This window comes from Molossus molossus, unplaced genomic scaffold (assembly GCF_014108415.1).
Source record: "Molossus molossus isolate mMolMol1 unplaced genomic scaffold, mMolMol1.p scaffold_m16_p_8, whole genome shotgun sequence".
In the NCBI taxonomy this organism is placed as follows: domain Eukaryota; kingdom Metazoa; phylum Chordata; class Mammalia; order Chiroptera; family Molossidae; genus Molossus; species Molossus molossus.
The window spans coordinates 1,840,145-1,911,957 of NW_023425402.1; the positions used below are offsets into that span (position 1 = coordinate 1,840,145).

Below are 71,813 nucleotides of genomic sequence, written 5' to 3' on the forward strand. Positions count from 1 at the left end.
ATGCAATTCCCATCAAAATACCAACGACATATTTCATAGAACTAGAACAAATACTTCAAAAGTTCATATGGAACCAAAAAAGATCCCAAATAGCCACAGCAATCTTGAAAAAGAAGGACAAAGTAGGTGGAATCACAATACCGGATATCAGGTTATACTACAAAGCTACTGTAATCAAAACAGCCTGGTACTGGCACAAGAACAGGCATATATAGACCAGTGGAACAGAACAGAGAACCTGGAAATTGACCCAAGACCTTATGCTCAATTAATATTTGACAAAGGTGGCAAGAGCATATAATGGAGTAAAGACAACCTCTTTAATAAATGGTGTTGGGCCCTGGCCAATTTGGCTCAGCAGTTAGAGCGTCAGCCTGTGGTCAGGAGAGACCCGGGTTCGGTTCCCGCTAAGAGCACGTACCTCGGTTGCAGTTTGTCCCCAGCCCTGGATGGGCCGTGTGGGTGGCAACCACTGGAAGTGTCCTTTTTACGTCAGTGTTTCTCTCTCTCTCCCTCCCTCCCACTCTATCTGAGCAAAATATCAAAAAATGTCCTCTGGTGAGGATAAAAAAAATAAAAAATAAAAAAAAATTAATGGAAAATTGGACAGCTACATGCAAAAAAATGGAACTAAACCATCAGCTTATACCATACACAAGAATAAACTCAAAATGGATAAAAGACTTAAATGTGACTTGTGAATCCACAAAAATCCTAGAAGAAAATGTAGGCAACAGAATTTCAGACATCATATGCAGCAGAATTTTCACCAATACATCACCTAAGGCAACAGAAACAAAGGAAAAAATGAACACATGGAACTACATCAAACTAAAAAGCTTCTGCACAGCAAAAGAAACAACCATCAAAATGGTAAGGGAACCCACTGTATGGGAGAACATCATTACCAATGATATCAGATAAGGGGTTAATTTCCAATATATAGAGAGTGTTCATACAACTCAATAAAAGGAAGACAAAGAACCCAATTTAAAAAATGGGCAGAGGAACTGAATAGACACCTCTCCAAACAGGACATACAAATGGCCAAGAGACATATGAAGAAATGCTCAACATCACTAATCATCAGAGAGATGCCAATTAAAACAACAAGGAGGTATCACCTCACAGAATGACCGCCATCAACAAATCATCAAACAACAAGTGCTGGCGAGGGTGTGGAGAAAAGGGGACTCTAGTACACTGCTGGTGGGAATGCAGACTGGTGTAGTCACTATGGAAAACACTATGGTGCTACCTCAAAAAATTAAAAATTGAACTGCAATTTGACCCAGTGATACCACTTCTTGGAATATATCCTAAGAAGCCTGAAACACCAATCAGAAGGAATATATGTACCCCCATGTTCATAGCAGCACTATTTACAATAACTAAGATCTGGAAACAGCCCAAGTGTCCATCAATAGACGAATGGATAAAAAAGCAGTGGTATATATACACAATGGAGTACTATGCAGCTGTAAGAAAGAAAGAGCTCTTATCCTTTGAGACAACATGGAGGGACCTGGAGAATATTATCCTAAGCGGAATATGCCAAACAGAGAAAGACAAATATCACATGATTTCACTTATTTGTGGAATATAATAAACATAACAGTCTGAGGAACAGGGTAGACCCAGAGACGTGGAAATAGGGTACAGACTGACAACCATCAGAAGAGGGGGTTGGGGGGGAGGGAAGAGATAAACCATAGAACTTACATGCATGTATGCATAACCAATGGACATGGACAACAAAGCTGGGGATGGATGGGGTGGGGGGGGATGGGGAGGAGGGTGTCAATGGGGAAAAAAGGAGAAACATCTCTAACAAAAATAAATTAAAAAAATATATATATATAAGACTAAAAAAAAAAAAAAGGCCCAGCCCCAGCCGGTGTGGCTCAGTGATTGAGCATCAACCAACCAAGAGGTTGCCAGTTCAATTCCTGGTCAGGGCACATGCCCAGGTTGTGGGCCAAATCCCCAGTGGGGGTGCATGCAGGAGGCGACCAAATGATGTTCTCTTTCATTGATGTTTCTATCTCTCTCTCCCTCTCCATTCCCCTCTCTCTAAAATAAATAAATAAACAAACAAACAAATAAATAAATAAATAAAAACAAATGGCCCAGCCAAGAGTTTTGCATTTCAAAGGACCTTGGACGTTGGTTCATAAAGCCTATTATTTGTAGGCCTCTTGAGATCATAGGGGGGGTTTGGGCAGGAAGAGGATTTGTGGCTTTGCATTGCTCCTGGAGGCACACCTCTGGCCTTGTGAAGACGTCACTTGTAAAACAGGAACAGTGATTTTCAATACCTCAGGGACTAGGTTGCTACCCAAATATTGGCCATGAATAGCATATCTATTTAACCATTTTTGAAATGTTTCTTTCCATTTGGGTACATTTTTCTAATATGGCTTAGGGTCACCTGAGAATCGTAAAGGCTCGGAAATATGGACCCTCTCTGTCCACTTCCCTTGGGAATGACAAATCAGGTTCTAGGTATAAGATATTATTAACATTAATGGTGCCATTAACTGGTCAAACCTCTCTATTGCCCAGTTAACACTGGGGCCAGGCTGTGCTACAAAAAATTAGGCTTTTTCTTTTTTGGGGGGTGGGTATCATTAGTTTATTATAAAAGAGACCAGGAAATGGTTTACACGAAGAAAGATTTCAGAACTTCCGTGGAATGGGCAGCGTCCTGTGCTGCCATTTTGTGGGAGACTTTTTGCATGGCATCCATTTGGCTAAAATCTGCTCTGCCATCGCCTGCCCCAAGGCAGGATATCTCTGCCTTCCACATTTCTTTATCTCTGCATTTTGCATTTCTTTAAGTAACCATTTACTCAACAAGCCAGTCTTTGCTGACCTTTTGTTCCTTTTGTAGTTTTCCTGGAATTGCTTCGGGCAAGCCTGGTGCTTGGCAACAGGTGCTTCTTGCCCTATATATTGTGTGAATTACCCCTGAATAAAGGAGACTTGATCAGAGCCCTGTCTTGTCTCCATTTCTCGTGTCCCTTGTCCCTCCTCATCCTCACTCCCCCTCTAGAGTCCTCGTTGCTCGACCTGCGGGACGGGTCACCATTTCTCAGTGTTTATTTCAGTCTACACGCTTTCCTCGAATGTCACCATCTCTAAACAAGAAATAACCCTTGTCGTCTAGAACTGCTTTGTCTCCGCCAACTGGTTGAATCTCTCCACCCTTTCCTCTGGAGCTCGATCCAACAGCTACGGCTGTTGCTTGCGATACTTTCCTTGAGATTCTTCTGGAAGCACAATGCCTCCTTTGGTCACAGTTTCCGCGACACTCCTGTCAACTAAGACTCGGTCAGAGCGGCCAAGACGCGCTGGATCGCCTGTGCTGCTGTGACTCCGACCGCCGCAGCCCTACTCTGCTCGCGCCGCAGGGAGACACCTTAGCCTTTTTCTTGAAGGACTCAGAGTCAATTTCTCCTGGTAGGTGAGCCTGTATCCCACAAAGGGGACTCTTAAAGCACTGTGGACTGGTTCCCCATCTATGGAGAGAGAGATAGGTAGCAAATTGAGAGTTAGAGGCATCTCTGCAAGACTGTGGGCTGTTTTGGGCCATTCTGAGCAGGGTGGGTACCCTGAGCCTCTCGTGGAAGTTAGTGAGGAAGAAAAGATGGCTAACATACATTCAGTCAGTCTCAAGATTAATTTCCTCTTTCGACGTTTCTTTAAAATCATAATTTTTCCTCTTTAGTTTCGTATCTGGTTCATTTAGCTCTGCATTCATATTACCCTTCTGGAAAAAGCATATGTGGGCATCACTGATTAAAAAACAACAACACCCTGTCAGGTGAATTGGGGCATATTTTTTAAAAAATCCTCACTTGGCCCTGGCCGGTTTGGCTCAGCAGTTGGAGTGTGGCCTGCGGACCAGAGAGACCTGGGTTTGATTCCTGCTAGGGGCACATACCAAAAACAAATAAAATGAAATAAATTAAAATCCTCACTTGAGGATACTGTTCCATTGATTTTTAGATAGAATGGAAGGGAAGGAGGGAGAGAAAAACATTGATGTGAGAGAGACACATCAACTGGTTGCCTTCCATCTGACCCCAACCGGGTCTAGGGATCAAACCTACAACCCAGACACGTGCCCTTGACTGACAATTGAACCCAAGACCCTTTAGTCCTTGGCCCGACACTCTAACCACTGAGCCAAACCAGCCGGGGCAAATTGGGATACATATGATTAGCAAAGATATATGTTGTCTCATAACCTTCCCTAGTTAGAAGGGTGCAGGTTCTGATTTAAAAACAGACATTGATCAGCTATTCCTGACATTTGTACAGAAACTTCACTCCTAGGCAGGAGACAACTTAGTTGGGTGTGGTTAAGAACAAAGTAGCCCCAGGTATCTACAGGCCTTAGTGGCTTCTGTCGGAACAAGGCGGAACGAGGCGGTGCAGGGTCTCCAGAAGTGCGGGTTTATTGAGGGAAAGACCTGCTGGACTACCTCTAAGGAGAGAGCAGCCACCGGCTTGTACAGACCAGGGATTTTTAAACTCAGGGCTGGGGGGGGGGGTCGTTCAGCCAAGGAGACGTGGGTCTTTGAGTGGTCTGCCCGGGGTCTCCCCAGTTCTTGATTGGTCGGGCCCAGGGTCTCCCCAGTTCTTGATTGGTCGGGGCTGGGGTCTCCTGAAACTTGTTTTTCTTGTTGAGCGACCGCTTGCAGTTTGGGGTGGGTTAGGGTGGTTCCATCATTCCTTCTGCCTGACTGGAGTGATGGGTTTTGTTTTTCTGGAACGAGAGGCTTAGGGAAAGGTTAAAGGATAAGAGTGACGGGTTTTGGTTTCTCGGAATGAGAGGTTTAGGGCAGTAATATGGAAGTTAAGAGCTAACAGCTTCCATTTTTATAATTTCAATTTCTCCCAAACTCAGTGAGAAGAAGGGGAAATGCCCTGTAGCAACCCTATGCTTACTTTTGGTTTCTTTTCTAAGTCCAACTTTGGTTTTCTACAATCCTTTTTAAGGTGACCTGGCTTTCTGCATAGGAACACACTGCTCTACAGTTTCCCAGCAGACCCCAATCAGCAATCCTGTTGCCTTGCTCCCAGAAACCAGTATGTATAGTCATTGGAATAGGTGTGAAGAGCCAGCACTATATCCTTAACAGTAAATAAAGTTCATTTGCAAACCTGTCAGTGTCCCAGAGAAAGGAATCTATACAGTCACTGGTCCCCTCTTCTCTGAAACCAGCTTTTCTGTTTTTCGTTATTTGTTTTTTATCTGTGCTCCTCCCAGCAGCTTCTAATTTGCAATCAAGATAAGCTTTTCATTTCTATAAATCAGGAGTGTCAGTGGGGGCTGGGTGTTTCTAGCCTTGGGGGCAGAATTTTCCATGTTGATTTCAGTTTTATTTTGAGATCTGCAGAGTCTGAATAAACCTCTAGGTACACTGTGTGCTGGGTTAAAGCGTGCTGCCTGTGTGCTGAGCTCTAAGTCATCTCAAACTTCTCACCTAGCTTGGCCTTCCCTCCCCCTCCACAGTGCACCTCAGTTGCTCGGATGTTTGATTGAGGCTGGTGGCTGCCTAATGCAATCTTGCTCACTCTGAGCCTGGCTTCTCTTGTCACAGGAGTCTTCTAGTGGCAGTTGCCCTAGTGGCTTTTAAGTGGCCGACCTGTGTCCACAAGTGGTGTCTCCATGGGGGAACTGAGAGCCTTGGTCCCTAGTGTCCTCTTTCCCAGAATGAAGTAACTCACCCATTAGTAGGAATCAGGAGGTCTGACCATCTGCACGCCTGCCGCTGTTCGAGAGTCCAGCAGTACTTGGTCACGTTGGACCCCGAGACCTAAAGTCTCTAGTGGTCAGAGGGGAAGGGAGAGGGAAGGAGGGGTGGAGAGAGGAGGAGAAGGGAAAGCTTCTCTTCTGGATATCCCCATCGGGCCACCAAATGAAAGGTGAAAGGTGGTGGTTGGAGGAGCGAGGGCATGCATGCTAAGTAGCAATCAAAGATGGTGAATAAAGGAAAATTGGGTTTATTTAAAGAAAAGGGTATGGGGGTGGGGATATCCAACGGGAAGGTCTGTAAAGGACAAACACATGACCTTGCCCCCTGGATTTTAAAGGAATGGCAAGAACTATCTACTAATAAATAACCACTGCATTGTATAGATAACCACTGCATTGTATAGATAACCACTGCTTTGTGTACACAGAAACTGATTGTTCCCTCAGGCATAACAGCTAACTGCAAATATCTGCTTCTGTACCTGCTTGCTTGCTCACATACCTTTAACCCAAATTCCTTAACAGGGGCTAAGACAACTATATAACCAACCCTCCCCCTGAGCTTGGGGCTGCTCTCTCCTCTGCGTAGGATGGGACAGTCGCCGGGCGGCTAAAAAAGCTCTCTTAATTTGAACCTAGTTCGGAGTCTGAGTCTGGTGTGTCTCCTTGGTCTATCACTGAACCATGGCGTATTGGTCCATGATGGCAGCCCCTGGGAGCTGGAGTCTCATCCTTATATGCACTGTCATCAGTGGATTTTGGGGTCTTGATTGGTGGGTTAGGGCAGTGAGTTGGGTCTGCAGGAATTCAGTTGTGTGATCAGGCAATTTTAGTTTCTTGTATGGTTTGATTCCTAGTGTCTGGCATTTCTTGTCTGGCCAGTTCTCCTGTGGCGGGAGGTCTGGTCTTTGTTCTGCTGTGGCGGGAGGTCTGGTCTTTGTTCTGCTGTGGCGGGAGGTCTGGTCTTTGTTCTGCTGTGGTGGGGAGGTTTGCAAAATGGCTGTCAGGAACTATATTGTTGTGTGAGTCCCAATAGTAGCCACTCAGTAACACTGGGGACAAACTTCTACCAAACAGAAAAGATGGGCCAACACAGCAGCAACCTCTCCCTGCGTGAGCACTGTCCGCGGGGGGCTGGGTGGGGTTGGGGTCTTGGAGAAAGGATAGCCCACACAGAGGTTGGGTTTGAGCAGGGCCTATGACAGGTGATGGGCCGTGATTTTGTTTCTCCTACACACCTCATTATGATTATAGTATTATAATAACCTCACTCCGTCTAACTGCCAGGGTAATTTTATGGTCTCAGTATTAGGCCTTAGCCATGAGACAATTTCCTTACTATTATTTATTTTGCAATTCTCTGAAGATATTCTTTGACTAGCCTTTTGTCATTCATCACCCTTTTCTCTCTATTCCTTGTGTGTTATTACTTCTTGTTTGTTTATGTCACAAGTTCTTTCCCTGAAACCTGATCTATCCTTTAGGCCTGTCTCAGACACCTGCGTGAAGCCAGCTGCACAGAGACACCTCCTTTCTCCGGACACAGCCAGGGTTTCGGGGGGCCTCTGCTCCCGGCGGACTGGCATGTGCTGGCGTTAGACTTAGTCCTCGCCCCACCCTTCAGGTCCCGTAAGGCCAGGACTGTCCTACACTTAGCTCTGCCCTTGTCACACTGCACCTGCTCAAAAGTTCATGGAATTCACCGGGAAAGTCCACGGGGGAAAGGCAGGCTGGCAGGCAGCCTGCAGTGCCTTCCACGGGCCTTTCGCACGCGATGCTGGGCTGGCGTAGAAGCGGCTGAAACCGCTTGCTCAGGAGAAACACAAGCTGACATAAGGACATTCTGAGTCACTTTCTCCTGCGGGGACACCCCTGAGTCAGAGGCTCGCACCTGCTTGGGGAGGTAGTGGGTGTGAGCAGGGAGGGAGTGATGACGTTCCTTTGGCCTTGGTGCCCACCACCAGCTGTTTAAATGCTAGTGATGCAACCTCCCCGTGTGGAGTCCTGGCGGTTGCTCAGAGTGCGCCCATGCCGCGCCCAAGCCGCGCCCAAGCAGGCCAGGCCAGGTGAGCTGTCTGGACAAGCAGCCAGGCAGAGCGGGTTCAAAGGGTGGGTCCCTCAATTCTCGCCCTGGGAAAGGAGCCTTCTTGGCGGGGAGGATGGCACAGAAGTGGAAGGTTCCGTCCGACAGTGTCAGCACGGGGTCTGGACCAACCGCAGAGCTCGGGAGGGGCAGTGAGCTAGAGTGGATTCAGCCATTTGGCTGTGGGCAAGACCGCCTGCAGGGTGTGAGGAAGGGGGGGGGGGGCTGAGGACAGAGTCCCGAAGCGTAGGTGGAGAACCAGACCGGAGAAGGCCAGGAAGGGGTGACTGGGAGGATGAGAGGAGGAAGGAGGGGAGCTCCAGAGAGTTGAGACCCCAGAGAGAGAAGGAGACAGAATCAGCCCCAGTGAACGCAGCAGTTTCTGCTCTCAGGTGAGAACCAAGGTGCCCGTTGGACCTGAAGTGGGCAAAGGAGGGCCGAGCAGAACGAAAGTGGAGGTGGAGGGTGGATTCAGGGGTGTCAGGCAGGAATGAGGGGCGGACGGCGTGGTGCGCAAGGCGCGCTTCCCGCCCCAGCGGCGGACTTGCTGCTGCTCTTCCAGAGGGGCCAGCGGCCTCCAGCCGTCCTCTCCCCAGGGGCCTCCGAGCCCCCCCTGGACTTACAAGGCTAGGCTGGCGGCGGCTCTGGCGAGGCCCCTCTCCCTGCCCTGAGCTGCCCTTCCTCTCCCCAGGGCCCGCACGGCCACCTCCACGGGCTCCTGCTCCCGAGAACCCAGCCTCCCGCCGAGAGAACGGAGCCAGGGTCCCGAGTCTGCGGAGAAGGGACATGAGGAGAAGCAAAAGCAGGGATGAGGGCTTGTTTCTTTCCATTTGTGTGGGAGCAGGAGGGCGAGGAAGGGCCTGCGGAGAGGGGCTCAAAGACACTGGACAGAGGTCGAGGAGCAGATGGGTGGGTCGAAGGCCAGGAGGGGTGACAGACGCGCTGGGCTCACAGACGCGCTGCCCAGTCTCTGCCCAGAGGCTGAGGGCGCATCACCGGGGCATCTGCTGTCTGGGCCGTGGTCAGGGAGGGGAGGGACAGGCCCAGTGACTTCAGTCCCAGCGCTGAGATGAGCAGCCACTCAGAGGAGGCCTGCTTGGGGTGACGCTGGGTCAGGTGCCTTCCCCACAGTGAGGGGGGGGGGCACGACAAGTTTGAGCACAGCTGTAAACAGTAGAGAACGGGATGGGGAGAGAGCAGAAAACCCACTTCATCCTCTTAGCATCTTTGGGTTCGTCCAGGTGGATTTGGGCATGAATTCTGGAATCCAGTGGATTTTCTATTTCTTCAAACTCTGTGCCATCCACGTATTTGTTGAACATGCACCTTGTATAACACACATGACATGATACAAATACGAACAGGGCAGGATAGAGTAGGAATCGTTGGCACCTCGGATGTGGTCATTTGATTTTTTTTTTTAAATGCTCACTTGAGGACTTTTTTCCATTTTTTTGTTCAGATAGAGTGGGAGGGAGAGAGAGGAAGAGAGAGAGAGAAACATCGACATGAAAGGGACACATCGAGTGGCTGCCTCCCACACGACCCAACCAGGGCCGGGGACAAACTGCAACCGAGGTACGTGCCCTTAGCGGGAACCGAACCTGGGTCTCTCTGGACCGCAGGCCGATGCTCTAACCGCTGAGCCAAACCGGCCAGGGCAAACATTTTTTTTTTATTTTTTATCCTCACCTGAGGATATTTTCCCATTTTTTTGTTCAGGTAGAGTGAGAGGGAGAGAGAGGAACAGAGAGAGAGAGAGAAACATCGACGTGAAAGGGACACATCGAGTGGCTGCCACCCGCACAACCGACCAGGGCCGGGGACAAACTGCAACCGAGGTACTGCCCTTAGCGGGAACCGAACCCGGGTCTCTCAGGACCGCAGGCCGACGCTCTAACCACTGAGCCAAACCGGCCTCGGATGTGGTCATTTAACCAGCTGCCTTTCTCCTGACTGCCATCGCAGACCGTTCCTCGCCGTGCGTGGGAGGCGGCCGTGGGAGGCGGCCTGCGAAGCTGGAATCACACGCAAGCCCCCAGCAGGGCACAGCCCCCACAAGCGGGCATGGAATGGGGACAGTCTCGTGTGACCTGCCCTTGCTGGATCCCCACGGCCCCCAGTGGCCACATTTACTTCTCTTGAGGGCTTACGAAATACCTTTTTGAATCTCATTTGGGGATTTTTGCCTAAGGTCATTGTCAAGGCCACTGAGTGTAGTTTCCTACATTCACCTTTTCACATGTTAGGAAGTCAGAGTTACACCACTCCGGCCTCCCCAGGGCTCCTCAGAGACTGCTGGCAGTGACTTGGTGATGCTTAGTTAATGTTCTTTTTGGGGTACTCTGACGTACTGCCCATTCAGACCGGGAGGCGTGAACACACTTGGGCAGCCACACTTGCTCCGTGTCAGGTGTGGGGTTCTGGGTCCTGCTCGCCAGTGGTCGGCCTGCCCTTTTCCGTTCAGATGCCGTGCTTCTTGCGGAGAAGTGGGGAACACTGACAGATCCTGCTGTCCCCCTACCTCCTGGAAACATCAGACAGTGGGCCACAGCAGAAGGCACCCCTAACTATCCTTTTTCTTTTGGCACACCCAGTGTCTGCTCACCGAGGCCAAACCTCCTCATTCCCTGTGGGAACCCAGACGCCTCACGTGGAGTGATACGTTCTCCTGGGAAGGGCCCTGCTCATGCGCTGACAGTGACATTGCAAGTTTCTCATTTATTTGGCCACCAGATGGCATAAGTGAGTGCATTTTTTTTTTTTTTAATGGAAGGCTGCCATCCTAAAAAACCCCAACAGTGTTAGATAATAAATACCGAAAGTGCCCAGGACAAGGCCCATTCCAAGTGTCTGTTCTAAGTGACAGTTGACATTTTGATATGATTTTCTCACCACCAAGGTACAGACAAATCCCTTTCTTAACCTTTAAATTCCAAAGATGGGCCTTCTGACCTCTCTTAGTCCTGGTTTTCCTTCCCTGCCTGTGTATAGAAAGCCGCCTGAGTAAGAATTGGAACTGGGCTTGTCTCTACCTGCAACTCACGTGTCCTTCCACACGACAAAGCCCTTGGGTCTCAGAGTGGATAGAGAGAGATCGATGGGAATTATTGCTAAAGTTAACATCATGGGACCAAAATATTCATCCCACTATGTGGAGAGAATGCTGCTGTCCTGTGGGCGTGTGGGGACGAGTAGAACTGCTCCCTGGGTGCTAGCTGTCCTTTCAGGTTCCTTCTGGGCGTGGACGGGCTTCCGCGGGCTGTGCCCGGGCAAGGAGGCGGGGCATTTGCCTGGGCCTGTGAGGCCGAGGCGGGGAGTAGGAGGCACGAGGGGCCTGAGGAAAGGAAGGAAGGCCAGTGCTTGTGTTGTGTTCCTTCTACACGTTTTAAAGGACTTTCCCTAACGGTTATCTTGGATGATGGGTTCACTCATTCCATTAGCAGTCCAGGCACTGCGTGGGGCTGGGGCTGGATCGTGAATGAGGCACAGTCCCAGGAGCTTTCTATTTTGGGTTTAGCCCCACAGGCATAAGACGAAATCCCAGGAGAGGTCTTTCGCTGAGGCCCCAGCAGACACCCAGTGCCCAGAGTATGGCTGAGGATGAGCTCCCAGTGAGAGCAGAGCCCTCAAAGTGGCGTTGACTGTGAGGACCACATACACGGCAGACGGTCACAATAGCATCATCACAGAGGGAAGATAGGAGAAAGGAGGAGGCCTAACCGGAACACGCTGCAGAAACTCCCCTTGCTCCCTGGTGACTGTCGTGGTCTTGAGACCTGCAGAAATGGCTGGTGTAGGAGGCAGAGTGAACACATCTGTGACAAGCTAATTTCGGCCACAGTGAGCAATGCCAGAGGGCAGCACCAAGGTGGACCGCACTGGCTCGAGACGGCTGTCAGGAAAAGTAGCTGGGAGGCTGTTGAAAGTGGGGGGTTGGAGGGTGGGGGAATGGGCGCCGGCAGGAGGAACTGCGGGGCAGAAAGGCTGTTGTAAAAGTCAGCGAGCACCAGTACCAGTGGCCTGAGGCCTGCACGCCTCCCACAGATCATCTCGTCTTGGCGTGGAACAGGACCCCGGTTTAGTCCAACTCTTCCATTTTATAGCAAAATTAAAACCGAGGAAATGGGAACCCTCCACTATGACCACTTTGGGAGTTGGTGGAGCAGGAGAAGAAGATAAGGCTCCCAGCCAGCCGGGTCCCACCCCCTTCCACAGGGACACATTGGAGCTCCGGGGCCTTTCCACCGCCCACAGCCGGAGCACCAGAACCCCTGGGCGGGTCTCTGGCTCCTCGCAGGGCAGTGCAGGGCTCTCTTCCTGCCCGACCTGCACAGCTCAGTCTGCAGGCCACGCTCTCCACAGAACTGCAGTCCACTCCACACTCCCACTCCCCATTGCAAGGCTGTGACGTTTGGATGGAGAACTACTGTATATGCAACAAACTAGCACCAAAGCCTTGTCGGCCCCCTGGTGGTAACAAGCCAGAACTGCTCTGCAAACATCTGGGGCAACGAGCAGAGGGCGCCCTCTGGAGGCTGCTCGCCAGTAAGGGGAAGAGAACGGACAATTTTTTAAAATTAATTTATTTTTGATACAGATGTTTCTCCTTTTACCCCCACTGATTCCACCCTCCGCCTCCCTCCCCGCCCTGTCCCCAGCTTTGTTGTCCATGTCCATTGTTCATGCATACATGCATATAAGTTCTGTGGTTTATCTCTCCCCCACCACCCCCTCATCTGGGAATTGTCAGTCTGTACCCCACTTCCACGTCTCTGGGACTACCCCATTCCTCAGACTGTTATGTTCATTATATTCCACAAATAAGTGAGATCATATGATACTTGTCTTTCTCAAAAATATGGAACGCAAAAAAAAAAAAAAAAAAAAAGCCCTGGCCGGTTTGGCTCAGCTGTTAGAGCGTTGACCTGAGTGAGGTCCAGAGAGACCTGGGTTCAGTTCCTGCTAAGGGCACGTACCTCGGTTGCAGTTTGTCCCCGGCCCTGGTTGGGTTGTGTGGGTGGCAACCACTGGATGTGTCCCTTTCATGTCGATGTTTCTCTCTCTCTCTCCCTCCCACTCTATCTGAACAAAATATCAAAAAATGTCCTCGGGTGAGGATAAAAAATATGGAACGCTTCATGAATTTGCGTGTCATCTTGCGAGGGGGCCATGCCAATCTTCTCTGTATCGTTCCAATTTTAGTATATGTGCTGCTGAAGCAAGCACAAATGGACAATTCTTGTTCAGTACGAGTTACCAATCCAAGTTTTGTAAAACTGATCATTCCTTATGAGTTCATTTTAATAAAAATAAAAATTTAAATATTGAAACAAAATCTTAAAAATCTTTTAAAATGTGGTAAAATACACATAAGATAAAACGTGGTGTCTAAACCACTTCTCACTACAGGTCAGTAGGGTCGAGTGCGGTCACTTGCTGTGTGACCATCTCCAGGGCTTTTCACCTTGCAGAACTGAACGTCTGTCTCCAGGGCACAGCAGCACCCCCTCTGGGCCCTAGCAATCCCCTTTCTGCTTCCTGTCTCTGTGAAGTTGGCTACCTCATATAAGTGGAATCTCACAGTATTTGTCTTTCTGTGTCTGGCTTATTTCACTTAGCATAATGTCCTCAAGCTTCACCCATGTGGTAGCAGGGGTTAGAATTTCCTTGCTTTTTAAGGCTGAATAATATTCCATTGTGTGTAGGCAACTGTCCGTAGACACGTGGGTTGCTTCCATGTCTTGGCTGCTGTGAACACGGGTGTGCAGTTTTTCATGGGGCCTTTACCATTTTCCACTCCCGCCCACAGTGCTCAAGGGTACCAACTCCACATCACCAGCACCCGCTACCTTCTGTTTTGATAGCAGACACTCTAATGGGTGTGAGATGGCATAAAACCTTTCAAAACATACATTTACTAAATATTTGGTTTCCTCTACCCTTAACTTTGCATAGAGTCCTAGGTTTCCTAATCACAATGGTTTCATCCAAGGAGATTTTTAGGAGCGTGATCACCCTCTGGTTAGACAATGAGTACTCTATTGTCATTTTAACAGTTTTTGCCAATTACAAGGGTAAAAAAAAGATTTTCATTTTTCTTTATTATTAGCAAAGTTGAATTTTTTCACTATAATTATTAATTAGTTATGGTTTCTCTGTTGCGAATTGTGTCTGAATTTCAATATAAAATAGCTATTGCGTGCTTTCTCTGTGCTGGTTACTGTTCTAAGAGCTTTGCACGCGCTAACTCAGTGAACTCCGACCGCCATGAGGCAGGTGCAGTGCTTAGTCTCCTTTCATGGAGAAAACGGAGAAGCATCGAGAGGTCAGTAACTTGCCCGAGGTCATACTAGGGAAGTCTGGATTCAGAGCAAAGTGGCCAATATTTTCCTAATTTATTTGTTTGCCTTTTACTTTTTCCTATTAAGTATAAATATTTTTTTGAATTGTAGTTAAATCTATTAGTCTATCCCTTTTTTTCTGTTTGGACCATTTTCTTCTTTTAGCCAGCTTAGAACATTTTCCTCTTTTCAGAGATCAGAAAATATTCAGATTTGGAGGTGGGGGGAGGTCTATTAGATGATTTTCTATGTATTTTCCAACTACTGATCATTTCTCCCAAACCATTCATTGAATTATATTTTTGTTTTGTGATGCACCTTGCTATTGTTTTTGTTTGTTTGTTTGTTTGTTTTTTATTTCAAAATCACGTATTTTTAAAGGAACATTATGTTTGAATTATGTTTGATCATCTCTTTGAGGACCCTGGGTCTCTGGTCATTCTGTCCCTTTCACTCGTCTGGTGTGAGTCTCTGGAGTGCTGCTGCCTGTCTGTGCTCGTTTTTGTGTATTTTGACATCTTTTTTTGTCTTTATTGATTTTAGAGAGAGAGGAAGGGAGAAGAATAGAGAGATCGAAACATTGATGAAAAAGAACATCAATTGGCCACCTTGTGCGTGCCCCCCACTGGGGACCTGGCCCACAACCTGGGCCTGTGCCCTGACCAAGAATCGAACTGGCGACCTCTTGGTGCAGGGTTGAAGCTCATCCAGTGAGCCGCACTGGTTGGGCTGTATTTTGACATCTTAGTCTCCAGGTTTCCTCTCTATCTTACCCTCTGGTCCCTCACTCCTCCCTGCAGGTGCCTGGCCGGCAGTCCTCCCCTGGCCCTGTCCAGAGTGAGGTTTCAGGTGGCAGCCAGGCTCCTGCCCTGGCCTGACCCAGGGGCTGACTCAGCTCCAGCCCGGAGGCGCCGAGGCGGGGCAAGCCCTGTGCAGACCTGCTTTGGCACCCACAGGCCTCGTCAGCCACAGTCTCAGGCAAAGTCAGTAGCAACTTATTTTCTTGAAGACAGTGGAAGGGTGGGGAAGGCCAAACTCAGCTCCCGGAGTTTTGAGCAGTGAGCATGACTCGGTCCCCACCTCCGCAGGCAATTTCATTTTATCACTCCACAGGGCTGAATCCCCAGCGGCCCTTGCTGGTCCAGACCTAAAGCCCGCTGGCTGCAGCTGCAGCCCTGTCCATCCTTTGCGTTCATGTTCCGCTTCTGGGAATGTCGGTGGGGTGTGCTCCCTTGCTGAACACGGACTTTAATTTCCTCCATCATCATTCTGCATCAGAGGCCCCTGGGCTGTCTGTTCTGTTTCACTCCTGTCTTTATATAAGCATAACTGTAGCTGTACACTACGAGGTAGGAAACTACTCTAACGAGTTTCTCCAGTCATATTCTGATAGTTTTTTCTCATGCTGGATCAGGTCGGAGGCTCTTCAGCAGTTACCCGAGATGAGGACGGAGGGAGTGGCGCTGTCCCCACTCATCTGAAGATATTCCAGGGGCGCCCTGGGTGGCAGCTCCAGGCCGGGAGGAAGGCTTTTGCCTGGGCGTCCCGTGCCAGCATCTCATCAGGGTCTCAAGTCAGGCTAGACCCAGCACTAGGGAATATATGAGAGGAAACGTTGGAAGCTTGCGTGGTCCCTCGACGGACAATCAGAGGTTTCATATGTCACGGGAACCCCACCCCCAAGGATGCTTCTGGGCAGTTTCATAGCCATGCCCTTGGGACTCAGGGCGTACCCTGGCCCATATTCCAAACCCACCCTGGCCTGCGTTGGCAGGGGGTTCCAGCAGCTTCCAGGCGGAGGCAGGGGCGCCCTTTCCTGCTGCATGGCAAGGTGACCTGAACCAGGAAGTACCCACGAAGTGCTGCCTCCTTTGCTCTATAAACAGGACTAGGCCTGCTCAGCGCCCTTGCGCCTGTGCACCGGGCAGTGAGGAGCAGCCTCCGCCCCCCTCAGGCCCGGTGCCTTGGCCAGGGGCAGGTGTGGGCCGCTTCCCTAGCGCCAGACACACTGTCTCCTGTGCAAGTCTGTCCCAGAAAGCACCCCTTCCTGGAGCTGGGTGTCATCTCGGGACAGAACGTCGGGAGTCATGACTTGGCCTGAGCAAGCCCATCTTCCCACCGTGCGGAGATCGCGGTTGCTTTGCTTGGGCTTTGTCCCGGCCGGACTCCAGGTCGGTGGGAACCCCGGGAGCCCACCAGGGGGAGCGCCAACCGCGTCTTGGCGTGTGGGCCCGCCAGCCCCCCGTGCGGTGAGTGTGCACTCCCGCCTTGGTTTTCGTGGGGTTCCAGGACTGACCCATGCCTCCGTTTTCCCAATGTTTGTATCCAGCGAATCGGCCGCCGAGGCTCCGGCTCCGTCGTGCTTCGGGCAGAGTCCGGACTGCAGGGCCGTCCCGTCGCCCTCACAGGGGTGTGGGGCTGGGGAGATGAGGCCCAGCGCCGCTCTGCGCGCCCCGGCCCGTCCCCGTGCCCGCCCCCGTGCCCTGGGCTCGGGCCAGCGGTGAGGAGAGGGGCGTGGGGTGGACCCAGTGTGCCCGGCTTCTCGGTCAGCTCCGGGGCTCTGGAGCAGCCTCCCCCCGCCGTGGGCCGGAGCCCTGCTGTGGGCACACCGCCCCGGAGCGGGGCTGAGGGCGGGGCGGCCTGGCGGGGCGGGGCCCGGCCTCCCGGGAGCGGGAGAGGCGCTGCGGGCAGCGGGCGGGGGGCGGGCTGGCGGAGGCTGCGCAGGGCAAGGCCGGGGCAAGAACACTTCTCCAGGGTGGCCGCCACCAGCCCCGCTACACTGCGGTCCCCGGAGAGCCCAGGAACGCCCTGCCGGGGTCGAACAGCGGGGGCGCTGCCTTTAGAAGCAATCAAGCCTGAGGGGGCTTCAAGGTCATGGATGCAGGCTGAGCAAAGCCCTACGTTCAGCAGTGCTGGCCACGTGCAGGAAAGACGGAAGGAGGGCCCAGCACAGGGAGCGGTGGGAGGTAGGCCCGCTGATCCTCCTGGGGCTCCTAAATTCCTAACCCTAGGCCCTGAGGGAAAAAAGCAAGGACTCCGGGCCTAGGATTTAGGAGAAGTGGAGAGCCCCTCAGACTAGAGGGTGGAGGGGGTGTGCTGAGGCTATGGACACCAGAGGTCAGGTCCTCCAGCAAAGTCCCGGGGGTGGTAGAAACGCTCCTGAGATCATCTGTCTGGCTTCTTTTTAAAAAATGAAATACATTTGACATATAACATTGTGTAAATTTAAAGTGCACAATGTGTTACTTTGGAACACTGATATATTGCAATACGATTGCCACTTTACCAATATTTATCACATTACATAATATCAATACAATATTGTTGTTTATATTTATTATACGGTGTACTAGATCTTTATGGCTTATTTACTATGAGTTGTAAATTGGCACCTTATTTATTTTATTTTATTTTTTATTTATTTTTAATCCTCATCCGAGGACATTTTTCCATTTATCTTCAGATAGAGTAGGAGGGAAGGAGAGAGAAACATCGACCTGAGAGAGGCACACTGATTGGTTGCCTCCTGCACGATCCCGACCGGGGACTGAACCACAACTGATGTTCGTGTCCTTGACTAGAATTGAACCCAAGACTGATCCATGGGCCAAGGCTCTAACCACTGAGCAAAACCGGCCAGGGATGCACTTTTATTTATTTATTTTTTAATCCTCTTCAGAGGACACTTTTCCATTGATTTTCAGATAGAGTGGGAGGGAGAGAGAGAGAGAAACATCAATGTGAGAGAGACACACCAATTGGTTGCCTCCCACAGGTCCTCAACCAGGGCCAGGGATTGAACTGCAGCCAAGGTACCTGCCCTTGATTGGAATCAAACCCGCAACCCTTTGTCTGAGGGCCGATGCTCTCAGCACTGAGCGAAACCGGCCAGGGCTATTTTTTCATTTTAGTGTATTATATTGTATTGGTTTCAGGTGTATAGTATAGTGATAAAGCATTTGTGTAAGTTTGCAGCTTGAAACCCTGTCACTCTATCTCCCCACCTCCCATCCCCTGATAATCACCATTTTATTCTATTTTTTGCGGGTTTAACTTTTTTAGATTCCACATATAAGTGATATCACACAGTACTTGTCTTTTTCTGTATGACTTATCTCACTCAGCATAATGTGCTCAAGGTCCATCGCTGTGTTTGTAAATGGCAGGATTTCCTCCTTCCTCTTGGGTGAGTAGTATTCCATTGTGTGCATGTACCACACTTCTTGGTCCGTGCATCCGTTCATGGGCGCGCAGGTTATTTCCATGTCCCGTCTATTGTGACTCATGCTGCAGTAAGTGTGGGGGTGCAAATCTTTGTGATGTACTGATTTGATTTCCTTCAGATAACTACTGAGAAGGGAATCACTAAATCTTAAAGTAGTTCTATTTTTAATTTTTTGAAGACCCTCCTTTTGTTTTCCATATGCCCCACCAATTTACATTTTTTGAGCCCCAGCAGCCTGAAAACCCCAAAGGAAACACACATGGTGCCACCAGGCTGGCCAGGCCTTGGGGGCCTCCACAGTGCCCTTGCCTTCCACGGCAGGAGGGGCAGAGCTGCTCGTGACACCTCGATCCGCCCGGGACACGCCGGAGCCTCAACTGGGAACTGTCCAAATGCCCATCCACAGGAGAACGGGAAGAAACCTGCCGCAGGCCTGCAGTGGGATCCTCGGCCAGGAGAATGCAGATAGAGCAGCAGAAGCCAGGTGCAAAAGGGCCCGTATCGTGTGATTCTGTTCCTATGAAGCTCAAGTCCAGCACAACCAGAGAAGTCAGGAGACCGTTTACCTTTTGAGACACAGCAACTAAAAGGGGACATGAGGGTGGCCCCCGGGCATCCCGGGAATGTTCCATTCCTTCATCTAGGAGCTGGTTGCAAGGATGGACTCAGTGTGTGAAAGTTCATCACACTGCACACTTAACAATTTGTGTGGTTTTCTGTATGTTATATTATAGAAAACATTAAACAATGTTGTGTGTGAAAAATGAGACTGCAGGATGGAGTGAGGAGATGGGGGTGGTCTTTTGTCGTCTCTGTGCTCCGTGCCCTGTGTCTCCTCAGTCTCTGCTTTCGTCACCAGAGGCAGAGGGCAGGGCAGAATTTACATCACCGAGGACTTTCTGCTCTTGCATTCCTGACATCTTCCTCGAATCGGTCTTCTTTGTGATCTTCCAGCTCCTGCAGAAACAGAAATGGATCAGATGGGTGTGTGTTACTGAGAGCCCCCAATTAGCTGCCTCCTTCATAAACTGCTAGCTGGGCTCTTGAGTGTGAGCGTCAGCCATCTGTGAGCCAGCAGAAAGGCCGGAGGGCTGCTCGCACCAACCAGTCGGACACTGCCCCACAGCCACCTGGCTTCCAGGTGCTCCTGCAACCTCAGCCCACTTGGAATCACAGAGGAAGGGGACTGCTGCTCTCCACTGTGGGGGATTAAAGATGCTCTTGTCCCATTGAGAGGTGGGGTCCCCTTGAATATGTGTGGGTTCTATGGCTCTGATCCACAAAAATCAGTGGAAGTGATGTTGAGCCAGCTTCCAGACCAAGGGCACGCCCACTTCCTGTTTGGTGGAACACTCCGGGAGCCTGGAGTGTCCTGCGTGAAGTCCAGGTTCCTGGGACTGCATCCCTCAGCAGCCATGGGCGGCACTCTGGTCAACACCAGCTGTCCCGAAGGAGGAGAATGTCAGGGAGGGGGCCTTGGACGCTCTAGGGCAGCCAGCCCATCTGTCAGCTGATGCCGCCCAGTGACCCTGGTTAAGGAGAATTGCCAACTGACAGAAAATCATGACACGAGGCAGTGGCTGTGCTTTGAGCCACAGGCCCAGGGTAGTCCCTACGCAGGGCTGGGTCACGAACAGTGGCATCTTACCAGCCCAGAGTCTCGTGCTGGGAGGAGCAGCGTCCCCACGCGGAACCAGGCTGTGACCAGTCTGCGTCGGAATCCTGCTAAGCCGCCAGGCCTGCGGCAGGTTATTGTGGTGGAATTACTTTTTGTTTTGTTCTTGCTGTTGTAGGTATATTCTCCTCACCGAGAAATGTATGAAGCTTCTGTTCTGTCCTCTTTTAGATGCAGGGAGGATGGGTGGGTGTTGGCATTTGGGTTATGTGCAGGCACCCAGGCTGAGATAGAGTAGGTTGTGGTGTGTGCTGACCAGAGGCTGACATTCTCCAAGATCTGGAAATGGGGTGTCTCCCCCCACGAATGGTGGAGACCCAGGCCCCTATTTTTGCCCAGAGCATGCCCAGGCTCAAGGATCTTGAAGAATGCCCAGAGAGGCTGGACGTGGTTTCTCCCAGCTAGGGGCACACAGGCAAGGGGCCCAGGGAGACTGCTGTCAGTGACTCGGGCACTGTGAAGGGCAGGGCTGGGCTGACCCAGAGGGCCGAGGGGCTCAACAGCAGCCTGCGAAGGCAGAGGGAGCAGTAGAGACGGTGCCAGCTGCTATGGACTGAATGCTTGTGTCCCCCAAGTTCATGTGCTGAAGCCCTAATTCCCAGGGCGATGTGATTTGGAGGCGGGGCCTTTGGGAGAAAATTATGTTTAGATGAGGTCAGGAGGGAGCCCCCATAATGGAATTAGTGCCCTTACAAGAAGAAAAGGAGAACAGAGAGCCCCTCCGCAGGAGGACACGGTGCGAAGACGGCTCTGCAGACCCGGAAGAGCTCGCACCGGGGAGTCAGCACCGGGGCCTGGAGCAAGAGTCCGCGGCCCGGGCTGTTCCAGCGGCCGCAGCGCTGAGGCTGCTACCACTGGCTGCGGAGGACCCTCGGTGTCCGCCTTCTGGCCACTGGGTTAGATCCTGACACTTCATCACGGCGCGAAGGAGGAGGGGCCCCGCCAGTGATCAGAGCGGAATTTATTCCTAGTCTATTTGACTAAGAAAAAATAAGGAACGTTAAGTTTCATAAACATTTTGTAACAAAAATGATAAGTGATAAACGTAACACGCTTCTCAAGTCATCTGTAACACTTGATGGCTTTCTCTTTTTTGTGCTGTGCGCTCCTGTGTCCATGGAGTTCTTGGCATTTTCCTTGGCAGGATTTGTCTGAAACATCTCCCGTTTGGATTATTTTATTTTATTATTATTTAATTTTTTTTTCTTTTATTGAGAAAAGGAGGGAGAGAGAGAAAAACATCGATGAGGGAGAACATCAATTCGCCGCCTCCTGCACACCCCCCACTGGGGATCTGGCCCACAACCTGGGCATGTGCCCTGACCGGGAATCAAACTAGCGACCTCGTGGTACATGGGTCGACGCTCACCACTGAGGCACACCTGCCAGTATTTTACTATTATTTTTTATTTTTACAAAAAGAAGGGCATGGAAACAAAGGAAGGGTTTGCTCAGAAAAATAAAACCCAACTGCCTTTGATGTACGTTCTCTATTTCTTGGTTACTGAATATCTGTTTTCTGCGTTTCTTTTATTTTAATAAATCATATGGATTTTTTTTAAAGACTAATCTTTTTAGTATAAATTACATTTATGTAGTGTAAATTAAAAATGAAATCAACAGGTACATGAGAAATCTCACCCCATTCCATACCCACTCTGTTTTCCCTCACTTTGCTTGTGTAAGAAACCATTTTTATCTAATAGTGCCCTATTTATCTTCCAGTTTTTAATATAAAATACTTTTATTTCTTTTTTTCTTACATAAAAAGCATATTATATATATTCTATTCCTTTCTTTCTCTCTTTTTGAAAGTGTAGCTAAATATTCTGGGTACCCTCCCATGTTGGTGCAGGTGGTCTCCCTTAGATGCTGCCCCTGTCTGGCAGCTGGGGGGTCCCAGCGGGAGGCACACTGGCTGCTGTGCTCAGTCAGTCCGGTAGCTGGGCAGGTGGGCTCTTTCTGATCACTGGCTATCACAAGTAATGCCACAAAGAATAGTCGTGCTCTGGCCGGCTTGGCTCAGCGGTTAGAGTGTTGGCCTGTGGACCAGGGAGTCCCAGTTTTGATTCTGACCAAGGGCTCGAACCTTGGTTTCAGTTCGTTCCTGGCCCCGGTTGGGGTCATGCAGGTGGCAACCAATCGATATGTCTCTGTCACATTGATGTTCCTCTCTCTCTCTCTCTCTCTCTCTCTCTCTCTCTCTCCCTCCCTCCCTCCCTCTCTGTCTGAAGATAAATGTAAAAATATCCTCGGGTGAGGATAAGAAAAAAAAAGAATAATCGTGTACCTAAACACATGTGCATTTGTGAGGGCGAGTCTGTAGGACGGGTCCCTAGAAGGGGGCTTCTGGGTGGAAGGCACTGGAGTCCGGCTGAGGCCGAGCTGCTGTGTGTGCGGCGCTGTCCCTTCCCAGCCTTGCTCACACGCTGCTGTCAAACTTGACCGTCATTCCCAACCCATGGAAGAGTTACACGAGTTTAACGTGGACGCACGCCTTCCTGCACCCCCTGCCGTCGGGGTCACTTTCCTCCCAGGTGTGACCCTTCACTAGCCATGTCTTCCTCCGCGGGGGCTGGCTTGGCGTTTCCTGCACTGTCATCAGCTGTGAAAGATTCTGCCTGAGCGACTGGTGCGGCTGAACCACTGCAATACAATCGGCAGCTCTTGGCGGCTTGAAAGGCTTTACATGAAACTGGCTTCAGGTTAAAAACTAGTTATTTTCTTACTTCCCGTATTATTCTCTTTTAAGTGTATGTATCTTTACAAATATTTCTTTGTATTTATTTAATAAAACAAATAAAAGTTAAAAGAGTTATTTTGGCCACAGAAAGCCCAAACCTTCCTGTATAGAAGCTGAAATATTAAAAGAATTAGAAGGGCCCATCCCAGCTGTGGTGGTTGGCAGCCCCCAGCAGGCTCTCTGTTGCACTGTTTAAGGTACAAACATTGTAGGTAGTGAAATATTAATAAGAAAGGGATCAAAGGAAATCAGACGTCAAGCCTGACTTCCAGTCAAGATGGTGCGTAGGTAAACGTGGTATCGCGTCCTCCCACAACCACATCAAAGTTACAACTAAACTACAGAACAAAGGGAAGGGGGTTGGGGGGTGGGAAGAAATAAACCAAAGAACTTATATGCATATATGCATAACCAATGGACACAGACAACAGTGTGGGGAAAGGCAACAGGGGTGCGGGAATGGGGAGGAGAAGGTCAATGGGGGAAAAATAAGGAACATCTGTAATACATTCAACAATAAAGTTAAAAAAAATTAGTTTTATTTAAAAAAAAAAGAGAGACTTCTGGTCAAGATGGTGGGTAGGTAAACGCGGTACCACGTCCTCCCACAACCACATCAAAATTACAACTAAACTACAGAACAACCATCATTCAAAACTGCCAGAAATTGCGCTGAATGGAAGTCCTACAACTACGGAATTAAAGCAGCAGCCACATCCAGACTGGTAGGAGGGGCGGAGGCTGACGTGTTGGTCCCACACCCACGTGTGGCAGATAAAAATCAGGAGGACACCTCAACTGGGAAGGTCCTCCCTGAGGACTAAGAGGTTCCCGTCTCACACCAGGCACCCAGCTCAGGGTTCCAGTGCCAGGAAGAGAATCCCCATCACCTCTGGCTGGAAAAACCAGTGGGAACTGAGGCTCAGGGAGGCTGAGGCAGCTGGAGCCCCAGGCAACTCCTCTTAAAGGGCCCGCACACGGACTTATGGGACTCACTCCCTCTAAGCTTGGAGGGGAGGCAGCTGGAGGGGCACCAGAGACATACAGGGAAGAACTGAGCTGTTTGGCACTGGAGAGGGGGCTTTCTCCGGGACAGACGTGCTGTCAGAGGCCTTTGTTCCTTTGGTGAGCCCTTCCCTGGGGCAGCAAACTGTCGCCATATCTGGGACTCCAGCAACCTGGCTCACACTGGTAGCCCCGCCCTGCTGACTCCCTGAGGCCCTGCCCCACCCAACTTTCAGGCCCACCCAGGCTGTTGCCAGTTGCTCAACCATAGGATTAGCCTGTCTTGGATCCTGCTTCAGGTTTTCCTAAATTCTTTCAAAGGAGCAGCATCTGGTCTCAGCTAGCCCCATATCTCTCATTAAGTAATACATAGAAACAAACACAAGGAAGCAGCCATAATGAGGAGACAAAGAAACAGGACCCAAATAAAAGAACAGAAAAAATCTCCAGGAAAAGAACTAAGCGAAATGGAGATAAGCAACCTAACAGATGCTGAGTTCAAAATACTGCTTATAAGGATGCTCAATGAACTTAGTGAGAACCTCAGTGAACTTAGTGAGGGCTTCAAGAGCATAAAAAAAAAACCAGGCAGAAATGAAGAATGCAGAGTCAGAAATTAAGGAGGACCTAACTGAAATAAAGAATAATTTACAGAGATTAAATAGTAGGGTAGGTAAAGCCAAGAAGCAAACCATCGATTTGGAATATAAGGAAGCAAAAAACACCCAATCAGAACAGCAAAAAGGAAAAAGAATCCAAGAAAATGAGGATAGTGTAAGGAGCCTCTGGGACAACTTGAAGCATGCCAACATTTGCATCTTGGGGTGCCAGAAGGAGAAGAGAGAGAAAAAGAAATCGAAAACCTATTTGAAATAATTATGGCAGAAAACTTCCCTAACTTGGTGAAGGAAACAGACATACAAGTCCAGGAAGCACAGAGAGTCCCAAACAAGATGAACCCCAAGAGGCCCACACCGAGACACATCATCATCAAAATGCAGAAGGTACAAGACAAAGAGAGAATCTTAAAAGCAGCAAGAGAAAAGCAGTTAGTTACCTACAAGGGAGTTCCCATAAGACTGTCAGCTGATTTCTCAAAAGAAACTCTGCAGGCCAGAAGGGAGTGGCAAGAAATATTCAGAGTGATAAAAAGCAAGAACCTACAACCAAGATTACTCTATCCTGCAAAGCTGTCATTTAGAATCGATGGGCATATAAAGAGTTTCCCAGACAAGAAAAAGCTAAAGGAGTTCATCACCACCAAGCCGTTATTATATGAAATGTTGAAGGGTCTTTTTGAAGAAAGAGATAAAATATATGAACAAACAAAATGGCTATGAATACATATCTATCAACAATGGAATCTACAAACAAAATGAACAGGCAGAACAGAAACATTCTCATAGATACAGAGAACATTTTGTTGGTTGCCAGATGGGAGGGGTTGGGGGAATGGGTGGAAAAGGTGAAGGGATTAAGAAGAACAAATTGGTTGCTAGACTGACAAACCTCAAAGGGAAAGGGGTTGGGGGGGTGGGGGTGGAAAGAAATAAACCAAAGAACTTATATGCATAACCAATGGACACAGACAATAGTGTGGGAAAAGGCGGGAAGGGTGCGGGAGTGGGGAGGAGAGGGTCATTGGGGGAAAAAATGAGGAACATCTGTAATACATTCAACAATAAAGATTAAAAAAGAAAGAAAGAAAGAAAGAAAATAAAGAAATCAGATGCCAAGCCTAATCTACTAGGAAGCTGAATTGGATAATATGCCTGACAAAGCCTGGAAGCTGCAGCGTTCATAGGCCTCCGGGACCTCTGCATTCTTGGCCCTTGGGACTTAGTCCCTGAAGCATCATTTCGGGTCATTACCCAGGATTACAAAGGAAACGATGAAAAAATAGAGGGGGAAGTCCTCTGCTGGCCCTGTGGAGTAGACGTGGGGTGTGGGAGACATTTTGCATGGCATCCATTTTGTTAAAATCTGCTCTGCCATCACCTTCCCCAAGGCAGGATATCTCTGCCTTCTGCATTTCTTTATCTCTGCATTTCTTTAAGTAAAATCTGCTCTGCCATCTCCTGCCCCAAGGCAGGATATCTCTGCTTTATCTCTGCATTTTGAACCATTTACTCAGTCTTTTGTTCCACCTGTGCTTCGTGCTTCGGGGTGGTTACTCAATAACTATCGCTTGACAACAAATGATCTTTTTTTTTTTTTTATCCTCACCCGAGGATATTTTTCCATTTTTTTGTACAGATAGAGTGGGAGGGAGAGAGAGGAAGGGAGGGAGAGAGAGAAACATCGACGTGAAGGGACACATCGAGTGGCTGCCACCCGCACGACCAACCAGGGCCGGGGACAAACTGCAACCGAGGTACATGCCCTTAGCGGGAACCGAACCCGGGTCTCTCCGGACCCCAGGCCAACGCTCTAACCGCTGAGCCAAACTGGCCAGGGCGACAACAAATGATCTTGTTTTTCCTGCCCTATATATTGTGTGAATTTCCCCAGAATAAAGGAGACTTGATCAGAGCCCTGTCTTGTCTCCATTTCTGTGTCCCTTGTCCCTCCTCATCCTCACCCCCCCTCTAGAGTCCTCGGCGCTCGACCTGCGGGCGGTCAGTCGGGGTGACAGGGGGAGGTACTTCCACGCTGAGGCGTGTGCAGTGGGAACTACGGTGGCACCGTAGGGGGAATCTAGCCTGGGAAAAGGATCAGATTGGATAAGGGACACGACCCCAGAAGATCTAGGAAATGGATTGGTTAGGGGAGGACCCCGCACAAGCCCGACTGGGCAATGGACTGGTTATTTTGGAAGAGCACCTGGTCCTTCCGAGTAGAGATAATGTATTCAGGGACTACAAAGGTGAGCCGGCTGCCAGGCCCGGAACACGTTCGCTGGGGGTCCTGCGCTCAGCCTCAGGGGAGCGGGGCGGACTGCCTCTGTGGCTCCGGCCTGGCACGTGGGGAGCAGCGGCCGAGCGGGAACCGAAGCGAAGCCAGCGGCTGGGCGCACTAGACGGGGCTGAGCTTTGACGTGGACCCTGGCCATTTCTGGGCTGAAGACAAGGCTGGACTTTTCCCACAGCGGGGTGGACTAAGGTAAGGCACCGGGAACCCCGGGGCAGTCTTCCGATTTTGCTTCTACGATAAATCTTACCGCCACACTCGGTCCTCCCGCACGCGGTCCCGGGAAGCCTTCCCGCGGCTCCGGGACAGCGCCCGTTGCCACCAGCGATAAACGACTTGGGGGCGTCTTTCAGCTGTGGCGGGGGCGGTGGGAGAGCTTCCTCCCCTCTTGTTCCGCCCACTCTTCTAGCTCGTCTCAAAGCTGTTTGACTCTTTCTTATGGATCGTTTTGCAGAATATACAGAGGCAGGAAGTGGGGACGATCCATCCATTCCAGGCCCCCATCACTGACCTGGGAAGGCCGCATGAAAGAGAATCGACAATAAAATGACTTAAACTAAGTGGATGTTCATTTCTGTTCTGTCCACAAAGTCTGAGGTGGACAGTGCAGAAAAGGAATGTGGGAGGGGGGCCCCTGTCTTCCTGCCCATCACTTCAGCAAGCTTTCTTCCATCCTCAGGGTGGCCTCGTGGTCCGAGCCGGCTTCAGGCGCGCCTCTCCATTCCTGTCCACTTGGAGTCCGCAGAGTGCTGGTTGTCAAGGCCTGAAGTCTCCTGAAGGCAAGGGCTCCTCTGCTTGCACAGGGTTTGGGGACACAGAGACCTGTGGTGCTGGGTTTAGCTTCCTGAGGTGCCCCAGGCAGCCATTCTCTTCGGAAGCCGCTCAGGGGCCCGAGGCTTCAGAGCTGGGGAGGGTCTCAGCCCAACTGTGACTCATCCACCTCAGCTCCTTCCCCGTCCAGAGGTCCAGAGACTGCCTCCTGGCTGCCCCTGTCTTAGCTTCTCTGAAAACATTCATCACCCCCTTACTCCTCTCCAGGAACTCCAGTTTCCAGCAAACAAAGCCTGACAGGAGACTTGTCTTCGAAGAAATAATGAGTTCCCTCGGGCTTCCCAGCTGAGGGGGGTGGGCTCCTACAGGGGCTGAGACTCTCCCCAGTAAAAGCAGAGAAAGTCCAGAGCACAGAATTGATAAACAAAATTGTAAAAATGTAGGAATGTGTATCAAAAGTAACTGAAATTGGTTTCTTTGGTAAATCTGCCCTCCCTCAACCTTCAACCTTTAGGAAATCATGCAGATGGGGACATTTCAGCAGGGCCCTAACAAAGAGATGACAAGAATGTAAGTGAACAGGGACTAGAGTGTTGCCGCACTGATGATATCAGCCTCCTGGAGTTGGCGGCAGATCCCAGGTTCAGGGCACAGTGCCCAACACAACAGTCCTCACTTTAGAGGCCGCCCACAGCTTCGGTTGTTCCCAGTCACTTGCTCCAATTGACCTGGGCCCCGAGGCTGAGGCGACTAAATGACTATTTTTATCATCAATGAACCTTCCTCAATATTTTTCCAGTAATAGGTTAATTACTCCAGAAGTAAAGGAATTTTGCCCAAGGTTATAGTTGCCCCACGTGTTGGGTGGTATTTGCAGTTTCCAGTATCGGTAACTGAATAATGTTAATTTTGACTTCTGTAATCACTGTCACGCCCACTATTGTACCTGTCCTTGGAGGGAGGGGGGGCAAACAGGGGATGGGGCTCCTGGCTGGTTTGGCTCAGCGGTTACAGCATCGGCCTGCGGACCAGAGAGTCCCTGGTTCAGTTCCACTGAGGGCATGTGCCTCAGTTGCAGTTTGTCCCCGGCCTCGGTTGGGGTTGTGTGGGTGGCAACCACTCGATGTGTCTCTCTCTCTCCCTTCCTCTCCTTCCTGCTCTATCTGGAGATAAATGCAAAAAAATGTCCTTAGGCGAGGATAAAAAAATAAAAATAAATAAAAAGAAGAATCTGCCCTTGCCGGTTTGACTCAGCAGTTAGAGCATCAGCCTGCGGTCCAGAGAGACCCGGGTTCGGTTCCTGCTAAGGGCACGTACCTGGGTTGCAGTTTGTTCCTGGCCCTGGTTGGTCATGCAGATGGCAACCACTCGATGTCCCTTTCACGTTGATGTTTTTTTCCCTCTCTCTCTCCCTCCCACTCTATCTGAATAAAAAATGGAAAAATGTCCTCAGGTGAGGATAAAAAAAGTAAATAAATAAATAGATAAATAAAAAGAAGAATCAGGGCTGAGGATCTGGGGAAGCTGTACCCCACAGCCCGGTATAATGAAGTGCTCCTTTACATTTCGGCTGTGCATCTCTGGTTATCTCAAGGACATGTTACAACACAATGGCCAACTGATGACAAATTTGGGGAATTCCAATGACCCCCTCAAGTTTTATAATTTGCTACAACAACTCACAGAATACAGGAAAATGCCATATTTACAATTACAGTTTATTTTAAAGGACATAAGTCAGGAAAACCAGCCAAATACAAAGGCATCTGGGAGGGCCCCAAAGGCGCAGCTTCCATACTCTGTCCTGTGGCATCAGAGGCGTCACCTTCCCAGCACACTGCTGGGTAAACCACCGAGAAGCCCCAGCAAACTTCGGGTCCAGTGTCCTCATTATTTAGGCATGCTTGATGAAGTCATTGGCCGTGTGACTGAGCTCAGTCTCAGTCCCTCCCAGCCCACTTGGAGATGAGTGATTAGTCTCATTAACAGATTCAGGTACGGTCCAAGGCTTGCTGGATAACAAAGACACTCCTAGGACTTAGAAAATGCCAAGGATTTAGAGTCCCCTTCCCCAGAATCAGGGACAAAGGGTAATTAAATTATTAGACAACAGGGACACAAAGTATAAAGTAGAGGGAGATGAGAAATGTGGCATGTGTTGAGAATTCAATAAAAAGAGTTTAAGAAATTCACACGTATCTAGCAAGTGCATTAGGAGAGAAATCAGCCAAGTGCCATCTCTCCTCACTCTGAACTCCAACCCGAGGGTCCATGCTTCCCCTATTGCAGGAATTGAGAGTGAATGTCACAGGTGCTGCAGAGGGCTTGGTGTTCAAAAAAATGAGAGGTTACGGAATATGCCAGAATGCAGGCATGAAAGATTTGGCACAGTTTACTCATTCTTTGCTTTAGCTTAGGGATTTGGGGTGCAGAGGGGCCACATGAGAACCTGACAAGCTCAGGGAGGCCTGCGTGGCGGCCTTGCAAACTCAGAGACCTGGAGTAACGACAGGATGGTCTGAAATTAAAACTTTTTTTAGAGAGAGACAATTCTGCCTCTTTCAAGGCCATCTCTGCTGTTTTTATGTATTTCTTTTTTATCCTCACCGGAGGGCATTTTTCCATTTTTTGTTCAGACAGAGTGGGAGGGAGAGAGAAGAAGAAAGAGAGAAAAACATCAACGTGAAAGGGACTCATTGAGTGGCTGCCACCCGCATGACCAACCAGGGCCGGGGACAAACTGCACCCGAGGTACGTGCCCTTAGCGGGAACTAAACCCGGGTCTCTCTGGACCACAGGCCGACGCTCTAACCACTGAGCCAAACCGGCCAGGGCTGAAATTAAAACTTTTTAACTAAAAGCAGTTTATGGCAGGTAGTCATGTCCTAGGGCAGTATTTTTCCCTAACAAAAGTCAGCCTTTACCTTAATTGAGTCTGTTGTCTTTTTGCATTTATAATAACATATCTTTGGAATGTCAAAGTAATTTCCTTTTTTCTGGATCCCTCAAAGCACAGACACCACTCTTTGGAGACCACACATTTTATTGTTATTGTTATTGTGTTGATTGTTGACTGTTAACTACTATCCTGTATCCACCTATGTAAAAGAAATAATGTGTCTATCATTTTACTTTTCACCCAATTCCAGAGTTTTCTCCACGTTGCTTTCTCCCACCTCCCTGATCCATCACCAGTGGATTTTATGTAACGTACTTAGTGCATGAAGTAAGGTGTATAACTGCCATTCCCTGGAGCACTATCTCAATCCATGGAGGTTTTGTTTCCTGACAGTTGTCATCAGTTTGGCTCAAATAAACTCATAAAAGTCCTCCACAGGTTTTAATGTTTCCTACATTGACATTTACTTGTAGTCGGCAGGATTCTGAAGAACACCCAGGACCACCTTGCAGACCCGGACCCATGCTTGATTCCAGCAGGGGCCCGTCGTTCCCCCACCAGCTTCTAGTTTTGCATTGAGTGGACGGGGGTGAATTTTGCTTGAAATTCTGGACCTGCCTGTTTTAAGGTAAGAGGCCCTGACTTTACTTGAGCTGTATTTTTTTTAATTCTCAAGGTGGAACTAAGGTTAAGAGTTGACAAAACCTATACTAAGGCAGGACTGGAGGAAAAATAGATGGCTGGTTTTGAACTTTGGCTTTTCTTTTTTCTTTTTCTTTTTTTATCCTCACCTGAGGACATTTTTCCACTTTTTGTTCAGATTGAGTGGGAGGGAGAGAGAGGAAGAGAGAGAGAAAGAGAAATATCGACATGAAAGGGACACATCAAGTGGCTGCCACCCACGTGACCCAACCAGGGCTGGGGACAAACCGCAACCGAGGTACGTGCCCTCAGCGGAACTGAACCCGGGTCTCTCTGGACCGCAGGCTGACACTAACCGCTGAGCCAAACCAGCAGGTCTGAACTTTGGCTTTTCAATTGTAGTTGCTTTCTGAGAGTCTAAAGTGCAGACTCTACAGATCCCAAAACAAAACTAAAATTAACATGGAAAATTGTGCCTCCAAGGCCAGCAACTGCCTAACTCCGACCCTCATTAACATTCCCAGATAAGTAGGAGGCACTTGCTTGCAAGTACTTTACAGAAATGGGAAGATTTAACTAGAACTGATATCAACTTTAAATGGCCAAAATGCACCCTGGCCAGTGGCTCAGTTGCTTGGAGTGTCATCCCATACACCACAAGGTTGCAGGTTTGATTCCTGGTCAGGGCACATACCTAGGTTGTGGGTTTGATCCCCAGTTGGGGGTGTACAGGAGGCAACCAATTGATGTTTCCCTCTCACCTTTTTCTGTTTCTCTTCCTTCTTTCTCTAAAATCAATAAACATTCCTTGTGAGGAAAAAAGGCTAGAATGCAGTTTTCTTTGGGTGCCTAAATTAATTGTTTGCTTGCAAAATTAGAAAAATGCTGGCTTTGAAATTCAGCTGAATGGGAAGCATATCTTGATGAGAAATTAGAAGCTTCTAGAAGGAGCACAGATACATTCTTTTTCCAAAAAAGAAATTAATAAGAAGTTTTAGAAACTGTCTCTGAACTAAAGAAGGCTTCTTTAATTCTGAAGCTATTAAGTGCCAACACCGCATCTCTGCCTTCTGCAGTTCCTCCACTGTATTTGCTCTTAGAGCTTCTTTGTTGGGACTTGTCTCCCCCTCCCCCCATCTCCTGTGTATCTCCTCCACTGCCTACTGACCTGGGGAACTGAGAAAGAATTCAGATATGATAATCCGGGAATTCTAGCAGATCCCTTTGAAGAAAAGTTGGTCTCAGGAAGAGAAGAACCAGTTTTCTCTAAGACACTGATGGGTTTGCAAAGAAATTTATTATTAAAAAGTTTTTTTCTTTATTGATTTTTAGAGGGGGGGAGGAAGAGAGAGCTAGAGACATTGATGAGAGAGAACATATATTGGGTGCCTCCTGCATGCCCCCCACTGGAGATTGGGCCCACAACCTGGGCATGTGCCCTGACTGGGAATCAAACTGGCAACCTCTCGGTGCATGGGTTAATGTTTGGGTTGATGCTCACTCACTGAGCTACACCGGCCAGGCAAGAAATTTATTGTTTATTTATTTTTGTTAATCTTCACCCAAGGATTTTTTTCCCATTGATTTTCAGATAGAGTGGAAGGGAGGGAGTGAGGAGGTGAGGAGGAGAGAGAGGAGACAGAGAGAGAGAGAGAGAGAGAGAGAGAGAGATATCAATTGCTTGCCTCCCACACGACTCTGACCAGGGCTGGAGATCAAACCTGCAACCCAGGTATGTGCCCTTGACCAGAAAACAAACCTGAGACCCTTCAGTCCCTGGGCCAAACCAGTCAGGGCTTGCAAATAAACTTAATCTAACTGTTAGAACATGTAATTCTGGCTACATTAATGTATTTCAATTAATATACCTACTGGTTTCTGGGAGCAAAAGCAATAAGATTGTCAGGGGAACTGTTCACCTTAAAGTGTCATAGGAAACTGAAATGGGATTAAGAGAAAAAACCCACAAAAACAAAAACAAGCATAAGGCTGCTCTGAGGCATTTCCCCTTCTTATGACTAGTTCAGGAGAAGTTAAAATTACCATAAAAGCCTGGCCGGTGTGGCTCAGTGGTTGAGCATGACCCATGCACCAAGAGGTCGCTGGTTCCATTCCCGGTCAGGGCACATGCCCAGGTTGTGGGCCAGATCCCCAGTGGGGGCATGCAGGAGGCGACCAGTCAATATTTTTCTCTCTCTCTCCTTCTTTACTCTCTCTCTAAAATCAATAAAGAAAAATAAATAAAAGTAAAAAATAATAAAATAAAACTCCTTAAAATTACCATAAAAAAGGGGAAATTACTAAGGCCCTTGAACTACTAGGTCTACTTTGTCTGTTCTTAACCACACTTAGCTAAGCTGGAGTAAAGCTTCTGTGTAAGTGGTAGGAATATCTAATGATACCCGTTGGGAAATAATGATTTTAAAGAAACCTCCCTCCACAAGATAAACTGAATGTTCATTACAGGACATTCCAATGCAACTTGAGGCCTTTCCCAGTCACCAGTATCTTTTATGCATGAGCTGGAATTAAACTTAATCTATAAGATTACTTTGCATTTTATCTATTTATTATTATTTTTGTTAATCCTCACCTGAGGATATTTTTTTCTATTGATTTTCAGACAGAGTGGAAGGGAGGGAGACACATACACACACAGTGTGCTGACTTGTTTATAGCTCCATAATTGATGATTGGGAAAGACACTATGTGCCCTCTAGCTGAACCTGTTTTGTAAAGACACCCAGAACCAAGAAATTGTTGTTATCTTTTTTATTTTTTTATCTTCACCCGAGGACATTTTTCCATTTTTTATTCAGATAGAGTGGAAGGGAGAGAGAGAGAGAGAGAGAGAGAAACATCGACATGAGAGGGGCATATCGAGTGGCTGCCACCAACACAACCCAACCAGTGCCCGGGACAAACTGCAACTGAGGTACATGCCCTTAATGGGAACCGAACCCGGGTCTCTCTGGACCACAGGCCGACGCTCTAACTGCTGAGCCAAACCAGCCAGGGCAGAACCAAGAAGCTTGGGAGCCGACTACGTGTCTGACAAAGTCCACAGAGCCTGGAGGACCTGACCCACAATCTCAAGGAATTAGGCTTGCATTGTGTTTGTGCAGCTCGGGGCTAAGTGTGACCCAATGTACGTTGAAATGTCTGGGTGTTCCTTGGTGTGCCTGGGTGTTCCTGTTATCTGCAAGGCAAACTAATTCTGTACAGCATTGTTGTAGCCCTGGGCATTATGTCAAGAAGATCCTATTTTCTTATATCATTAAACTTTTGCAGTAAGGTATAAAGGCATGTAATAAAGCATATCGGGGCTGATTCTGAAGACTCTGTCACAGGGCTGTTCGGAATCAGACGCTGGTCGGCTAATAAACGGCTCTTATTTGGACTTCAGTTCTCTAGTGGTCTTTCTTTGACTCTATCGCACCACAACAACAGATTGAGAGAGAGAGGGAGAGAGAGAAACATCAAAGTGAGAGAGACACAGCAACCGGTTGCCTCCCACATGACCCCAACCAGGGCTGGGGATTGAAACTGCAATCCAGGTATTGCCCTTGACTAGGAATTGAATCTGCAACCCTCTGATCTATAGACCAACACTCTAACCACAGAGCAACACTGGGCAGGTCTACAAGATTACTTTTTAAAAGGGACTTATAATTCCACGTATGAGCTCCAGTAAGTCTCCTGTCCTTCCAGTAAAGAAACTAAATGGAAAAAGACAGAACTTTGTATAAGATCTCAGAGCTATAGAAAAGCTTTTCTCAGACATATTGTGGTTACAAATCCACATAGATTATTATCAGCCAATTCTGTGGACTGCCAACATTTTTCAGTAATATCATTCCAGTAGAAAAAGACAGTCAATAATACCTCTTCTGCCCAGCTGGTGTGGTTCAGTAGATTGAGTGTTGTCCCATGCACCAAGAGGTCATTGGTTCAAATTCCTGGTCAAGGCACATGCCCAGGTTGTGGGTTTGCAGTAAGCAGCCGTGTAGGAGGCAGCTGATCGATGTTTCTCTCTCATCAATGTTTCTATCTCTCCTTTCCTCTCTCTCTAAAAATCAATAAAACATATTTTAAAAAATAATACCTCTTTGCTGTTACCTCAGAAGATTATAAGTTTACTTGAACAGTAATGCCCCAGGGATATACAGAGTCCCACTGATTGTCTTAGATACTAAAAGCTGATTTGAATGATGTTAAATTTCCTAGAGATTCCACTCTAATCCAATATATGGGTGGATTAGTTTTGTTGGAGGTGGTGGGAATGACACCACATGTTAGACCAGTGGGGTCAGACTGGACCTAGGTACTTGAGTTCTGGCTAGGGAAAAAATCAGAGCCAAGACTCAAACTATAAGAACATTTATTTGGAAAATCACAGAGGTAGAAAAAGTAATTTGAAGAAGGAATGAACTCAGGAAACAAGTTATAATGGTATAGGAAGGGCCTTTGGAGCTTGGAAGTGAGGAAGGTAATAGTAATGCACTTGGGGGGTAGGGAGGAAGAGAAAGGGAAAGGATAGGGCATGCTCCTAGGAGGGAGAGCAAGTGAATCCTACATCCTAAGGGTTTTAAGGATTGAGATTTTATGGGAGGTCCTAGGGGAAGGAAGATCTTAATAGAATATTCATCAGCTTTCCAGGTGTGTCCTTTCAGGATTGGGTCTCCACTGATTGATTGGTCAATGCCAGGGCAGGGGGTCATTATTTAATGCAGCTGGTTCTGAAATCAGCTGTGGGGTCACTGGTCTGGCTTTGCTGCTTTTCTGGACCTGGAGATGAAATACAACTGAGGCCTAGATGCTATCAAGAGGGAGGGAGGGTCAGGGGTACAAACTGCATGACTAGTGATATGCTAGAGGAGGAAAAGTAACTCTAGTGATGAGGACCCAACCTATAATTGTCCTTTGCTAGGCACCCAGGATTCTCCGTCCTGGTGACCTTTCGTACTTGGTCCATCATCCTTGCTCTGCTCATGTCTGTCTAACTGCTGACCACATCCTCTCCTCAAGGATCTTGGCTCTCTGTTCTTTAAGAGAAAAGGGTCTCTTCTGTAGCTGCTTCCTGCTGAAGAGGGGTGAAGTTTTCCTTCAGAGCCCAGAGATCCTTGCTTTCTGTCAGAGGGATGATGAGGCCTGGGCACGGAAGGAGGTGGTGATTGTGTGTAGAGGTAGTATGTCCTGAGTATGAGTAGGGCTTGTAACCTGGTGGAGACAAAGCATGTTACAAGTCTTAGTATTATTTAGGGCAAAAGCTAGAATGGCAAGAACTATGACAAATGGTCCAGTGGAAGGAAAAAATGTTTTAGTTCTCACTAATTCCAAGTCAAAAGATGGGAGAAAAATGAAACATTAGTTTGAAGGGTTGCAGCCATTTATTTAAGAAAATCCAAGAAATTCAGAATCTGGTTTTTTTTATAGGTAAAAAATAAAATTTTGAAGACAATTAATTGAATTAGAGTCTAATATTCACAAGTGTGTATTACAGAGTCTATTAAAACAGTCCCCCAAATCATCCTCAAACCATCCTCATTTATATTAAAGGGCCAAATTAAGACCAATTTATTTATTTATTTTTTATTATTTTGAAACAAGGTTGACAAAAATTTGGTTACCTCCCACAAAAAAAATGGGAGAGAGAGAGAACATAAGACCAATTTATTTATTGCATTGTCTAGCTTCAATTTGACCTGGTTATTTGCGTAAATACAATAAGAATAGAAATTGATTATATAGATTGTTTTCAATCTGCTTTGCTGGAATCTCATGATTGAGCTTTAACTAGCCCCTCCGGGCACAGAAGCTCAGCCACTTGGTTGCTATCAGGTTTGCCTGCAATATCTATAAGTTTAGGTAAACTCCTCAAGTTCTCAAGGTCCCTCAAAATGTTTGCGGTTTCTTCCTTGCCATCTCTTAGGAAAGGAAGCCTTGTTCCTTACCTGGAAAGACTGCCATGAGCCATATGACCAAGCAAGGTGCCAGGCCTTATCTCCAAGGGGCTCTAATTGGCTTCAGAGTCAGCCTTCATCCTTAAGTCTTTCTGGTGACACCCAGAGTCCAGCCATGTCTCTCTAAGACATGACATCCAGACACGGTTTTGGGTAATAAACCATAATTGGAAGCTGGTCTTATTGAATTCATGCTAAGAAATATATTGCCATAAATCACTCATTACGAATTGCCAAATTTTTGCCCTGGCCAGTTTGGCTCAGCAGTTAGAACGTCGGCCTGTGGTCCAAAGAGACCCAGGTTCGGTTTCCGCTAAGGGCATGTACCTTGGTTGCAGTTTGTCCCCGGACCTGGTTGGTCTTGTGGGAGGCAGCCACTCGATGTGTCCCTTTCATGTCGATGTTTCTCTCTCTTTTCCTCTCTCTCCCTCCCACTCTGTCTGAACAAAAAATGGAAAAATGTCCTCGGGTGAGGATAAAAAAAAAAAAAAAGAGTGGTTGAGATAAGTTAAACTGATCTACTCAGGTGGCTAGGGTCTTTCCCTTTTTGATAAGAATCGCCTTCAAAATATTTGCATTTTAAAAATGGCCTAGCCCTGGCTGATTTGGCTCAGCGGTTGGAGCGTTGGCCTGTGGACCAGAGAGTCCTGGGTTCGGTTCCCGCTAGGGGCATGTACCACAAGAAAGAGAGAAAGAGAGAAAGAGAGAAAGAGAGAAAGAGAGAAAGAGAGAAAGAGAGAAAGAGAGAAAGAGAGAAAGAAAGAAAGAAAGAAAGAAAGAAAGAAAGAAAGAAAGAAAGAAAGAAAGAAAGAAAGAAAGAAAGAAAGAAAAGTAAAAATGACCCAGACAAGAGTTCTTGGTGGAGTTCAGATATTTGCATTTCAAAGGTCCTGGGCTTTGGTTTTATAAAGCCAATTATCTAGCTCTGGCTGGTTTGCTCAGTGGTTAGACCTTCCTGGACCAAGGAGTCTCAGGGTCGATTCTGGTCAAGGGCATGTACCTTGGTTGTGGTTCATCCCTGTTGTGTGAGAGGCTACCAGTTTATGTGTCTCTCACAACCACGTTTCTCTCTCTCTCTCTCTCTCTCCCTCCCTCCCTCCTTCCCTCCCTCCCACTCTATCTGATAAATGTAAAAATATCCTTGGGTGAGGATTAAAAAAAATAAAAAATATATATATAAATAAATAAATAAAGCCAATTATCTACAAGCCTCTTGAGATGAATAGGGGAAGTTTTAGGGGAGGTACAAGGATGTGTTGGGCTTTGAATTGCTTCTCGAACCACATCTCTTTCCCTGTAAAGACTCTATTTGTAAACAACGAGTCAGTTTTAATACCTTAAGGATTGGCAAATGTTGGCAAAGGCTAACAAATTTAGTCATTCACTTTTGGAATGTTTCTTTTCATCTGGGTATATTTTTATTTCAGACTCTGTCGCAACTTTAGAGATCTAGTTTATAAGTAGCATGTAGCAGGGGTCCTTTCTGAGAGTTGTAACAGGTTTGCATGTATGGAAAAGACATTGATCTAAGGAGGCCTCATCCTCCATTCACTGCCCTTGGGAACAGCAAAACAGCTCTAGCTGCAAGATAGTATTAAACTTAATGGTGCCATTAACTGGCCAGACCACTCCATTGCCCACTTTATAGTGGGGCCAGGCTGTGTTGCAAAATAAGCTTGAGAAACTCAGGGTCAATTTGAAAGGGGAAGGGGAGAATAATAGAGTAACAGAGAATTAATTACACTGGGGTACCAGCCACAGTTATAAGAAATGTTCGTCACCCTTGCTTTGTTAGTCGTGATTGCTTTGTTCTGACTAAAGAAAGCCCATTATGACCTGGCTGTACAGATTGGGAGTTACCTCAAAACTGTTGTGCATTCTCCTTATCTGAGAGCTGCCTCCTCATCATGGAAAGACTGACAACCTTGGAGCCCTGGAGGTGGTGCACTGGAGAAAACCCTTCACAGCCCCGCCCACATTACTTCCCCATGCTTGTAATCTGTAACCAGTTTACCCTTGTCATTGCCTCGCCTACTTGCCCTTCCCCATGTAATACCCAATATAAGTGACTGACTACTGAGGGAGTTCAGAGTGATTTTAATGGGCTGACTCACTGCTCTTCCATGCTTCCAGCAATACTGGAATAAACACTCATACACAATTCAACCTTGTCTCCACTTAATTGGCTCAAGTAATTACAGGCAGCCGAACCTCTATTTTGTCCACTTTCATAATTTCTTCCAGTTGGCAGATACATATCCCAACAGGGTGTCTCACGGCACTGTGGACTGGTTCCCCACCTATGGAGAGACAGATAAATTTCAAGCTGAGAGCTAGAGGTGTCCCTGCTAGCCTCTGGGCTGTCCTGGGCCATTCTGTGGTCAGAGTACCACAGTAGGGCAGGTTTCTTATTACCCAGAAATTACCCAGGTTATAGAGTGTTACCCTGTGCTCTGAGGGCAGACTTATCAACAATCCCCATGATGGCCTGTCACCTGCTCAGACAGGTGAACTCCAGGTGCCACCTGGGTGTAGAGTGTTACCCCGTGCTCCGAGGGCAGGCTTACCATGGTCACAGTGATGGCTGGGCACTGTAATGACGGACTCACTTCACTCAGGCAGGTGGATTCCACTCTACACAAAGCCAGTCCCAAGGGAGGCATCCCTGCTCGTCTGCTGCTGGGCTTAGCTAGCTTTACTGGAGTTCTCTCCTATTGTATCTGTTCAAACAAGGAAGGCCTAACATCTCTGTGATTGGGTTAATAACTTGTTGCCTTGCCTTTCATGATCCCCCAAAGCCCTGGTCCTTTAGGAGGCCTAGGGGAGAGAGAGAGAGAGAGAGAGAGAGAGAGAGAGAGAGCGAGCGAGCGAGAGCTCGCAGCTGCCCCTCACAGGGAAGAGAGAGTCCCTGTCAAGTTATCCCTGAGACTCTCATGGAAGTTAATAATGAATAAAAGATGGTTAGCACACATCAATCAGTCTCAACATTAGTTTCCTCGTGAGGAGTTTCCTTTAAAATGATCATTTTTCCTTTGGTTTATATCTGGTTCCTTTAGTTCTAAATATATACTACCTTTCTGAAAAAAGCATATGTGGGCATCCCTGATTTAAAATAAAACAAAAAATTCTATCAAGTGAATTGGGGCAGATTTGATTAGCAAAAATATATATTGTCCCATAACCTTCCCTAGTTGGAAGGAAACAGGTTTTGATTTAAAAACAGACATAGATTAAATATTCCTGCCATTTGTAGGAATGTTACTTTACTCTGAAGGTGAAGGCAATTAGTTGGGTGTGGTTAAAAACAGATAGTATCTACAAGGACCTTAGTAAATTCCCAATTTTTATAATTTTAACTTCTCCCAAAAATCAGTGAGGAAGGGGAAATGCCCTTGGAGCAATCCTGTTTGCTTCTGGTTTCTCCTTCTAAGTCCAATTTTGTTTTTCTTTTTAAGGTGATCTGGCTTTCTACAATAGAAACACACTCCTCTATAGTTTTGCAGCAAAACTCATTTCGCAATCCTGTTGCCTTGGTCCCAGAAACCAGGAGGAAGGTTTATTAGTTGGAATAGGTCAGAATTGCCAGCACTATATTCTTTAACAGTAAATAAAATTCCTTTGCAAACCCATCAGTTTCCCAGAGAAAGGAATGTATACAATCCCTGTTCCCTTTTTGCCTAAAACCAGCCTTTCTTGTTGTCTATGTAATTGACCTATGCTCCTTCCTGGAGCTTCTAATTTGCATTTAAGATAAGCTTCCCACTCATTCAGTTTTAATTCTAAAGCTGGATTTTCCTAATTTTTGCATCACAAGAGCTACATCAGGCCATTTTAAGTTGATATCACTTCTAGTGAAATCTTCTCATTTCTGTGAGGCAGGAGTGTTAATGGGGACAAGGAGCTGGGAGTTTCTGGCCTTGGAGACATAATTTCCCATGTTGATTTTAGTTTTATTTGAGATCTGCAGAGTTCAAATAAGCCTCCAGATATACTGTATATTGGATTGAAGTGTGCTGTTTTTGTGCTGAGTTCCAAGTCATCTCAAATCTTTCCACATGTTTCCGCCTTCCCTCCCCCTCCACAAAGATTCTCAGTCACCTAAGAATGCCTGAGATACCAGCCAGAGGAAGTAAGCAACCCCTTATCCTCAGAGCCAAATGAGCCTAGGCTCACATTCATGTGATAAAAGTTTTTGTTCAGACCCCCAGAAAGCAACTTCAGTTGAAAAGCCAAAGCAAAAAAAACCAGCCATCTATTTTTTTTCCCTGTCCTTAGTTATCTCCATTCTTATCTATAACCTAGTGTCCCTCAACCCTTAACCTTTAGCTCTGTATCAAGGATTTAAAAAATAATAATAATAAAGTAGCTAAAACAAATGTCAACCTCTTACCTTAAAACAAAGAGGTCTGGCCCTGGCCGGTTTGGCTCAGCGGTTAGAGCGTCGGCCTGCGGTCCTGAGAGACCCGGGTTCGGTTCCCGCTAAGGGCATGTACCTCGGTTGCAGTTTGTCCCCGGCCCTGGTCGGTTGTGCGGGTGGCAGCCACTCGATGTGTCCCTTTCACATCGATGTTTCTCTCTCTGTTCCTTTCTCTTCCCCCCACTCTACCTGAACAAAAAATGGAAAAATGTCCTCGGGTGAGGATAAAAAAAAAAATTTTTTTAAAACAAAGAGGTCTGCCCTGGCCGGTTTGGCTCAGCGGTTAGAGCGTCGGGCTGCGGTCCTGAGAGACCCGGGTTCGGTTCCCGCTAAGGGCACGTACCTCGGTTGCAGTTTGTCCCCGGCTCTGGTCAGTCGTGCGGGTGGCAGCCACTCGATGTGTCCCTTCACGTCGATGTTTCTCTCTCTCTCTGTTCCTCTCTCCCCCTCCTACTCTACCTGAACAAAAAATGGAAAAATGTCCTCGGGTGAGGATAAAAAAAAACAACAAAAAAAACAAAGAGGTCTGGCATTCCAAGTAACTCACCCAAGTCCATCTGATGCAAAGCGAGACATAGTGGGTCCTTGCTTGTACCTGGCACTGGTCCAGATCTTTCTGCAGGTGGTCCTGGGTGGGCTTCTCTGGAACTCTGTCCCACAATCCCAGTCACAGCCAAGTCTCAGCACCATAACATTGGAGGTGGTGGGAATGGACACAGGTGTTAAGCATGTGGGGTCAGACTGGACCTGGCTTCAGCAACCTCGGTAATTGAGTTCTGGCTAGGAAAAAATTCAGCGACAAGACTCAAACTATAAGAGAAAATTTATTTGGACAATCACAGAGGTAGAAGAAGTAATTTGTAGAAGAAATGGGCTTAGGAAACAAGTAATAGAGGTAAAGGAAGGGCCTTTGGAGCTTGGGAGTGAGGAAGGTAATGGTGATGCACCTGGGTGGAGGGAGGGAGACAAGGAGAGGGACCCGGAAGGAGGAAGGGAAAGATGTGGGCTTACTCCTAGAAGGGAGAGGGTCTGGGTCCTCAGGGTTTTTTTTTTTTTTCTTTTTTCTTTATTGATTTTAGAGAGAAGCGGGAGGGAGAAACATCAATGAGAGAGAACATCGACTGGCTGCTTCCTGCATGCCCCCCACTGGGGACTGGACCCACACCATGGGCATGTGTCCTGACTGGGAATTGAACCAGTGACCTCTTGGTGCATGGGTCAAAGCTCAACCACTGAGCCACACCAGCTGGGCCACACTAAGGGTTTTAAGGGTAGAGACTTTAGGGGAGGTCCTAGGGGAAGATTTTTTTTTTTAATTCTCACCTGAGGACACTTTTTGTATTCATAGAGCAAGAGGGAGAAAGAGAGAGAGAGAAACATCGATGTGAGAGAGACACAAAGACTGGCTGCCACCCACATGACCCCAACCAGGGCCAGGGACAAACTGCAACCGAGGTACATGCCCTTAGTGGGAACTGAACCCAGGTCTCTGGTCCACGGGCCAGTGCTCTAACAGCTGAGCCAAACCAGCCAGGGCTTCTTTCTTTTTTTATCCTCACCTGAGGATATATTTTTCCATTTATCTTCAGTTAGAATGGAAGCAGGAGAGAGAGAGTGAGAGAGAGAAAGAAAGAAACATCAACATGAGGAAGACACACCAACTGGCCACCTCCTGCACAACCCTGACCAGGGCCAGGGACCAAGCTGCAACTGAGTCATGTGCCCTTGACTGGAATCAAACCCGTGACTCTGGTTTATGGGCCGATGCTCCAACCACTGATTCATACCAATCAAGGCTTATTATTTGTTTAAATATTTTTTAATTGATTTTTTTTTTAGAGAGAGAGGAAGGGAGAGAGAGATAGAAACAGCGATGTGAGAGACATTGATTGGCTGCCTCCTGCCCCACGGGATGAGCCTGCAGCCCAGGCATGTGCCCTGTCTGGGAGTTGAACCAGGATCTCTCAGTCCATGGGAGGATGCTCAGTACACTGAGCCACACCGGCAGGGCTCAGGGAAGATCTTAACAGAATATTCATCAGCTTTCTAGGTGTGTCCTTTCAGGGTCTGGTCTCCACTGGTTGATTGGTTGGTGCCAGGGCAGGGTATCATTATCCAATGCAGCTGGTCCTAAGGTCAGCCGTGGGGTCAAAAAGTGTGGTTTTGCTGCTTTTCTGGGCCTGGAGCTGAAACACAACTGAGGCCTAGATGTTATCTCCAGGGAGGAAGGGTCAGGGGGTCCAACTTGCATGTCAGTGATATGCTAGGGGAGGAAAGGTCACCTGGGGGTGAGGTTCCCCCTACAACTGTCCTTTGCTAGGCACCTGGGGCTCTCCGCCTGGTGACCTTCTGCACCTGGCCCACTGTCCTTGCTCTGCTCATGTCTGTCCAAGTGCCTACCACAGTTTTATCCTCTAGAAAATTGCGAGACTCCCCAAAAGACAAAATTTACCTAGCACAACAGCTACAAAGGCACATGGACATCAGCGAACAGGCTCTGATTCTGTTTCCCCAGGTAAATACTTGGTTCTAACAGCTAAGGCTGGGCTACTGATTAACCCTGAATGACTCAGAGGAACCTCATCTTTTTCTCTTCCAAAAACAAGAAAGCAGCTTAGAGGACTTCTGGGTTTGACTGAATATTGTCACAATTGGGTTACACATTTTTTTTATTAATAGCCCAGCCTCTATATGTCTTATTAAAATAAAATGGACTTGATCCAATTCAGTGGAACCCAGAAGAAAAACAAGTTATAAAATCTCTAAGGAATTATCTAATTCTTCCACTCTGGGACATCTTATTTATAAAAATTTTAACTAAAAAATGTTTGGATCACCCGGCCAGTGTGGCTCAGTGGTTGAGCATTGACCCATGCACCAAGAGGTCGCCAGTTCGATTCCCGGTCAGGGCACATGCCCAAGTTGTGGGCCCGATCCCCAGTGGGGGGCATGCTGGAGGCGGCCAGTCTATGTTCTCTCTCATCGATATTTCTATCTTCCTCCCCTTTCCTCTCTCCCAAAAATCAATAAAGAAAAAAAATTTTTTTATGTAGAGATCATCATAGACTTAGAGGTTATTACAGTCAGCAACTCGACTCGTTAGCCAAAGGCTCCCTCCCTGCAAGACAGCCACTTCTGCTATAGACAGGTTATGCAAACAAACAAGAGACGGTTCAGGGCTCCTTGGTTTATATTTATTCTATTAAACCTCCACTGATTTCTCTTCACATTCAAAACTGCTGTCAGCCAACTGGCTCTTACCTTTTGCACCTAATTTTACTTAAACTCAATGTAACAGTCTTAACCCAGCAACTTTGCTACTTTCTTTGTGGGATGAGGACAACTACAATTGCATTTTGCTACTGACCAGTTCATTCCTAGGAATCGTTTATATAAAGTCCTTAATAATGGTGACAATTTGGTTTACAGAAGGATCTTTAAAGAATAAGCAATAACTTCCATGGTGAACGTAATTGAAGGTTCTTATTCACTTGAATAAAATCTGCCCAACAAGCCTAATTGTCCTAACTCAGGCTTGTCAGTTGGCCAAAGATCAAATAGCCAGTGTTTACCGACAGGAGCTGAGCCTCGGTGCAGCTCGCAGCTTTAGGATGCTGCGGAAGCAGCAAGCAGCAAGCTTTCTTTTCTTTTCTTTTTTTTTTTTTTCAATTTTTATTAATTTATTTTTGTTACAGATATTTCTCCTCCCCCCAGACACTCTCTTCTCATCCCGCCCCCAGCTTTCTTAATTTTCTAAGAGAACCTATAAAGAGTGGAAGTAGGTTGCAGAATTATTAGATGTCACACAGAAATTAAAACAATTGGAAATTATAAAAATTCCAGGACATTCTACAGCTGCCACCATGGAAGCAAAAGGAAATTATTCAGCTAATGCTACAGCTAGACCTGGTTCACCATTCCCCAGGGAAATGGGCAGAGCTTCCCCGGACCCAAGCCTTTGTGCTCGCAGAGGCGACCCTGAGCTGTGTGCTGTCTGCACACTGGGAAACTGCCCAAATGGGGAGAAACAGTCCAAAAATGAGTGCATGGATCTGTGAGTCCATCATCAACATTTGGGTGCCAACTCAATTGTTGAGGTGAAAAAACAAACAAAAAAACCTTAGCCACATCGATTTGGCTTATTTCAGCTATTCCTTTCTAAATCAGTAAATTTGATAACAGTTATTGAGTATCTAGATATTTTGAAATAACATGCAATACTGACACATCGCTTGCTGGACAAGTCTTGAGTTTTCTTGCTTTTGGCTGTTGTTGTCGGGAGGCTGTGGGGTGGGTTCGAAGCCTTGTGGAATGTCTGTCAGAGGCCTGTGTGCCAGGGGAGGAACCTCTGCTTCTAAAGATTCTGAAATGTGTTCAGAAAAGTCAATCTAGGAAATACTGGCTGCTTACTTCCTGGTTATCATGGGAAATTTATCAAAGTTTAAAAGTTAAAAATTAAGCCCTGGCCGGTTTGGCTCAGCAGTTAGAGCGTCGGCCTGCGGTCCTGAGAGACCCGGGTTCGGTTCCCACTAAGGGCACGTACCTCGGTTGCAGTTTGTCCCCGGCCCTGGTGGGTCGTGCGGGTGGCAGCCACTCGGTGTGTCCCTTTCACGTCGATGTTTCTCTCTCTCTCTCTGTTCCTCTCTCTCCCTCCCACTCTACCTGAACGAAAAATGGAAAAATGTCCTTGGGTGAGGATAAAAAAAAAAAATAAATAAAAGTTAAAAGTTAAAAGTTAAAAATTCAAAGTAAATTCAAAGGAAATAAATCATATGGTTTTGGTAATAGAAGGCATGAGGTATGGATATAGTTTTGAGAGAAAAGAAAGAAAATGAGTTGATCTAAAGATGGTTAATCTTGGCCCTGGCCGGTTTGGCTCAGCGGTTAGAGCGTTGACCTGTGGTCCAGAGAGACCCGGGTTCGGTTCCCGCTAAGGGCACGTACTTCGGTTGCAGTTTGTCCCCGGCTCTGGTTGGTCGTGCGGGTGGCAGCCACTCGATGTGTCCCTTCCATGTCGATGTTTCTCTCTCTCTCTCACTCTCACTCTATCTGAACAAAAAAGAAAAAAAAAATGTCCTCAGGTGAGGATTAAAACAAAAAAAAAAGATGGTTAATTTTGAATGGGTAAAGTTTGTGAAAGTTGTAGAAAGTTTTGTAGAAGGTTGTGAATTGAAGATTGTAGAAGTTTGTGAAAGTTTAATTTTATAAAAAACAACAACACAAAACAAAAAGAGTGCCACTTTTAAGTCTTATGCGGCTGAAGCTGCCCTTGCCTTCTGCACAGACATTAGTGATTTCGATTACATGTATGTTCTTTCTGTGATAGGTGTCCATCTGTGTACCACGTGTGGTGTGTTCTCTGCCTCCGGATGGCATTACAAGTGCATAATGTTCTATTGGCCTAAAATACTTATATAAATTAGGCAGGATCCTGTTATTCGGACAAAATATTTGATATTAAAACTGTTTTTTGCCCTGGCCGGTTTGGCTCAGCAGTTAGAGCGTTGACCCGCGGACCAATGAGTCACAGGTTTGATTCCAGTCAAGGGCTCGTACCTCCGTTGCGACTGACCCCCACCCTGGTCAGGTCGTGCTGGAGGCAACCACTCCATGTGTCCCTTTCACGTTGATCTTTCTTTCTCTCTCTTTCTCCTTCCCTCTCCCTCCTGCTCTGTTTGAACAAAAATAGAAAAATGTCCTTGGGTGAGGGGAAAAAAAACTGTTTTAAGTTTGATTGATGTCTTTTAAAGTTATTACTATAAAATATGTGTTTGTTTTACCTTGGTTTACAAAAAAAGGCTTATGTTATGGTCTTTTGGCTAAGTATATTGGATAACCTTTTCAAAGTTTAAATTTTAAGAGACTTTTTCAAATGAGAGATGACTTTGAGTTAGTCTAATGGGCCCTGAAATACTTCGAGAATTTATTCTTTTTTTTTTTTTTTTTTTATCCTCACCCGAGGATATTTTTCCATTTTTTGTACAGATAGAGTGGGAGGGAGAGAGAGGAAGGGAGAGAGAGAGAGAAACATCGATGTGAAGGGACACATTGAGTGGCTGCCACCCGCACGACCGACCAGGGCCGGGGACAAACTGCAACCGAAGTACGCGCCCTTAGCGGGAACCGAACCCGGGTCTCTCCGGACCGCAGGCCGACGCTCTAACCGCTGAGCCAAACTGGCCAGGGCGAGAATTTATTCTTTTACCTTATAAAAGAAAAGTTTAAAATTAATTAGGCCTATTAAATATGCTTGAAATTGCATGGAAAGTTTTGCCAAATAAGAAAACAATTATAGCCCTGGTTGGTTGCTCAGTGGTTAGAGCATCGGCCCATGTACTGGGGAGTCCCAGGTTCGATTCCCATTAAGGGCACGTACCTTGGTTGCAGTTTGTCTCTGGCCCTGGTTGGGGTTGTGCGGGTGGCAACCAATTGATATGTCTCTCTCCCTCCCTCTCTCCCTCTCGCTGTATCTGAAGATAAATGCAATTATATATATATAATAGTGTTTTGTAATCCTCACTTGAGGATTTTTGTATTTATCTTCAGATAGAGTGGGAGGGAGAGAGAGAAAGAGAGAGAAACATCAACATGAGAGGGATACATTGACTGGTTGCTTCCCGTACAACCTGACCAGGGCTGGAGACAAACCACAATCAAGGTATGTGCCCTTGACTGGAATCAAACCCACGACTCATTGGTCCACAGACTGACACTCTACCACTGAGCCAAACTGGCCAGGGCTACATATATTTTTATTAGAATGGATGTTCTAGAGATTTCAGCCTGCCCTAGGGAGGAACTTGCAAAGATTCAAAGCCAAGTTCAAACAGGGAGCTCCCAGGGGTAGCAGGTGTCCTATCAGGGACACTGGGCAAGCCAAGAGTGGAGGTTTATTGTGAGGTGTATGGCAGTAGTGCCCTTGGTGTTTGTGGTCCACACATTGGAAGTTTATGAATTATTTCCACTGCTCAGTGCACACTTCCAATGAGCCATGTGCAGCATTTTATTTTATTTTATTTTTTGAAGCTGACAAACTTTTATTCTGATGTATGTGGATATTCACGTTCTGATCCACTATTAACACCACCATCCCGTGTCTACTGAAGATGTAATTTTGTAAGAAACAAGATTCTTAACTGGAGAACACAAATCCATGGTAAGTGGGCAGAGAGTACACCGAGCAAAGGTGAAACCACGTGAGAGAAGAGATACTGCATGAGCAGCACCAGCTAGACATTCGCCATTTACACAGGAGTTCAAACAGCAAGTCAGCCTTACTCACAATGGACCCTGGATCTGAAGTAGTGGTCTTACTTTGCCTGGTTACACAGTACTGCAGGCTGAGATAATGAATTCTTTAAATATATTTCAATGTTTCTAATTACAAAGAAATATCCCATCTGACTCTGAATGGCACCTGAAAGCAAGGTCAAAGTCGGCTGCATGGGGTGATCATAAAAGATAAGCTAATGGACAAGCGACCAAGACTAGACAGAGCCACAAAGAATGGAGATGTCTGCATGCAAAGTGGCCACTCTCCCTTATAACTGTGATTAAGACAACAGTCACCCAGCATAGTCCCAGAAATAGGAAATTTCTGTTCTGGGGATTTAAACCCAAACTGGCAGGTCCCATATGTGCAGCAGTACATACATATAAACCGGTGCTGCTCATGGTATTGCAGGAATAGTACTGCTACGTTAGTCCTATGAAACGTTTGTGGGGGAGGAGATGGAACACATCAGACCACATGTAATGAAGGGTCTCCATCACCCGAGTGTGGAGGTGTGTTTCTTAGAACGAGGTACTCCTCTCCACCAGGGCGAAGTTCTCTGCTCTGTGACTATCTCCTGGGCTAGCACTTCAACTTCGTAGGTGAGCGTCTCCCAGCAGGCAAAGGACTGGTGAGGGGCTCAGATATATTGAAAGGCACACAAGATAATTTAATATCAACAGTGAGTAGAGGCTCATGTATCGTCTACATTATCAACCGTTCTGTCTACATTATCAACCGCACAAAAGCCTCAAGCAGACACCAAGGTCAGGAACTCCAATGATCTCCCCTGCTGCCCCTCTGTCTATGGCGACATCAAAGCCCCAACTCCCAGGACTCATGCCTGGCGCTCTGGCCAGGCCAGCAGGCAAGCCCGGGTCAGTTAGCTCAAGCAGAGACTCACTATTAGGGTTTTACTAGAACTCCAGTGAATCAAAAGGCCTCTCTTAGGGCTCCCCCATCTGTAGAGAGGAGCAAAGTGTGGGGGGTACCCTGCAAATCTCCACGCTGTTGGCAGCCTCCTCCATTTCTTCCCTGAGGGCATCAGCTTTGGCACCCGCAGGCTGTAAGCCGCTGGACAAACCTGGAGACCGGGAAGTCTGCTGCCACCTGGTTTCTGAAGAATCCATGTCCAGTAGCAACTTCGCTAAATGTTTTCTCTGCTTTTGAATATTTGGGATTTCCACCTCAGCCATCAAAAACAGGGGCTCGAGCACCTCTCTCTCCACTTGCAATTCAAAATGAATCAGCTCCTGGGCCAGCTTGTCCTGTCTCTCCTCAGTTTCAGCATCTTTCCAAGAAGTGTCACCCCCAGGATGGCTGAGGCTTCCTTCCATCAGACACTGAGCCAGCGTTGTCAAAGGCCCCGCTGGCGCTGCAGACAGGCGGTGCGCTCCCCGTGCGTGCGGTGGGGACCTGCTTCCCCCCGAGGGTCTGCGCTCAGAGCTCGTCTCGGCCCCGCCCACCGTCTGCTGGGCCGGCTGGCGCGGGTGCCGCGGAAGGACGGGGCAGCCCGGAGCCCCGCCGGGTTACAGGGCTCCCGTGCCGAGCCCCCCGGGAGACAGGCCACACGGCGGAGCCTCCGGAGTCTTCTGGCCGGTGCGCGGCTCCCTCCCGAGGGCACCGCCACCTACTCCTCCTCCCGCCGCGGCGCCCGCTGCCGCATCCTCCTCAAGCGCTCGGGGGCGCTGTCATAGCGCGGGGACCCCGGAGTCTCCGCGGGCTGGCTGGCCCGCTGGCCGGTGGTCCCCACTCCACGTGCAGCATTTTATCTTTTTTTTTCTTTTCTTTTCTTTTTTTGGTACGTGCCCCTAGCGGGAACCGAACCCTGGACTCTCCGGACTCTCCGGACTCCCTGGTCCGCAGGCCAACGCTCCAACTGCTGAGCCAAACCGGCCAGGGCTCCATGTGCAGTATTTAAAAATCTTGCATATTATTTGTTTTTATATATTGAAATTGTGTACTGAATCTAAAATGTGTGGGCTTTATATTACTCTATGTCATTTTATAATAATTATCATGTACCAAGAAATTGTTGTCTTGTAATGTTATAGCTTACAGAAAAGCAGTTTTTAAAAAGTCAATTACATTATTTTTAAATTTTATTTTTAATCCTCACTCAAGGACATTTTTCCATTTTTTTGTTCAGATAGAGTGGGAGGGAGGGAGAGAGAGAGAAAGAAACATCGACGTGAAAGGGACACATTGAGTGGTTGCCACCCGCACGACCCAACCAGGGCCGACAAACTGCAACTGAGGTTCATGCCCTTAGAGGGAACCGAACCCGAGTCTCTCAGGACCGCAGACCCAAACCAGCGGTTTGGCTCTAACCGCTGAGCCAAACCAGCCAGGGCTTAATCAATTCCACTAGAATCAGATCTATATCATGTCATTTTAAGTTTTGTCATTTATAGACAGTCACTATTTTACTCTGATACATTCGCAGATATGTTACATTTTAGAAAGATCCATGAAAAGAAACCTGACTTACTCTAAATTAGAGGTTTTGAAGCAGGTCATATCTTTGGACTAGATAAAGATTTATAGAACTCGAAGGAATTTGTGAAAATACTGGCAAATAATCAGGATAAACAAAAAAATAGTTATGAAATGAACTGAGGATGATTATTATTCTTAGAATTTTGTTCAAAATATGGCTGGTTTTTATTTATTTATTTTATCTTTTTTTTTCCTCACCCGAGGACATTTTTACATTTATCTTCAGATAGAGCAAGAGGGAGAGAGGAAGAGAGAGAGAAACATCTATGTGAGAGAGACACATCGAGTGGTTGCCACCCACAGGGCCCCAACCGAGGCCAGGGACAAACTGCAACCCAGGTATGTGCCCTTAGCAGGAACCGAACCCAGGACTCTGGTTCGTGGGCCAACGCTGTAACTGCTGAGCCAAATCGGCCAGAGCTATTGCTGGCTTTTAAATCTCTTGTTTTCCAAATATAAGGAAAACTAAAAGGAGACATTCTGCATTACTGTCAGTGGCTCATTAACCAGGTTACAGGGACTGAAAATCAGTAACATTCATTCACAGAGTGCTCCCAGGAGACGAAGACGTCAAAGACCACAGCTCACAACCAGAAGAATTTTGTCCACTGGGAAAGGCATTAATTAAAAACTATCCCACACTGTTGGAAGGGATCTTATCAGATACCTAACCACGAATGGACATCTGCCCCGTCTCTGACACTCACCTTCATCGACAGTGGAGATCAAAGATTTCCAAGGCTGAAAAGCCCAAACACCAGAAATAGACACCCTGAGACACCGACAAGGCCTGTATGCCTACAAGTTAATATACTACTAGTATTAGTAATCATAATCATTATACTTGCTTTTTAGGCTTTTTAGAGGATGTTTGTGTATATAGACCAACTATTAATAATTACTGAAGTTGTATAGAATAACTTTTTATATTATCGATAATACTATTTTTATGGTTTCTCTTTTGAAGTAAAATTACTATCGTAGCCTGGCGAATGTGGCTCAGTGGGTGAGCATCGACCTAGGCACCAAGATGTCACCGGTTCGATTCCCAGTCGGGACACATGCCCAGGTTGTGGGTCCGATCCCCAGTGGGGGGCATGCAGGAGGCGGCCAGTCGATGCTGTCATTAGTGTTTCTATTTCTCTCTCCCTCTCCCTTCTTTCTCTAAAATCAATAAAGAAAAAATATTTAAAAACAAACATAAAAAATAAAAATAAAAGACTAATTGGAAAGGAGGACAACTGAAATTTCAGGAAGTCTTGATCAACTTTTATACGACAACTTGGTCCAGGCGATGGCCCAGAGTTCGTGGTAGAGGCTGCTTCAGAAGAGCACCCCCACTGACCAGGCCAGGTGTGTCCTTCTGGGAGCAGCTTTACTTGATGCACTTACAGATATCTGGAAGCCGCCTGTGACGGGAAAGAGGACCCGGCCCTGAGCGGGTCTGCCTGGGGCCAGCCAGTAGCGTGTGGGTTCTTGACTTTGTGCAGGAAAAGTTTCACAACATGGGTCCAGGTGAATTTTTAGGGGATGTTTATTAAAGTTGAGGACAGTGAAACAAGGAAGGGCCTAAGACAACAGGACAGGAAGGAGGTGGGAACTGAGCCCAGGCTGGGCTGCTTTGGCTCACTAAGATGTCAGAGAAGAGGGGGACTTGGGGACAGGGTCGAGGGTTTGTCTGGGATGAACTGCTGCTGCCCATTGCTGCCTGGTTGCAAGCCTTGAGATCTCTGAGTGTGTAGGAGACGCTGCCTGAGGGGGAAGAAAAGGGAGAGGGAGAAGAAGGCACAGGCCTGGTCCCTGGGGGAGACTGCCCTGGGACCTTCGTTTTGAGGGGTTTTATTTATTTATTTTTTTGTGGTACGTGCCTCTAGCGGGAACTGAACCCGCGATTCTCTGGTCCGCAGGCCGACACTCAACCGCTGAGCCAAACTGGCCAGGGCCATTTTGAGGGATTTTATTTTTAATTTTTTTAATTTTTTTTTTTTTTTTTAGTTTATTGATTTTAGAAAGAGGAAGAGAGAGGGAAAGAGTAAAAACATGGATGAGAGGGAACATCGATTGGCCGCCTCCTACATGCCCCCCACTGGGGATCAGGCCCACAACCTGGGCATGTGTCTTGACCAGGAATCTAACCAGTGACCTCTTGGTGCAGGGTCAACACTCAACCACTGAGCCACACTGGCCAGGCTGTAAAGCTCTTTTATTTATTTTTTTAATCCCCACTCGAGGACATTTTTGCATTTATCTTCAGATAGAGCGGGAGGGAGGAAGAGAGAGAAACATCGATGTGAGAGAGACACATCCAGTGGTTGGCACCCACACAACCCCACCCGGGATGGGGACAAACTGCAACCGAGGTACGTGCCCTTAGCGGGAACTGAACCGGGTCTCTCTGGACCGTAGGCTGATGCCCTAACCGCTGAGCCAAACCGGCCAGGGCATTTTGAGGGGTTTTAAAGGCTGGGGGTTTAGGGGAAGTCTTAGGGGAGGATCTCAATAGAATATTCACCAGCTTTATGCTGATGAGCCAAAATGAGATTTATTCCCTTAACTTCATCTGTGGTTGGGTGTGGTTGGCAAATGGCACTAACTGGATTTTTGCTTTCTGTCTCCCTGAGTAGGGTGATTTGAGCTATTTATCCTCTGGTTGGGGAAAAGAACTGTAAACCGTTTGCTCTCCATTGTCCTTTGTCAGGGAGATAGGATTTTGTGATTTACTAGATGGCTGTAAACTACTTAGCTGTTTAACGATCTGTTTCCCTACTCCAGTTGCCCTGACTTTACTAGACTGTCTCATTCTGCCATCAGAGAACGTCCATCCCTGAAATCTTTTAGGGGTGAACATTCTGTGCTCAGAAACTGCTTTCTGCTGACAAGGGTCATGGTCCCTGCACAGGAGGTGGAGTCTCCCGGCCTGATCCAAGGGGACAGGGAATGGGGTCTGAAACTGGAACAGAGGAGGTGAGCTGGTTCCTCCAAAGTCAGGCTGGAACCCTAAATCTGTATAGCTTACACGGCCTCAGTAGTTCCCGATGACGCCAAGTCTAAGGACGGGAGAGATACGAAACATCCGTTTGGAGAGTTGTAACCAAATATTTAAGAAAACTAGAAAAATTCAGGTTCCAGTTCAGTTTATAGGTGAAAAATAAAATTTTGAAGACAATTCACTGAATTAGAGTCTAATATTCATAACTGTGTATGATACATTCAATTGAAACACAATCCCTCCCCCCAATATCACCCTTATTTTTATTAAAGAGCCAAATCAAGACTATTTACTGCATTAAGTCTAGTTTCAATTTGGCCTGATTATTTTTATAAACACAAGAATAGCAATTGATTATACAGACTTTCTTAAATCTGTTTGCTGGAATTTCATAAGGAATCTCCAGACTGAGCTTTAATTCGCCTCTCAGGGCAAAGAAACCAAACCACACGGTTGTTATCAAGCTTTGCCTATAGATTTGGGTGAATTCTTCAAGTTTGAGGTCTCCAAAATATCTTGAGTTTCTTTCTTTGTCATCTCCCAGGAAAGCAACTTCCTCCCTTACTTGGAAAGACTTTCATGAATTGTGAATAAGGAGCTTTTATCGGCTTCAAAGTCAGTCTTCATTCCTTAACGTGTTCTGGGGACATCCAGCATCTGGGCATGTCTCTCTTTTTTTTTTTTTTTTTATGAATTTTTATTTATTTTTTTGTTACAGATATTTTACCTTTTTACCCCATTGGCACCCCCCCACCCCACCCCCTCCACCCTGTCCCCGGCTTAGTTGTCCATGTCCATTGGTCATGCATACATGCATATAAGTTCTGTGGTTTATCTCTTCCCACCCCCCACCCCCCATCCTCTCTTCTGAGGGATGTCAGTCTGTGCCCTACTTCCATGTGTCTGAGTCTACTGTATTCCTCAGACTGTTATGTTCATTATATTCCGTATATAAGTGAGATCATGTGGTATTTGTCTTTTTCTGCTTGGCTTCTTTCGCTTAGGATAAATACTTTCCAGGTCCCTCCATGTCGTCTCAAAGGATAAGAGATCTTTCTTTCTTAACGCTGCATAGTACTCCATTGTGTATATGTACCACAGCTTTTTTATCCATTCGTCTACTGGTGGACACTTGGGCTGTTTCCAGATCTTAGCTATTGTAAATAGTGCTGCTATGAACATGGGGGTACATATATTCTTCCTGATTGGTGTTTCAGGCTTCTTAGGGTATATTCCCAGCAGTGGGATCACTGGGTCAAATGGAAGTTCAATTTTTAATTTTTTGAGGTAGCACCATATTGTTTTCCATAGCGGCTGCACCAGTCTGCATTCCCACCAGCAGTGTATTAGAGTCCCCTTTTCTCCACACCCTCGCCAACACTTGTTGTTTGATGATTTGTTGATGGTGGCCATTCTGACAGGTGTGAGGTGATACCTCCTTGTTGTTTTAATTTGCATCTCTCTGATGATTAGTGATGTTGAGCATTTCTTCATATGTCTCTTGGCCATTTGTATGTCCTGTTTGGAGAGGTGTCTATTCAGCTCCTCTGCCCATTTTTTAATTGGGTTCTTTGTCTTCCTTTTGTGGAGTTGTATGAGCACTCTATATATATTGGAAATTAACCCCTTATCTGATACATCATTGGCAATTATGCTCTCCCATACAGTGGGTTGCCTTTCCATTTTGATGATTGTTTCTTTTGCTGTGCAGAAGCTTTTGAGTTTGATGTAGTCCCATGTGTTCATTTTCTCCTTTATTTCTGTTGCCTTAGGTGATGTATCAGTGAAAATTCTGCTCCGTATGATGTCCGAAATTTTGTTGCCTACATTTTCTTCTAGAATTTTTATGGATTCACGGGTCACATTTAAGTCTTTTATCCATTTTGAGTTTATTTTTGTGTATGGTGTAAGTTGATGGTCTAGTTTCATTTTTTTGCATGTAGCTGTCCAATTTTCCCAACACCATTTATTAAAGAGGCTGTCCTTAGTCCACTGTATGCTCTTGCCACCTTTGTCAAATATTAATTGAGCATATTGCCTTGGGTCCATTTCTGGGTTTTCAGTTCTGTTCCACTGGTCTATATGCCTGTTCTTGTGCCAGTACCAGGCTGTTTTGGTTACAGTCGCTTTGTAGTATAACCTGATATCTGGTATTGTGATCCCACCTACTTTGTTCTTCTTTTTCAAGATTGCTGTGGCTATTCGGGGTCTTTTTTGGTTCCATATGAACTTTTGAAGTATTTGTTCTAGTTCTATGAAATATGTCGTTGGTATTTTGATGGGGATTGCATTGAATCTATAGATTGCTTTGGGTAGTATGGACATTTTAATTATGTTAATTCTTCCAATCCATGAACAGGGTATGTGCTTCCACTTTTTTATATCTTCTTCTATTTCTTTTTTCAATGACCTGTAGTTTTCTGCAAATAGGTCCTTTACTTCTTTGGTTAAGTTTATTCCGAGGTATCGTAATTTTTTTGGAGCGATGGCGGGCATGTCTCTCTTAAGAGTCCCATGCTCTACCGACTGAGCTAGCGGGTGCTTAGGAATGTCTCTCTTAGATGAGACATTCCATTCAAAGTCCTGGTTAAAAAACCACACTTGTAAATTGGTTTTATGTGTCTTGTTAGAAAGAGAACAGATTCTTATTGGATCTATGCAAACAAACATATTGCCATGAAAATAGTAATACTCACTCATTAAGAGTTGCCATATTCTGCCCAGCCAGTGTGGCTCAGTGGATTGAGTGTCATCCCATGGACTGAGATGTCCTGGTTTGATTCCCTGTCAGGGCACAGGCCTTGGTTGCAGGCTTGATCCCCAGTAGGGGTTGTGCAGGAAGCAGCAAATCGATGCTTCTCTCTCATATCAATGTTTCTATCTCTCCCTTGTTCTCTCTCTAAAAAATCAATTAAAAACATATTTTTAAAAAGTTGCCAGGCCCTGCTGGTTTAGCTCAGTGGTTAGAGTTCGACCTGCGGTCCAGAGAGACCCGGGTTCGGTTCCTGCTAGGGGCACGTACCTCGGTTGCAGTTTGTCCCTGGCCCTGGTTGGTTGGGGTGGCAGCCACTCGATGTGTCCTTTCACGTCGATGTTTCTCTCTCTCTCTCTTCCTCTCCCTCCCTCCCACTCTACCAGAACAAAAAATGGAAAAATGTCCTCGGTTGAGAATTAAAAAAAAAAAGTTGCCAGAATCTGGAGGAATTGGGTAGAAAGAAAAATATAAGTGCCTCAATATTACTTATGAAGCTATAATTTACCAAATTGTTATGGGGGGGACACATTTTCTTATATCTAGAAAACACAAAGATTTAAAATTCAGCAATGTTTTTTACAAAGTTATAATAATAATAATTATCCTGAGTTCATTCAGTCTCATATAACCAGTTTTTTTGGTCTTATTTTGCCAGTATTTCCATGAATCCTTAGAGTTCTATAAGTTATTCCTTAGAGTTCTATAAATTTTCATCTACTTCAAAAATATGGCCTGCTTGGAAACCTGTAATTTAGAGTAAGTCAGAGTTCTTTTCAAGGATTTTTCTAAAGATGTAACATATTTGCAAATGCATCAGAGTAAAGCAACGATGGTCTATAAATGACAGAACTTAAAATAACATAGTTATATGCCCTGGCCTGTGTGGCTCAGTGGTTGGAGCATCATCCCATAAACCAAAATGTGGCAGGTTCAATTCCCGATCAGGGCACATACCCAGGTTGCGGGTTTGATCCTTGATCAGAGCACATAGAGGTGGCAACAGATTAACGTTCCTCTCCCACATTGCTATCTGTCTCTCTTTCTCTCCCTTCCTCTTTTTTAAAAAAAAAATCAATAAAACTCTAAAAAATGAGAAGGTTATAGATTTGATTATAATGCAATTGATAACGAACTTTGCTTTTTTGTAAGATATAACATTCCAAGATAACAATTTCTTGGTAAATAATAATCACTGTAAAATGACTTAAAAGGCCCTGGCCGGTTTGGCTCAGCGCTTAGCGCGTCGGCCCATGGACCAGAGAGTCCCGGGTTCGGTTCCCGCTAAGGGCACGTACCTCAGTTGCAGTTTGTCCCCGGCCCAGGTTGGGGTCATGTGGGTGGCGAACACGTGATGTGTCTCTTCCGTAGATGTTTCTCCCCCGCCACACACATTCTATCTGAAGATAAATGCAAAAATGTCCTCGGGTGAGAATAAAAAAAAATGACTTAAAATAGTAATACAAAGCTCACATTTGTGATTTAACATACAATTTTAATATATAAGGAACAAATAATATGCAAGATTTTAAAATGCTACACAATGGTTAGTCAGAAGTGTGCCCTGATGGCAGCCACTCGATGTGTCTCCTTCACGCTGATGTTTCTCTCTCTCCCCCTCCCACTCTATCTGAACAAAGTATTGAAAAATGTCCTCGGGTGAGGATTAAAAAAAAAAGAAGAAGAAGTGTGCCCTGAGCACTGGAAACAATCCATAAACGTCCGATGTGTGTACCACAGACATCGGAGTCCCACTGCCGGACGCCCCTCGGGGAACCACCAGTCTTGGCTTGTCCAGTGTCCCTGACAGGACACCTGCTGCCCCGGGAGCCCCTGTTTGCACCTGGCTCCGAATCTCTGCAAGTTCCTCCCTGGGACAGGCTAACATTTCTAGTACATCCATTTTAGTAAAAATATATGTATACAAATAGAACATAGTTATGATTATTATTATTATTTTGGCAAAGCTTCCCATGTAATTTCAAGCATATCAAAATAGGCCTTATTAGTTGAAAGTTTCTTTTTTTTATAAGGAGAGAACAAATCCTTGGGGTATTCCAGGGGACCAAACTCCCTGCTGCGGGGAGTTTGTCTATCTTTCAAATAGAACTTTCCTTTTGCTTGGAAAAATAAATAAATAAAAAGTCTCTTAAAGTTTAAACTTTGGGAAAGTTGTTAAACATACTTATCCAAAGATCATGATGTGAACTTTTAGTAAAGCCAGGTGAAAACAAACACATATTTTATGGTAATAACTCTAAAAAACACCAATTGAACTTGAACAAGTTTTAATATAAAATATTTTGTCCAGACCATAGAATCCTGCTTAATGTATATAATTATTTAATCTCCTTAAACCAATAAAATATTACACCCTAGTTATGCCATCCAGAGGCAAAAAACACACGAGGTCCTGGTTAAATTCCTGGTCAGGGCACATGCCAGGATTGTGGGCTTGATCCCCAGACAAACACATATCACATAAAGACCATACACACAGTCCAAATTACTAATTTTTATAGAGAAGGCACGATATTTTTCTCATTTGGTTTTGATAACTTTAAGAGGGCTGAAGAAGAGGGACTATCAGGTAAGCACCACTTCAGCTGCTAAAGGTTTGAACCTGGCATGATTTTTTCTTTAGTTACCTGTCTTGTTGACATTCCTAATTGCCCAGCTGGGAGGCCCGTTGAAGCTTTTATTGAAGGTTTCAAGGGTTGGGAAAGATCCATGGAAGCAAAGTCTTGGCTTCAATCTATAAGGAATTAGCAACAGGAGAGGGAGCCCTGGTGGGGTTGCTTTGGCTCCCTAGAGATGCTATAGAACAAGGGAGCCTGGAAAGGGGTGCTTTGGGTCCCCAGAAATAATGTAGAACAGAAGTAAGCCTGGCAGGGTGCCTTTGGTTTATTGAAAAGTCAGAAACCCTAGTGACAGAAGATCAAAATCCAGATGGAGATAAATATACCATGAGCAGCCTTAAAACATGTTCACCCCATATCCTGAGGATGGCCTTCCCAACACCCAGGGCATTAGACACCCTGAGGATGGACCTGTTCCGGAAAGGGGACCTGCCCTGAGCCGGTCTGCCTGGGGCCAGCTGTAGAGTGTGGGTTCCTGACTTTGTGCAGGAAAAGTCTCACAAGTCCAGGTGAATTTTGGAGGACGTGTTTATTAAACCTGGGGACAGCGAAACAGGAGGGGCCTAGGGTAACAGGAGAGGGACTAGAGGGGAAAGGAGCCCAGGCTGGGCTGCTTCGGCTCACTGAGAAGTCAGAGAAAAGGGGACCTTGGGGCCAGGCTCAGGGGGGTTGTCCGGGCTGAACTGCCGCTGCCCATTGCTGCCCTGGTTGGAAACCTCCTGGGGTCCCTCCGAGTCTAGGAGACGCTGCCCGTGGGGGAAGATGGGGGTGGGGCAGGCACAGACTGCTCCCGGGAGGGGAGCTCCCACTGGGGCCTTTGTCTTGAGGATTTCATCCCTCTCTTGGGGGGGGGGGGTACCACAGGGGAGGTCTCCGGGAGGGTTCAGCAGACTGTTCCTCAGTTCTCCAGGTGTGTCCTTCAGGGTCGGTCCTCACTGATTGGTCAGTGTCAGGACAGGGGGTTGTTGGTCAGCGCAGCTGGTCCTGGTGCCCCCACATGGTTTTTCAGCTTTTCTGGGCCTGGGGCTGAAATACAGCTGAGGCCTCGCTGTTACCCTAGGGAGGGGCCGTCTGTGTCTGCTGTGATTGCTCTGCCAGTTTGTTCAGCCCTGCCTCAGTTTCCCTGTCCCACCTGTCCTGGCCCACCAGCCTGTCTCATTGACCTCGCTCAGACGGGGGCTCAATTCCACACCAGAAGAGAAATACAAAGAGAAAGTGTATCTGACCTGTGGGCATGTTTAACCCTTGTCCCGAAGGGATTATGTTTCAATTTCCCAAACCACACAGTTTTTTTCCAACTTAATTAGAATTTTTAATCTTTTTCCCTGGCACTGACCACTCAGTGAAGACCATGACCCTGGAAAACTGATGAATATTCTATTCTCTTTTCCGGAGACCTCACCTAAGATCTCCATCCTTAAAAGCTTCTAGGATGGAAGACCCAGCATGCTCAGCTCTGGGAGCACACCCACACTTTCCTCCCCCCCAGATGCATTTTCCTCACCCCCTCTTTCTCCTAAGTTCCAAGGACCCTTCTTTTGTCTCTGTAACATGTTTCCTGGGCCTATTTCTTCTACCACTCACTTCTTCCACCTCTCTGATTTTCTAAATGAATGTTCTCTTATAGTTTGAGTCTTGGCTCTGAATTATTTCCTAGCCAGAATTCAAGAACTGAGGTTGTTAACCATGGACCAGCTGACCCCGCTGGTCTAACACTTGGTGCCAATTTTTAAAAAAAAAATTAAATCTAACATGTTTTATTTAACCAAAATTGAAGTTCTTCAAAATATAACCCATGTAAAAATGTAGGGAATGCTTTATGCTTTTCCTTTCTTCCTTCCTTCCTTCCCTTATTTAATTATTTATTATTTTTATACAAAGACTTCAAGCTCCAGCGTGTATTTCACACTTGGAGAACATGGTAATGTGGACCAAGCCACATTTCAAGGGCTCAGCAGCCACGTGGGGCTAGAGGCTCTCTACCGGGCCGTGCAGGGCGAGGACAGAAGGTCGCTCCGTTGTTGCAGAGAAATCTTGGTTTCCCCATCAGTTTCTGACCAGAAGCAGACACAATTTGGCAGGAAGCTAGAGTCTGTCTCAATTTTGCCTTCCAAATCTCATGCCCACACATATGATTGGCAGATCTAATTTGCCTCCAGAACCTTTGTTTCAAAAGAATATGGAAAATATGTTCTCTTTTGTTTTGGTTTCTAAGCTTCTCATTTGGGTGGAAAGTGAAATGCAGGTTGAGTAAACCAATCTACACTATCCAGTAGTTCTCTCTCTCTCTCTCTCTCTCTCTCTCTTAAATTGATAATTGCTGTGGGGGATTCTATACATCTCATTTCTGTCATCCTACAAATACTTTAGAATATGTCATTTTAAGAAAAAGTAACTGTTTTTCTTCTGAGTTGGAGCCCTTGTGTAGGTAATCAAGACCCTATTTTATAAAGTTTATTGTGTTTTTGTGAGTAAGACCACAACAGTGTATCTCTAAAAGTGTTTTCTTCAACTTTGTCTTTAAGTTATCACCAACACACAATTTCTGCGGCTTCGATCACAACTCAGCAGAAGGGCTTTCCTCAGTGTATCTTAGGATTCTTGTGCATTACTTCAAGCATGAAGTTCAAACTCATTGGAAGCCACAAATTATATGCTTGAAAGACTTCTGCAATCAGAAAGGACTGTACTTGAATGCTGGTGGCAGAGAAAGTGATTGTACTTGAGCAATCACAAAGCACAGTGATGATGAGCAGCATGCCTGGGAGCCTTCTGCTGGGGGTCGTCACTGTGCGAGCTGACCACGTGAGCCCATCGGCGGGGGTACCAAAGTGATCGTCCACCAATGACTGGGAAGACCACTTGGCAGTCAGCGCTTCTCTGTAGGTCAGTTGGAATTCAGGGCACTGCTTTTCATCCCCCGTCAAGCTTCCTTTGACCTCAGTCTCGATGTGGCTGCTGCTTTAATTCCGTAGTTGTAGGACTTCCATTCAGCTCGATTTCAGGCGGTTTAGAATGATGGTTGTTCTGTAGTTTAGTTGTAACTTTGATGTGGTAGTGGGAGGACGTGGTACCGCGTTTACCCACCCGCCATCCTGACCAGAAGTCACTTGGTGCCATTTTTCCTGCCACCAGCAGAACCTCTGTCCATTTTCCTTTGGAATGGCAAAACAGGTCTAGCTGCGAGGTAGTATTAGAACTAATGGTGCCTTGGATTGGCCAGACCTCTCCATTGCCCACTTTTTTGGGTGGACTCAGGGTCCGATTTCTCACAGTTGGGGAGTATGTTGACGCACTGTGGACTCATCCCCGTCTGTGGAGAGACAGATACGTCACAAGCCAGAAGTCAGAGGTATCCCTGTGTTATCTGTGGAAGTGGGTTGTCCACCAGTGGAAGTGGGGAATCCCTTTCCCCACTAGGTGTTGGGGGCCAGGGCCTTACAATATCTTGAGAAAAAGAATTTTCTAAGGCTGTCATGGAAGAACGAGTGATTTTTTTTTATCCTCACCTGAGGACATTTTTCCATTTTTTGTTCAAATAGAGTGGGAGGGAGAGAGGAAGAGAGAGAGAGAGAGAAAAAAACATCGACGTGAAAGGGACACATCGAGTGGCTGCCACCCGCACAACCAACCAGGGCCGGGGACAAACTGCAACTGAGGCACATGCCCTTAGCGGGAACCGAACCCGGGTCTCTCTGGATCGCAGACCCACGCTCTAACCACTGAGCAAAACCGGCCAGGGCAGAGAATGAGTGATTTTTATTTGCATGGAGTTATATCCCTTGGTTTCTAAAGTCCCAGTTCCCTTAAACCAGTCCTGGAAAAGGTGTAGCTGTGGGTTTAGCAGAGCAAGAAGCAGGGCCAGTGTCCAAAGTTTCCATTCACTGGTGGACTTGAATCCAGTGTAACGCCAGGCTAGTTACAGTCCATTAGTCCACTGTGTGGGGTCCGCTGGGCTGTGGCCCACATGGGTGAATGAAGAATGTGAGTGCCCCATAAGCCAGGAGTCGGGTGCAGGCATTGAGAGAGAGAGAGTGCTTTGGTCCAGGAGTTTAAATAGCATATCCTCTGGCGCTTGCAGTGCTGTGCCCACTCTGGCCAACGACCTGCTCCCAGGTGTGGCTCACCGGCAAGTACATTTCCTATTTCATTTAGATTTTACTGCGCATGCATCCATTCTCTCCTTGTTCAGTCCCTTCCCCCGTGATGCGAGAAACAGACCAGGAGAGTGTTGAACGGCAGCTTCCTGGCACAAATGGCATGCCTGTATTACCTGGCCTCCTCTTTGAACCAGGTTATTACAGTGGTACCACCTGCAAGTCTCTGGGCTGTGCTGAATAGGGCAGTGAAAGGTGAAGGTTGGTGGTTTGAGGTGCACGGGCATGCTAAATAGCAATCTCAGATGGTGACTATAGAACAATTGGGCTTATTTAAAGGAAAGGGGGTGGGGTGGGGATATCCAAAGAGAAGGGCTACACATCACCGAGCCATGGGGTGTTGGTCGATGATGGCAGCCCCTGGGAGCTTGGGCTTCATCCTTATGTGCATCCAGTGGTGGGAAGCTTTTGTCCTCAATGTGTTTTGGGGTTTGGTTGGTGGGTTTGGGCAGGGAGTTGGGCCCACAAGAATGCAGATGTGCCATCGGGTGCTTCCTTGGTTCCTGGTGTCATTTCTTGTCTGGCCAGTTCCCCGGCGGTGGGGAGTTCGGTCTTTGTTCTCTAAGGTGGTGGGGAGGCCTGCAAACGGCTGAGGAATCACACCGCCTGCGTGAGTCCGAACAGGCCGGTGCCCTGAGGCTCTCATGGAAGTTGACAAGGAAGAAAAGAGATAGCAAACTTCTAGTCAGTCTCAAGATTAGTTTTCTCCTGTGGGGGTTTCTTTAAAATTATTATTTTATCACTTGGTTCAGTATCTGGTTCATTTAGTTCTAAATTCATTTTGCCCTTCTGGATATATGGACATCACTTATTTTAAGAAGATCTTTCACTCTCAGGTGAATTGGGGTAGATTTCATTAGCAATAATATGTATTGTTCCATAACACTTCCTAGTTGGAAGGGAACAGGTTCTTATTTGAAAAACAATGGTTAGCCTGGCCGGTGTGGCGCAGTGGATTGAGCGTCGGCCCATGGACTGAGAGGTCCGGGTTAAATTCCTGGTCAGGGCACAGGCCAGGACTGTGGGCTCGATTCCCAGTGAGGGGCGTGCGGGAGGCAGCTGATTGATGTTTCTCTCTCACATCGATGTTTCTCTTTTTTTCTCTCAAAAAAAAAAAATCAATAAAATATATTTAAAAAATAATAACAAACATTGATTAGATATTTCTTCCATTTGTACAGCAGCTTTACTCCAAAGGTAAAGAGCAATTCTATTCTTGCTTCTGTTTCTTTTCTCTTTCTAAATCCTGTTTTAGTTCCTGCTGACCCTTCCTAAGGTGAGCTGGTTTTCTGCAAAACACAGGCTCCTCTCCACGTTTCCAGCAGACCTTATTTAATGAGTCTGTTGTTTAGCTTCCTGAGACCAGTGGTATATTCACTGGAATAGGTTAGAATAACCAGGGCCATATTCTCTAAAAGTTAAATTCAATTTCTTTGAAAACCCATCAGGGGAGAAAGGAATGTATACAATCCCTGTTCCCCTCTCAGCTGAAACCTGTACCTCTGGTTTTCCAGTGGGCCCCTGCTCTCCCCAGGTGCTGCTAGTTTGCGATTGAGATACGCTTCCTGCCCTGGCCGGTTTGGCTCAGCGGTTAGAGCGTTGGCCTGCGGTCTGGAGAGACCCGGGTTCGGTTCCCGCTAGGGGCACGTACTTCGGTTGCAGTTTGTCCCCGGCCCTGGTTGGTCGTGCGGGTGGCAGCCACTCGATGTGTCCCTTCACGTCGATGTTTCTCTCTCTCTCTCCCTTCCTCTCTCTCCCTCCCACTCTATCTGTACAAAAAATGGAAAAATACCCTCGGGTGAGGATAAAAAAAAAAAAAAAAAAAAAAAAAAAAAAAAAAAAGGAGATACGCTTCCTACTCACTCAGTTTTATTTTAGAGTTGGCATTGTCTGATTTTGCATGCAAAAACTGATTTAAGCATTAAAAGAGCTACATTTTGGCCATCTTAACTTGACATCTCTTCTAGTTAAATCTTCCTATTTCTGTAAGCACTTGCAAGTAAGGATTTCTGTTTATTGTATATCTGCAGAAGTATTAATGGAGGCTTGGAGTTTCCACCTTGGAAGCATAGTTTCCCATATTGATTTTAGTTTGATTTTGGGACCTGTAGTCTGAACAAATTTCTAGGGGTGCTGTGTAGTGGATTGAAAGTGAGCTGTTTGTGGGTGAGCTCCAAGGGACTGTCAGCTCAAACCCTCTTACATGGCTCAGTTTTCCCCTGCTGTCCCACACGACTGTGAGGACTTGGAGTGCTAGGCAACCAACCACTGTGTGAGCATCTCTGGACAAGTCAAAAATTCAATTACAGTTGAGTTGGACTTCCCTATGGGTCATGAGAAATGCTGACACCTCCACAGAGGGTTGACCCGTCCCGCAGGTCGAGCAACGAGGACTCTAGAGGGGGAGTGAGGATGAGGAGGGACAAGAGACACGAGAAATGGAGACAAGACAGGGCTCTGATCAAGTCTCGTTTATTCAGGGGGAGTTCACACAATATATAGGGCAAAAACAGGTGAAACAGTTAATGAGTATCCCACCTGAAGCAAATTCCAGTAAATACCCCAGGTGGAACAAATGATAAGCAAAGAATGGCTAGCAGAGTAAACAATCATCTAGAGGAATGCAGACACTATGCAGAGAGACCCCGCCCTGGGGCCAGAGATGGCAGAGCAGACTGCCACAAGATGGATGCCATGCAAAAGTCTCCCACAGAGGGTCTTATTCACCTAAGAATGCAAGAGGTTCGAGCTAGAAGGAGAATGTGCCCCTTCTTGTCGGAACTGAACAAGTCCAGGCTCTCATTTATCCAGCAAAATGTTTTGTTTAGGCCCTCAGAAAGCAATTTTAATAGAGAAGCCAAAGTTAAAACCCAGCCATTCGTTTTTTTTTTCTACTGTCCTGAATTATCTCAACCCTTAACTTTTAGCTTAGGTTGTCTCAACCCTTAACCTTTAACTCCATGTTGAGGATTTAAAAGAAGACAGCTCGAGACTTCTGGTCAGGATGGCGGGTAGGCAAACGCGGTACCGCGTCCTCCCACAACCACATCAAAGTTACAACTAAACTACAGAACAACCATCATTCAAAACCACCTGAAATCAAGCTGAATGGAAGTCCTACAACTACGGAATTAAAGCAGCAGCCACATCCAGACTGGTAGGAGGGCGGAGGGGACGGGTTGGTCCCACACCCACGTGTGGTGGATAAAAATCAGGAGGATCCCTCGGCTGGGAAGGTCCTCCCTGAGGACTGAGGGGTCCCCGTCCCACACCAGGCGCCCCGATCAGGGTTCAAGTGCCAGGAAGAGAATCCCCATCACTTCTGGCTGGAAAACCAGCAGGAACTGAGGCTCAGGGAGGCTGAGGCGGCTGGAGCCCCAGGCAGCTCCTCTTAAAGGGCCCGCGCACAGACTTATCGGACTCTCTCCCTCTAAGCTTGGAAGGGAGGCAGCTCAAGGGGCGCCAGAGACATACAGGGAAGAACTGAGCTGTTTGGCTTTGGAGCGAGGGCTGGAGAGGGGGCTTTCTTCGGGACAAACGTGCTGTCAGAGGCCTTTGTTCCTTTGGTGAGCCCTTCCCAGGGGCGGCAGATAGCCGCCATACCTGGGACTCCAGCAACCTGGCTCACACTGGTAGCCCTGCTCTGGTGACTCCCTGAGGCCCCGCCCCACCCAACTTTCAGGCCCACCCAAGCTGTTGCCAGTTGCTCAACCATAGGATTGGCCTGTCTTGGATCCTGCTTCAGGTTTTCCTAAATTCTTTCAAAGGAGCAGCATCTGGTCTCAGCTAGCCCCATACTTCTCATTAAGTAATACACAGAAACAAACATAGGGAGGCAGCCATAATGAGGAGACAAAGAAACAGGTCCCAAATGAAAGAACAGAAAAAATCTCCAGGAAAAGAACTAAGTGAAATGGAGACAAGCAACCTAACAGCTGCTGAGTTCAAAATACTGCTTATAAGGATGCTCAATGAACTTAGTGAGAACCTCAGCAAACTTAGTGAGGGCCTCAAGAGCATAAAAAAGGACCAGTTAAATGAAGGAGGCACTAACTGAAATAAAGAATAATTTACACAGATTCAATAGTGGAGTAGGTAAAGCCAAGAAGCAAACCATCAATTTGGAATATAAGGAAGCAAAAAACACCCAATCAGAACAGCAAAAAGGAAAAAGAATCCAAGAAAATGAGGATAGTGTAAGGAGCCTCTGGGACAACTTGAAGCATGCCAACATTCGCATCTTGGGGTGCCAGAAGGAGAAGAGAGAGAAAAAGAAATCGAAAACCTATTTGAAATAATTATGGCAGAAAACTCCCCTAACTTGGTGAAGGAAACAGACATACAAGTCCAGGAAGCACAGAGAGTCCCAAACAAGATGAACCCCAAGAGGCCCACACCGAGACACATCATCATCAAAATGCAGAAGGTTCAAGACGAGGGAATCTTAAAAGCAGCAAGAGAAAAGCAGTTAGTTACCTACAAGGGAGTTCCCATAAGACTGTCGGCTGATTTCTCAAAAGAAACTTTGCAGGCCAGAAGGGAGTGGCAAGAAATAGTCACAGTGATGAAAAACAAGAACCTACAACCAAGATTACTCTATCCTGCAAAGCTGTCATTTAGAATCGATGGCCATATAAAGACTTTCCCAGACAAGAAAAAGCTAAAGGAGTTCATCACCACCAAACTGTTATTATATAAAATAATATATAATAAGGGTGTTTTTGAAAAAAGAGATAAAATATATGAACAAACAAAATGGCTATGAATACATATCTGCTGACAATGGAATCTACAAACAAAATGAACAGGCAGAACAGAAACATTCTCAAAGATACAGAGAACATTTTGTTGGTTACCAGATGGAAGGGGTGTTGGGGGAATGGGTGAAAAAGGTGCAGGGATTAAGAAGAACAAATTGGTTGCTAGACTGACAAACCTCAAAGGGAAGGGGGGTTGGGAGGTGGGAAGAAATAAACCAAAGAACTTATATGCATAACCAATGGACACAGACAACAGTGTAGGAAAAGGCAGGAGGGGGGCGGGAGTGGGGAGGAGGGGGTCAATGGGGAAACATGAGGAACCTCTGTAATACATTCAACAATAAAGATAAAAAAAATTCCCACCGACAACAAAAAAATTAAAAGAAGACAGCTCAAAGAAAGACTGCCTGAATTCAACTCCAGACATGAAGAAAGAAAGAAAAAGGAAGAAAAAAGGAGTTCTTCCCTCCAAAAGGCAAGGGCCTCTCTCTCTCCATCAGAACTGCTAACCTGACAGGAAAGAGCCACAGGGAATGGCCTTGTGTGATTTTGAGTGTTCTTGGGTGCATGACATTGTGCAGCTGGTGGGTGCCCAGTGCCAGCGTCCCTGGCCCATGACGACTGCCCCAGGAGTCTCACATCATGAGCACCCTAGCAGCTCTTAAATGCTCATCCTGGGCCCGCAGTGTGGCAGCCGCAGAGAGAGAGAGAGACCCCATGGCTGGATGAGAGACTCAAGGAGGAAGGAAACAGTGAGGCCTTCAAGCCAAGCAGGACAGGGGGAGTGGCTCACCAGGGACACAACAATCTGGGTCCTGGCACCAAAGATGTTACCGGTGATGCTGACTGTGAGCGGCACCATGTTACGGGCAAAGTTGAGTTACAGAGGCAAAAGAAGGGCCCTTGGGGCGTAGGAGAGGGAAAGGCAGGGGTGAAACACCTGGCGGTGAGGGGAAGAGGGAGAACGGCACAAACATACTCTGGGGTCACCATCTGTAGGTCCCATCTGGGTCACCAGAAAGTGTTACCGGAAAGGGGACCTGGTCCTGAGTGGGTCTGTCTAGGGCCAGTCAGTGGTATGTGCAGGAAAAGTTTCCAAATGAATCCAGGTTATTTTTAGAGGATGTTTATTAAAGTTGGGGACAATCGCCCTGGCCGGTTTGGCTCAGCGGTTAGAGCGTAGGCCTGCGGTCCGGAGAGACCCAGGTTCGGTTCCCGCTAAGGGCGCGTACCTCGGTTGCAGTTTGTCCCCGGCCCTGGTTGGTTGTGCGGGTGGCAGCCACTCGATGTGTCCCTTCACGTCGATGTTTCCCTCTCTCTCCCTTCCTCTCTCTCTCCCACCCACTCTATCTGTACAAAAAAATGGAAAATATCCTCAGGTGAGGATAAAAAAAATAAAATAAAATAAATAAATAAATAAATAAATAAATAAAAAATAAAGTTGGGGACAATGAAACAAGGAAGGGCCTAGGGTAGAAGAAGCAACAGGAGAGAAACTAGATGGGAAAGGAGCCCAGGCTGGGCTGCTTCGGCTCACTGGGAAGTCAGAGAAAAGGGGGCCTTGGGGCCAGGCTCAGGGGGTGAGCCTGGGATGAGCTGCTGCTGCCCATTGCTCCCTGGCTGCAGGCCTCATGGGGCCTGGAATTTTAGGCGATGCTGCCTGTGGGGAGAAGAGGAGGGAGGAAAGGGCTTTTGTTTTGAGGGTTTAAAGGCCGGGGGTTTGGAGGAGGGCTTAGGGGAGGATCTCAACAGAGTATTCATCAGTTTTATGCTGATATGCCAAATGATATTTATTTCCTTAACTTCATCCATTCTTGAGTGTGAATGGCACGAACACCCTGTGGTTGTTCAGTGTAGCTGTTTTCCTTTCACTCGGTCCTTTGTGGATTTTTTTAGGTAAACTCCCCTTTGCTAGGGTTTCTTATTCCGATTCTTAGATGTGAGCAGATGCCTTTTCTCAATCTGGTCAAGTGTACTTCTTGCTGCCAACTCTTAGAGTCTGGCAATGTGGCAATGCCCCTCTAGTAGGGTTCCCAGATCCCTGCAGGTGACCTGTTTGGACAGTATCAGACCTAACCCTGTGTCGGCTCTCTTGCTGGTCCCCTTCTAGTGCACAAGAAGCATGAATCTAGCGCCCTGGAATCTGGGAGGCTGGCAGTGCACGGCCGGCACCCCTCAGCCCGGCCACCCCTCCTCCACCATCAGGGCAGCCGGTCAGCCTCCCCGGTTTGGGGGGGCCGGGGTTATTTTGATTGTTGATTTTCAGACAGGAGTCAGCCTGAGCTCACCTCCTCCACGTTGCAGGAGCACATATTGGGCTCTCTGAGGAGGACTGTTCAAGGCCTTTCCCCGACCTTGAAGGAGGGAAGCATGTCAGCTCCCTCTCCCTGCTCCAGGCCTCGGTCTGTCTTCATGGGGCATTTCCAGGCTCGGGGCTGCGAAGGTCCTCTGCCACCAAGGACTCTGGCCCCTTCCCTCATCACTCCCTCTCTTTTATTTAGAAAAACTTCACATTTTTTAGAAGCTCATTTGTCATAAATTAGAGCCCCTGTTTTCTTTCCAGATACCAAGCCAGCCCGTGCGCCCTCTGCGCAGGGTGTTGAAGGGACGGCGCACGCCAGGGCCTCGGTGCAGGGCGATCGCCCCTCTTCCGCTCGGATCCCAGCCGCAGCCAGGCCTCTGGGCGGGTCTGCGATCGCCCCCCTTCCCGCTCGGATCCCAGCCGCAGCCAGGCCTCTGGGCGGGTCTGCGATCGCCCCTCTTCCCGCTGGGATCCCAGCCGCAGCCAGGCCTCTGGGCGGGTCTGCGATCGCCCCTCTTCCCGCTGGGATCCCAGCCGCAGCCAGGCCTCTCGGTGGGTCTGCGATCGCCCCTCTTCCCGCTCGGATCCCAGCCGCAGCCAGGCCTCTCGGCGGGTCTGCGATCGCCCCTCTTCCCGCTCGGATCCCAGCCGCAGCCAGGCCTCTCGGTGGGTCTGCGATCGCCCCTCTTCCCGCTCGGATCCCAGCCGCAGCCAGGCCTCTGGGCGGGTTGGGCCCTCATCCCCCGCAGCGAACAGTCTGGGCACGAGCAGCATTTCCAGATTGAATTCCAGGGTTGTGACCTCTGCTTCCTTGGCTCCCACTAGCCTACTGGGATGTGAGAACGGGCCACCCTGAGGCAACAACCCGACTCAGTGGCTCTTCCCCACACCTGCGAAGCCCTCTCTCTGCCCACATATTTCTAGGGGTCTGAGAGGTTTCACGTGTGCTTGAAGGGGACCAGAATTTTCCACTTCGAAATGTGCCCTTGGGGAGGATA

At 47.2% G+C, this 71,813-nt stretch overlaps 1 non-coding gene across 1 annotated transcript; it reads right to left on the bottom strand.

Moving 5' to 3' along the window:
• Positions 1–12,973: 12,973 nt before the first annotated feature.
• On the bottom strand, positions 12,974–13,079 carry LOC118622052. Its single transcript, XR_004957891.1, has one exon. It is a non-coding gene; the product is annotated as a U6 spliceosomal RNA (small nuclear RNA).
• Positions 13,080–71,813: the final 58,734 nt, after the last annotated feature.